The sequence below is a fragment of the Schistocerca nitens genome, chromosome 1, assembly GCF_023898315.1.
Source record: "Schistocerca nitens isolate TAMUIC-IGC-003100 chromosome 1, iqSchNite1.1, whole genome shotgun sequence".
In the NCBI taxonomy this organism is placed as follows: Eukaryota; Metazoa; Arthropoda; class Insecta; order Orthoptera; family Acrididae; genus Schistocerca; species Schistocerca nitens.
Genome location: NC_064614.1, coordinates 1037235344 through 1037286826, shown reverse-complemented (window position 1 = coordinate 1037286826; position 51483 = coordinate 1037235344). Strand labels below are relative to the sequence as shown.

The 51483-nt window shown below is 38.7% G+C and overlaps 1 protein-coding gene across 1 annotated transcript; it reads right to left on the bottom strand.

The window, feature by feature from the left end:
• Positions 1–6183: 6183 nt before the first annotated feature.
• On the bottom strand, positions 6184–30074 carry LOC126196881 (protein LLP homolog). The gene is made up of 3 exons (XM_049934596.1): positions 29920–30074; positions 10490–10654; positions 6184–6596 (listed from the first exon to the last, which is right to left on the bottom strand). The coding sequence occupies exons 2-3, from the start codon at positions 10644–10646 to the stop codon at positions 6358–6360; spliced, it is 396 nt and encodes a 131-aa protein (XP_049790553.1). The 5' UTR covers positions 10647–10654; positions 29920–30074; the 3' UTR covers positions 6184–6357.
• Positions 30075–51483: the final 21409 nt, after the last annotated feature.

Sequence of the window (51483 nt, the reverse complement as noted above, 5' to 3'; positions counted from 1 at the left end):
AACTTCTCCAACCCTGTGGTTACATAGTATTGATGGAGACACAAAACATCACTTCAGAATTTACCACATCATCTAGGTATATAAGGAACACATCCATATTGTTTTTCAAACCTATAATATTCTGATGAAACAAATTAATTTTATTTATTTATTTATTGGAAACTGTTACAGAAATGTGTGTGTGTGTGTGTGTGTGTCTGTTTTCCTAAGGGACCAAACTGCGGAGTTCATCGGTCCCTAGACTTACACACTACTCACACTACTTAAACTAACTTACGCTAAGAACAACACATATATATGTCTGCTTGTGTCTGTATATGTGTGGATGGATATGTGTGTGTGTGTCGCGAGTGTATACCCGTCCTTTTTTCCCCCCTAAGGTAAGTCTTTCCACTCCCGGGATTGGAATGACTCCTTACCCTCTCCCTTAAAACCCAAATCCTTTCGTCTTTCCCTCTCCTTCCCTCTTTCCTGACGAGGCAACCGTTGGTTGCGAAAGCTAGAATTTTGTGTTTATGTTTGTGTGTCTATCGACGTGCCAGCGCTTTCGTTTGATACATCATCTTTGTTTGAGGCAACATTTTGTTGCGAAAGCTTGAATTTTGTGTGTATGTTTGTGTTTGTTTCTGTGTCTATCGACCTGCCAGCACTTTCGTTTGGTAAGTCACATCATCTTTGTTTTTATATATAATAGAGGGAAACATTCCACGTATATATATTTCCAGTCTGTGTTTTATATCCTCTCTCACGTGGCCTTTGTCAGCTACTTTGCTGCCCAAAATAATCTACTAATTGTAGTGTCTTGTTTTTTAGTCCAGTTCTCACAGCATCATCCAATTTAATTCATCTACATTCCATTACCCTTGCTTTACTTTTCCTCCTGTTCATCTTATAAATTCTTCTCAAGGTGCTATCCACTCTATTCAACAGCTCTTCCAAGTCCTTGGGCATTAGACAGATTGACAATGTCACCGTCACACCTCAAACTCCATTTTCTTCTCCCTGAACTTTAATTCCTTTTCCACATTTTTCATCTGTTTCTTTCATAGAAATGAGGACAATAATTAAGCAAGCATATGCAGGCAAGGCACTTTCAAGAAGTTGTGTTTATGACTGGAACAAAAGGTTTCGTGAAGACACAGATCCAGTGCAAGTTGATCCCAGAGCTGGTTGCCCGTCTACAGCACATGCTGGTCCAAATGTGGAGCATATAAGGCAGTTATCGCAAGAAGACCATCACATAACTGTGCATGCAATCTCAGAAGAACTTTATTTGAATCATGATGTATCTCATAATATTTTACGCGAGGATTTACAGAAAAGGGAACTTAATGCAAAACTTTTCCCTCACACACTAACTGACAAACAGAAAGAGGACAGATGGAAGAATTTCTGCTGAACTACTGGACAGAGCTAGACATGATCCCATACTTCTGTCAAAGACTACTGCTGGGGATGAAAGCTGATGTTACCAGTATGACTCACACAAAGCACCAAAAGTGCTAAATGCTGGAGTCCTGGATCACCAGCCTCAGAAAATGTCGAAAGACAACCTTTGAGAACAAAGACAATATTGATTGCATTCTTTGGTATTAATGTTCCTCAACATCAAACAGTGAAACAAACTCTTTACATCGAAGTCTCGAAATGTTTGTGACAAGCAATTCAACGTCGCTAACCTGACTTGTAGCATTCTCAGGACTGGTTCTTCCTGCATGATAATGCAAGACATCATACTGCGTTATCTGTTACTGAGTATCTGGCCTGACATTCTGTTATTGCCCTCCTGCATCCACCATATTCACCCAACCCCTCACCTTGCGATTTTTTTCTTGTTTCTCCAAGCGAAAAGGTGACTGCAAGTAAAGCTTCATCAAGTTATCATAAACATCCAACGGGCTGTCACAAATGAGCTTACAAGCATAAAAAACAGATTGAAAATTTCCCAATTTTTCCAAGACCTCCAGAAACATTGGCAACTGCAATTTTCTATTTTTTAAAAAAAATTGTCCTGGAACTTTACTAATAAAGGCTGTATATAAACACAGATTAAACAGTACACTATTTTACTGCCTTTTGGGGTGCTATCAGGCTTATAGAGACACAAAAAGAAACTTCAGAAGGGTTAGAATGTAATATAAACCAAGGAATAACTGCAACAGTGTATGCTATTGTTAAACTTCCTGATGATGAGTCACACCTGTATAACGCACAAAACACATGGTGGTTGGGTTCGAGTCCAATTCAGACTGTGAGTTCTGACCTGCTAGGATGTTTCAAAGTAGATAGTGGAAATTCAAAACAGGATTCAGAGTTATGAACAGATAAAAAGCTTCTAAGTCCAGAGTGGTCACAGACCAATGAGTGATATAATTAATACAGTATGAAATAGGAAGCAAAAAATAAAAGACAGTTTAAGATCATCACATAAATGGTCACTGCATTTCCGTGTTCTTCTATAAGAAATGTGTAATAATTGTAACACTGATTCATTCAGAGATGTTGCAAGTACGGTAGACTGGAAATGCAAATAACCAGCCAAGCTCATGGCTGTATAGTCAATTTCACCAATTGCAGATTGTAGTCCCTGACTTCCAGCAAATTATATTCTCAAATATGCCTGACCTGTCTCAACTAGAAGTGTCACTTATGTTGTTGTTGTTGTTGTTGTTGTTGTCTTCAGTCCTGAGACTGGTTTGATGCAGCTCTCCATGCTACTCTATCCTGTGCAAGCTTCTTCATCTCCCAGTACCTACTGCAGCCTACATCCTTCTGAATCTGCTTAGTGTATCCATCTCTTGGTCTCCCTCTATGATTTTTACCCTCCACGCTGCCCTCCAATACTAAATTGGTGATCCCTCGATGTCTCAGAACATGTCCTACCAACCGATCTCTTCTTCTAGTCAAGTTGTGCCACAAGCTCCTCTTCTCCCCAATTCTATTCAATACCTCCTCATTAGTTATGTGATCTACCCATCTAATCTTCAGCATTCTTCTGTAGCACCACATTTCGAAAGCTTCTATTCTCTTCTTGTCTAAACTACTTATCGTCCATGTTTCACTTCCATACATGGCTACACTCCATACAAATACTTTCAGAAACGACTTCCTGACATTTAAATCTATACTCGATGTTAACAAATTTTTCTTCTTCAGAAACGCTTTCCTTGCCATTGCCAGTCTACATTTTATATCCTCTCTACTTCGACCATCGTCAGTTATTTTGCTCCCCAAATAGCAAAACTCTTTTACTACTTTAAGTGTCTCATTTCCTAATCTAATTCCCTCAGCATCACCTGACCCTATTCGACTACATCCCATTATCCTCGTTCTGCTTTTGTTGATGTTCATCTTATATCCTCCTTTTAAGACACTGTCCATTCCGTTCAACTGCTCTTCCAAATCCTTTGCTGTCTCTGAGAGAATTACTATGTCATCGGCGAACCTCAAAGTTTTTATTTCTTTTCCAAGGATTTGAATACCTACCCCGAACTTTTCTTTTGTTTCCTTTATTGCTTGCTCAATATACAGATTGAACAACATCGGGGATAGGCTACAACCCTGTCTCACTCCCTTCCCAACCACTGCTTCCCTTTCATGGCCCTCGACTCTTATAACTGCCATCTGGTTTCTGTACAAATTGTAAATAGCCTTTCGCTCCCTGTATCTTACCCCTGCCACCTTCAGAATTTGAAAGAGAGTATTCCAATCAACATTGTCAAAAGCTTTCTCTAAGTCTACTAATGCTAGAAACGTAGGTTTCCCTTTCCTTAATCTTTCTTCTAAGATACGTCGTAGGGTAAGTATTGGCTCACGTGTTCCAACATTTCTACGGAATCCAAACTGATCTTCCCTGAGGTCGGATTCTATCAATTTTTCCATTCGTCTGTAAAGAATTCGTGTTAGTATTTTGCAGCTGTGACTTATTAAACTGATAGTTCGGTAATTTTCACATCTGTCAACACCTGCTTTCTTTGGGATTGGAATTATTATATTCTTCTTGAGGTCTGAGGGTATTTCGCCTGTCTCATACATCTTGCTCACCAGATGGTACAGTTTTGTCAGGACTGGCTCTCCCAAGGCTGTCAGTAGTTCTAATGGAATGTTGTCTACTCCCGGGGCCTTGTTTCGACTCAGGTCTTTCAGCGCTCTGTCAAACTCTTCACGCAGTATCATATCTCCCACTTCATCTTCATCTACATCCTCTTCCATTTCCATAATATTGTCCTCAAGTACATCGCCCTTATATAGACCCTCTATATACTCCTTCCAACTTTCTGCCTTCCCTTCTTTGCTTAGAACTGTGTTTCCATCTGAGCTCTTGGTATTCATAAAATGGTTCTCTTTTCTCCAAAGGTCTCTTTAATTTTCCTGTAAGCAGTATCTATTTTTCCCCTAGTGAGATAAGCCTCTACATCCTTACATTTGTCCTCTAGCCATCCCTGCTTAGCCATTTTGCACTTCCTGTCGATCTCATTTTTGAGATGTTTGTATTCCTTTTTGCCTGCTTCATTTAATGCATTTTTATATTTTCTCCTTTCATCAATTAAATTCAATATTTCTTCTGTTACCCAAGGGTTTCTACTAGCCCTCGTCTTTTTACCTATTTGATCCTCTGCTGCCTTCACTATTTCATCCCTCAAAGCTACCCATTCTTCTTCCACTGTATTTCTTTCCCCCATTCCTGTCAATTGTTCCCTTATGCTCTCCCTGAAACTCTGTACAACCTCTGGTTCTTTCAGTTTATCCAGGTCCCATCTCCTTAATTTCCCACCTTTTTGCAGTTTCTTCAGTTTTAGTCTACAGTTCATAACCAATAGATTGTGGTCAGAGTCCACATCTGCCCCTGGAAATGTCTTACAATTTAAAACCTGGTTCCTAAATCTCTGTCTTACCATTATATAATCTATCTGATACCTTTTAGTATCTCCAGGATTCTTCCATGTATACAACCTTCTTTCATGATTCTTGAACCAAGTGTTAGCTATGATTAAGTTATGCTCTGCACAAAATTCTACAAGACGGCCTCCTCTTTCATTTCTTAGCCCCAGTCCATATTCACCTACTATGTTTCCTTCTCTCCCTTTTCCTACTGACGAATTCCAGTCACCCATGACTATTAAATTTTCGTCTCCTTTCACTACCTGAATAATTTATTTTATCTCATCATACTTTTCATCAATTTCTTCGTCATCTGCAGAGCTAGTTGGCATATAAACTTGTACTACTGTAGTAGGCGTTGGCTTTGAGTCTATCTTGGCCACAATAATGCGTTCACTGTGCTGTTTGTAGTAGCTTATCCGTACTCCTATTTTTTTATTCATTATTAAACCTACACCTGCATTACCCGTATTTGCTTTTGTATTTATAACCCTTTATTCACCTGACCAAAAGTCTTGTTCCTCCTGCCACCGAACTTCACTAATTCCCACTATATCTAACTTTAATCTATCCATTTCCCTTTTTAAATTTTCTAACCTACCTGCCCGATTAAGGGATCTGACATTCCATGCTCCGATCTGTAGAACGCCAGTTTTCTTTCTCCTGATAACGATGTCCTCTTGAGTAGTCCCCACCCAGAGATCCGAATGGGGGACTATTTTACCTCCGGAATATTTTACCCAAGAGGACGCCATCATCATTTAATCATACAGTAAAGCGGCATGGCCTCGGGAAAAATTACGGCTGTGGTTTCCCCTTGCTTTTAGCCGTTCGCAGTACCAGAACAGCAAGGCCATTTTGGTTAGTGTTACAAGGCCAGATCAGTCAATCATCCAGACTGTTGCCCCTGCAACTACTGAAAAGGCTGCTGCCCCTCTTCAGGAACCACACGTTTGTCTGGCCTCTCAACAGATACCCCTTCATTGTGGTTGCACCTACGGTATGGCTATCTGTATCGTTGAGGCACGCAAGCCTCCCCACCAACGGCAAGGTCCATGGTTCATGGGGGGGATGGTGTCACTTATAAGGGAACAGTAACAACAGGTAACATGTGCACTTCTTTGGTTGCTCCATATGCCAAACTGCTTCTCCAAGTAAATAATCGTTATAACATGCTGCAACATTCCATTTCTGTTCACAAGCCCAGAACATAGAGAAGGAAGTCCTGGATGGACTGAACTTCTCTTTTGAAAACAGGATATTAAGGAATGCTTAACAATACATGACAACTCTACAATTACAAATGTTTTAAATCATTAACTTAAATGTATTCCAACATATTTAAATAAAAAATATACAATGGTATTTTATAAAATACAATGTATCAACTTATGTCTTAGATCCACAGAGCTCATATGTTGTCAAGAAACACTTAACTGCCACATTTAGAACTGTATCACAACTAGATATTTAATGTTAATTTGTCTTCTTCCTTTTCTTAGCAGCTTTCTTCTTTTGTTTCTTTGTTATTTTGTTTTTGCTTGCTATTGCTTTTATCTTTCTACTACTCATCCACACAGGATAGTTACCATACTGGTCCCTGAGAGTTTTCTTATTGTACACTCGTTTCTTATCATGATCCATTTCCTCTTCTGGGGGTGTGCTGTATGTAGAAGTACTGGGATGTTCCGCTTGCAATGATTTAGGATCTGCCACTGTAAAAGGAGACATTAATAATGATCACTGCACACCCATTAAAGCGTTTTCTTCTTACGTTATACTTTAATACAGAGCATGAAACTGTGGATATGAAGGGTAAATGACTCATAATAAACAAAGTGAGAACAACAATAAACAGATTTTGCATTTCATGATGGCTTAATTATGGTATATATGACAGAATCAGAGCAACCTTAGTTGTCTGCATCTCCTGAAACAAGATGAGTAACAATGAAAAAACAGAAATGTGCAAGGGAGTGGAAAGAACAAATGTACCAAATATTGCCTAACTTAATTCATGAAACAATTCATAATTTCTCCCCCCCCCCCCCCCCCCCGCTCCCCTCCCCTTCAAGAAGGTACCATGCATTATTGGTGCCAGTTCAGTCCTCAGCCAAGATGTGTCCTGTGGCATCATCCTAACAGATCTACAAAGCATTCACATGCACAACACTTTATCAATAATGGACAAATGACTTGTAAAACTATGAATCAAATTCTTCTAGGTATGTGACCACCATGTCAAGGTATAAAATTCTCCGATGTTTCAGCCACTGTTGCAAATGACCTTTCTTAGGGTGATTTGCTTGCTACTGAATGAGAAAACTTAAGTTCTTATATACTAATGGAAGACGTTGTTTTCGTGATCTGATACGGCACTGAGGATGAGGAGGAGGGATCTTGCACATCCTTTATTCGTGTTTCTTTTGTTTCATGTTACTGGAGAAAATGACTTCACTGATTGGCGTTTGCTTTATTTACTGCTATTGGTGCTGGCAGCCAAGATGCTGGAAGAGACATTATGTACACTATGCACGCATTCAAAGATCAACTTATGATTATTTCAGAAATCAACTTAGAATTTGCTCAAAAATGTTCAAAAACCAACAGGGATGCATTCAAAATCATGAGTAATCGATATACCAAAGAGTGTTGGATACTAGGTGCTTTGTGAAACAAGGTCTATTTCCTCAATAATATGAATTTGGTGCCCCCCTCCCCTCCCCCCTCTTAAACTGTCGCCCGGGTCAGATACCCCTGTTTGCCCCCGCCCCCTAGTTCTGGGCCTGTTGCGCATACGTGAATCTGGCAGCTTAGGTGCACCAGTAAAATTTTTCCGGATAGCATCTGGCTGCTTGCTGCTATTGCTTATACTGCTAACTGCCACACTTCTGTAGCCAGAAGCGGGAGAAGGTACTACTGAAACGCGACTCAAGTGCACATGCGCATAAGCTAGCTCGCAACCGCTCAAACGAATCTAATGTAAACAGTTGTGATGTCACGCTCATCGGAGGCAATTTGTTGTCATGCATGGTCTTCCTAAAGCCTTTGACACATTTTGCTGCTGGTAAACACTTGTATGAGGAATGTGTTTTGTTGCTGTATTAGGTGCATTTCCTTTGCTACTTAAGTTTTATTTTCTCTCGTTCGTTTTTTATTGCTGCAGTATTATTCTGCAGTAGCGAGATACAGTAATATTCTTTGTTAGAGTATTGGTCCTTGCCAGGCAAAGTTACAAAAATTTAACTGAAAACTAAAACAATGAAAAATTCCCGGAATTCTAAAAAGTCCTAGGTTTTTCCCGGTTTTCTCCCGGATGAAAAAATTCCCGGGTTTTTCCTGGATCTCCCGGGTCGTATACACCCTATGTTTACTGACAAGAGGAAAAGAAAAATGAATGTCTTTTTGTTGAACCATCAGGAAACATATTTAATGTAAATACTTTATAAATCCAAGAATCAACTAGCACAGAAAATCCATAGAAGACATTCCGGTACTACAAAATAACCAACATCACCACAGTACAATAAGTCCAAATGTCAACTAGCTCAACATGTGATGAAGAGACTGAAGAAATGTACGACGATATAAAAGAAATTATTCAGATAGTTGAAGGAAACGGAAATTTAATTGTACTGGGGACTGGAATTTGATAGTAGGGGAAGGAAGAGAACGAAAAATTGTATGTGAATATGGACTGAGGGAAAGGAATGAAAGAGAAAGTTACCTGGTAAAATTTAGCACAGAGCATAATTTAATCATCGCTAAAACTTAGTTTAAGAATTATGAAAGAAGGTTGTATAGGTGGAAGAGACCTGGAGACACCAGAAGGTTTCAGACTGAGGATATAATGGTAAATTGTAAGACATTTTAAGAAGCAGATGTAGATTCTGACGTAATTTATGGTTATGGACAGTAGATTAAAACTAAAGAAACTACAGTAAGGTAGGATATTAAGGATGTAGAATGTGGATAAGTTGAATGAACCAGAGACTGTTGAGATTTTCAGAGGGAGCATTAGGTAACAATTGGCCAGAATAGGGAAAGGAATGCAGCAGAAGAGAAATGAGTAGCTTTGAGAGAAGAGAGAGTGAAGGCAGCAGAGGATCAAATACGGGAAAGATAGGTTCAGCCTACAGGAAAATTAATGAGGCTTTTGGAGAAAAGAGAAGCAACAGTATTAATATCAAGAGGTCAGATGGTAAGTCAGTCCTAACCATGGAAGGAGTATATAAGGGTCTATACAACGGAGATGACATTGAAGGCAATATTATAGAAATGGAAGAGGAGTTGTCAACATTTTAACCTCTACTTTTAACTGTACCTGCTAGTGCACTTAAAATTTTTCTCATCAAAACTTAAATGCACTAACACAGTGCAGAAGAAGATTCTCCAACAACAGTCAATTGGAACTGGACCCATAACCTGTTACACTTAATGTGTTTCAGGTTACCTTGTAGCTTGCAGATCAACCAGTTTTCACTTAGCCATAGTCTAACATACACAGCCAAAACACTCAGTGCTGTGGAACTTGTTACTGTCTATCAGCTGGAGCGATACTAGTGCCCCTAGTAGAGAGGAAGATTAATATTTGTTTTTAATTATTTTTGTACTTAATTTATGAAATTGTTGCTATATAATATATCCCATGCACTAGTAAATTATCAAGAGACAGGAAAGACCATAAAATAAATGTAAAAAAAGGGCTGAGTCTCATTCATTCAATGACATCAGCAACAATATTTTTGTGTATATTTGCAGCTTATTTCGCATGAAAGCAAGAAAATATGCACAATAAGCATATATTTATGTTGTTACTTGTTCTTAGAATGAAAGTTTCACACTCTGCAGTGGACTGTGCACTGATACAAAACTGCCTGGAGGATTAAAACTGTGTGCCAGAGCTAGACTCTACCCCGGGTTGTTTGGCTTTCGGTGGCTAGTGCTCTACCCACTGAGATACCAAAGCACAACTTACGATCCACCATCACAGCTTTACTTCTGCCAGTACCTCATTTCTTACCTTCCAAACTTGACAGAAGTTCTCCTGCACAAATTCTCCCCCCAGTTCCGGAACCTAGAGAAAGTCCTATCCGTTCGGAGTCAGCATATCTAGACTGACACAGAGGTAGAGATGGTTGTTACACAACAATTCCAATCCCTGGCAACAGATTTCTAAGACACAGGGATATAGAAGTTCGTCCCACAGTATGACAAATGGCTGAATTCCAGTGATGAATTGTTTGAAGGTACCTTAACACCTCCTGCATCTGTCCCAATAAACCTTTTAAGAAAATTATGTTTTGCTTGAGTCACACCCCAGGGAAACAGATGTACCTCGTACGGATCATTAACACTGCCATTGGGTAAAATAGTCTACAGCATCTAATGAACACACTTTAAATATCTGCATACACACCATACTGAAAGACGACTGACACAAATGTGAGAGTTCTTTAGGAAACGGAAAAACCTCCATAAATCCTAAGGAAATAAATAATTACAAAACTGTATTGTGTTTGCTATGTTTCACATAGTAGCGAAGCGATCAATAGTGTGTACATCTCACTATACTAGAATGCAACTTATTTTCTATACATATTCTTACCTGTTACAATCTCTGAAATGTTTTCCATGTTGGCGTCTGAGCTTCCATCATTAATGCCTAAAATATTCTTAAGTCTGGCCAGCTCCTTCTGACCATACCGTTCTCTCTTAACAGCTCTCATTTTCCTTTTCCATTTACTACGCAAACTTTTCGCCATCTTCAGTTCTGAAAATTAGCAAAGCATCAAATACAAGGAATTATAAAAGCTGAGCTATTGTTACTGATGTTGCTAATATAGGCCTAAAATTACTGTTTTCCAAATGTGGTTTATAAGCCAGCCTTGGTCGTACCACAGTAACTGGTACTGATATAGTCTGATAATCATCAAAAATTAAAGTTGCAAAATACTGCACCCATTATCTTTGCATGTACAAAGCTTTGTTGAAGATAATATTTACACAAAGCACCTGAAGAAAAGAAAGAAAAAAATAGAGAGAAAGAAAGAAAAACCAAACCCGACGTGCACTGGAAATGGGGAAGACCATATCTTCCAATTACCATCACTTTGGCCCAACAATGTGAGCCATTAAGACAAAGTCTCAGTAATGTTGTAGGCTACAGTATAAGAGAAGGCAGAGATGAAAACTATTAGCATGGTGGGGCTGGCAAAGGCTGACCCTCTTAAACCAAGTTGATAAACTGAGTCCACTACATGATGGCTAGAGAATGGATTCCAAGTGAGGTGCTCTTTGATTACACAATCATACTTCTAATTTCTGAGGAAAAGCATTATTGTTCTCCCAATTCCTATTGGTAATATCTTCAGTGCAAACTACTCTAGTGGTGTGTTAAAGACACTTGTACATTTTCACCTAGATGAACAGTGACCAGTGGCTCATTAAACAAATTGCAGAAGAAGAAGAAGAAGTACAACATGTCTGTAGGACATTACCTGGCCCATAAAAGGATTAACAGAAATCGTAAAGCTCCTTTTGTAAGTATTATGATGTAAACTCATGTCTGCTTATTTGAGTGTCCTCCTACAGAAGAAAAGAACGTGGATCTCCATCACTCACAATGTAGTGAGTTTCAGATTGATCATATTGCAATCAAAACAACAACACAAGAAATATAATGAGTGTCAAAATCCATAAAAACTTGTCTACTGACACAGACCAATACGGAATTTCTCAGAAATTAAAGTAAAATACCAGGTGAACAGTCACTAAAGAAAAACTAGAAAGAAACCAAGTGCTGACACCAAACATCTGAAAGAAAACAAAAACAACTACCAATTAAAGAGGAAGATGTGAATTTGGGGATAAATCAAAGACTAATTAATAAAGGTAGCTCAAAATCTAGACCAGGAAAGGAGATAAACTATAAATGGTGGAACAAAACTGTGATGATGATATCGCTGAGTGATACAGAGCCTAGAAGGCGGGGTATTCCAACAAAACTAAGAAAGAATGAATGACTTTATTCAACAAACAACAGTTGCAAATATCATCAGAGCAGAAAAAAGAAGCTGGATAAAAACCGACTGTAAAACCTGAAAGAACACTTCGAGAAAAGTAGTACTAGGGAATTTTATTAAAATTTATTGTGAAGAATATCTACAATACTAGTCTCCAATCTCTGTTTTACTGGAAAGGTCAGCCACTATAATTAAAAAGACTAACATTTTTTTGTCAGCTAGTACCCTTCTAAACTGCACAGAACCACAAAGAAACTAAAATTCCAGAAACTGCAAGGAGTTATCACAGAGGAAAAACTATCAACTCATGGAAATAAAAAAGTTAGGAAAGTTTGTACAATAACTGACATGTGGAAAATTAGAGATGACAAGGTAACAAGGAATCTGCATCATTTGATTAGAGATGTATTGGACAAAGAACTAACCCTAGAGAGAAACAGTACTGAACCAAACAACACCATTTAGGGATTCCACTGCCGCCTGTTTCTTGCACAGAACTTTCTAAGGTCTCACTGAACATAGAACCAAGTGAATAAATAGGCTAAAAAAATGAAGGTTTAAGAAAAGTATATCTTGCTTGTAACAAATCTTTTGTGGCAAGTACAATGAGAGGTAGAGCCACTACAGAATAAAACAATATAGTGGTGTTGGTTGATTTAAAAGAATAAAAAGGGTGTAACGTGTCAAAAGGAAAATGCTCCTCAAAATTTGGAAGAATCGGGAAAGACAAGATCTCTATAAACTACACATGAAAAGAGATTACTTCACATGAAAAGAAATTACTTCCAAAGCTAAATTCAAGGTTAGAATATGGCAATGCTCTGTCGCTAATCTAATTTAAACTCCTCACAGTAAAAAATAACAAGTATATGGAAGACCCTGATAAACAGAGAAAATATAGCATGTGTCTACGTTCAAAAAATTTTTAATATAGCCTTTATTAGTCTAGATCATGAGTTTATAAAATTATATTACCAATTTTGATCGTGCTTGCAATTGCCCTTGAGTATTATGATATTTTATGATCTATAAAAGCCTGCAGGCAGAACTGAACCAATAATATCATTTTATAAAAACACAATCTAGACAAATGAAGATTATATCTTGTTTAAAAATACAAGGTCTTAAGTTGGAGTGGTTTGCATCTGTCAATGCCTTGGTGTTAACTAGCAAAATAAATAAATAAGACACTTAAGAAATGGTTTAAAAATTACATATAATATGATTCGACATCTCTTATGACAAGACAGGAAAACACAGAATATTTTTTTAAAAAAAGGCATCTGGAAACAAAGTTTCAAAAAAGGACATTGGTACTGTACATGGGCTTAATAAAGAAGCAAATAAAGGAAGTGAGGGGAACATAGAAGAAACATATAAGTCAACACAGAAGAAATATGAGAAGTCAACACAGAACAGATATAACAATAGTGCACAGAAAGGCAGACACTGAACAACAAAAGAAAAATAGAGCTATTAGAGAAGAAAGAAAGAAAAATCTTAAGGAAAAATGTACCACCAAATTAATTATAAGTGACCACAAAATGAGATGAAGTCTTTTTAAGAAAGAGAGAAAGAAAGGGAATGGACAAAGGTGGGGTGAGAAATTGAAACAATTTTGTAGGGTTTTGGGAAGAACATGGTGACATGCCAAGAACATGTGGTTGGAAGAAAATCAGCTTCTGAATGAGGAAATACTTTGAGGACAAGAAAAGAGAAACTACCAAGTCACTTGCTACCCAGAATACAAACAGGTCAAATAAATGAAGAAGATTGTTGTAGCTATACCTCCACCAGCAAACTGTTTCAAAACCTAATACTATTGTGATAAAATCAATTAAATGACATGATATGAAAATTGTACAGGGTGGTCAGAAACAGTCTGAAAAGCTCGTAAGTGCGTTGCAGGGACAGTGTCGCCAAGAGTGTTCTTCATTTGGTTTCATAAAACTGAACAAGAGAGCAATACAAAACACAAACATGAGACAGTAGTAAGGATCGAACTTGAGCCAAAGGCTGAGTGGTCTCATGCACTATCCCCTATGCTATGAGAACAACTGACACTAACTATCTGGTGGATCACTTGAATTTGCATGCACAACAACTTGATTGGCTAACTTCAATACTAATTAATTCAGAAATGGCATAACATACAGATTTTTTCCTTAACTATTATTTCTTGGCAAAACCTATCCTGCAACACCCTTGGGAGCTTTTCAAGATGCTTCTAACCACCCTGTATAAATGACATTCATTCAGAAATAATAAGATAAACCATCACTGATCTTAAAAATCTGAGTCACGTCTGGTGACAGCCTAATGGTCAATGCAACTGCTCGTGATAAGTAGGAGATCAGGGTCTGAATCCATGTATGGCACAATTTTTTCTTTACCCTGGCATATTCATGATAAATGTGACTAGTTACACAAATTTTGCTGTATTATGACTGCAAAGCAATTAAATGGGAGAAATGGAGATTCACCACATACAGGCTTCTACCAATCATTACAGAGAGTACAATTTGTTCATTATATTTTTAAATTAAATTTCAATGTGAGCCTTCCAAAGATCATCAGCATAAAAAATTCTCAAATTTAAAACTGACTGAGTACATTGAAAAACTTCAAAGAACCATTTGCCGTTCGCACCATGGTGGTTTACTAGTACGAAGAATAAAACATATGTGATTAATAATCTTCAATAGGCATGCACCATGAATTCCAAATTTACTTAAGAAACCATTCTGAACACTGTGTCATGCCTTCAGTTACTTAAAATGGTAAATACAAAAGTTTAAAAATTTTCTCTGGTCCTATGGGCACCGTTAAACAGGTACAGTTGTGTCAATCCACACAAGTGGTCTAAGAAAAAAATAATTGGTTGCTTGACCATCTCAAAAAATTTTATATTTGCTGGGTGAATTCCCCAATGTTTAGTACTCACAAATTTTTTTTTGAAATGGCACCCATATTTGTTCCAGGTCACATGCTTTTTTTCGTATTTGCAAGCATCTACATTTTTTACAATTATTCAGTAGTGGACTGTCCTAAGGCTTTCAGATAAAATTAATTTAGTTCAACAAACTCTGGGCTACAAATTAACATCATTATCACTTAGCTGAATGTATTCTGTGATATATTTTGAATAGTTCAAAGTTATCAGCCACAAATTAAAAAAATTTGATTTTGGAACAGTAGTTTTCAAAAGAAAAATTAATTTTTCAGCTTTAATTTTTTTTTTCTATCACACTGTATAGTATAGTTACTTTTTATAGAGTATCAATGGTAAGCAGCTTAAACTTAAAAAAAAAACGCTATTTTAAAAAAATGATTTTTTTAATTTTTCCATTTTGTGGCCTGAAATATCTTTGTTGAGGCACCAGACAAAAATCTGAAAATTTCACAGTGAATAGACCTTTATGATATCAAACTTCAGTATAAATTTCAACTCTGAGATTCAATTGGAAGTTATGGAAAAAAAATTACAAACATGAGTCAACAATACATTTTTAACATACGCTATATCTAGGCTTATGGAATGAAATATATCACTTAACAGTATATAATTTAATCATTTGTATGATTACTTACTTTTTTATTGAAAATAAGTCTACTAATTACATTATATTGTTCTCTTGTTATTTGTTTTTAGTACATTGCTCACTGAACATTTGAGAAATTTGTTCACTCAGTTTGGGTGTTAGATTATAAGTTCGCCCAGTCACAGTTGTAAATTACATGGGAGGCAGCTTCCGTAGTGCTTTTTTAAGTGGCATCCAAACTTGATCCTTCTCAATTTTTTTGAAAGATGCCCTTGGTCCTGGAGGGTGATAAAATACAACATGTACATCTTGGTTTTGACAGTCAATATTATCAACTTTGCCAATCCACCACTGTTCATCGTAAACATAAGCCACTATGTCTTTATTTTGAAGAACCAGTTGTACAAGTTTTCCACAATGATGAAGTTCACTATCAGGCAAAGTTGATGGGATCTTACACTTCAGTAAGTTGTGTGAATGGGGTACAAAACAATGAAAAGATCGAGTGCCTTTAATCTTCTGACAAGTGCTGTACCTTTCCTTCAAGACACTGTCATAGACTTCTTGTATTTCCTCACATTGTACAAAAACATAGGTAATTCCATTGATATGTTTTTTACAGAATTCAAACATTTCTTGAGGTGTTATGATATGATTGTCATAGATCCGCTGCAGACTTGCTTTTGTGACAGCTCGCCTTGTTGTACGTCCAACACCATCACAAGCATTCTTCCCATGGCATGAAGCGAAAAAGTGCCATTCTACATCAAACCCAAAATCTTCTTTAATATTTTCTTTTTTTATATATTGACTTACTGCCCCATCAAAAAAGTAAATCAGGTGTTTTTTTTTTATTTTTTTTTTTAAGGGTGGTGCTGTTTAATGTAGTTTGTTAATTTTAGTTGAAAAATGTGCACTGCTGTAGTGTTGAGTTTAAGAGAGTCACTTATGATGCAAAAGCTGTGGCTCACTAGTTCATCTTTATCTTTATAATAGAATAATACAAATGGATGAACTGGGGCCTGTTTGTTTACCCAGTAGTGCCCTTGTACTTCATCTTGAACAACAAAGGAATAAGATTTACTTTTTGTCTTTCAAAAATTTACTTTGAGCTTTTGCAATAAAATGACACATTTTCAGATTTTCAAGGTTAGCCACCAACACTTCAAAAAACTCTTCTCGTGATTTTATGACTGTCACCATTTCAGTTCTGTCTTGTGTCACCCATTGTTTGTATTTTATATTGTCAGGCATCAAATCGTCTTCTTCGAATTCTTCAAACATGTAAAGTAAGGCTTGTTTGCCTGGACAATCTTCACATTTTCCCTTGATCATAGAATTGTAATGTCAATATTGCATACCATAACTTCCAAAAGATCTTTATAGTCAACTCTAAGTTTGGCCCCATCCATCATCAACTTCATGTTCTGTTGACACAAACACAAACATTATGGGTGCCAGGTGTCTCTGAAACAATACACCATCTTGGTCTCAACTCGCAAAACTTTGATCTTCCAATTTTAATTTCAGGATTTTCTTTTTTAAATTACACAATATTAACCTTTTTGTCTTTGAATCTTAGAACCATTTTGTGTCACAGAAACACAGTCTTTTTTGCGAGACATCAAATGGCTGTTATTGTCATCGTCATAATACTTAATAACTTTATTGATTGTGTTTTCACCTACCAAATTAGAGGCATTTTTCTTTTGTAATGCTGGTAAAATTCCCTGTTTTTTTTCTAATTGCCTTGTTAACTTAACAAGACGTTCTGACACATTAAATTCATCACTAACTTTTGCTCAACTCCAAGAATTCAGCGGTAAACTGCTAAGCTTAATTTTATCCTCTTTGTTTCAAGTACTGCATTTAGTTTTTAGTTTTTCTGTCATATCATCATATTCGGTTGGTGAAGTTTTAGAACTTCCATCTGTTTTAGTACAAATTGTATTTTGAAATGAAACTTCCAAAGTCTTTTTCACTGTAGCTGCTACTTTCTCAATTTTTGTATTCAATGCACTTTGTCTTTTATTTTGACTTAGTTTTCTAATTTTACTAGCAGGCGATATACCCAGGATTTAACAAGCTGTATCTACTTTTTTAATGGTTGCTGGTAAGTCACAAAATTCTGTATCTGAGGTTTCACTATCCTTTCTATTGTGAATTACAAATATCTTAGGGTAACATGTTGGACACGATGATTTTCCTGGTATGAGACTGACAAAAGGGCTTTTATTTTTAGAATAATGATCAAATGTTATTTCTCGCAGACCTTTTGTTATAGGTTTCTTATGTTTCTCAAACGGGTCCATGCAAGGCTGACCAAAAAGATGACGAATTTTTTTTAAGTATTTCATTTCATGGTACTTGCATGTTGATTCGACCTCAGGGCCGACTCGTAAGTAAAACAACACTTTTTCTTCTTCACAGTAATCTACGATTAAAGTGATATCTTTAGGATACTCTCCATACACACTTTTATTACATGCTTCATTATTAACAACACCAACAGAACACAGACACCATTTTTCAACTGCACACTTCAAGAACTTCTAGCTTTTAAGTGTGAGTAGACAACTGTTGGTATAAGAGGGAAAACAACAATCAGACTTGTATAGGCTTGAATATGCAATTGTTAGCCTGCTGAAACAATTACAACAGCATTGTTTTGACAAATAATCATTAGCTAGTGTAATGTGGTGTGTTACATTATGCAATTGGTATACTTTATTTGATTAGCCTTCCAGATATTGCAGATGTTAAAAAACGTATTTTTGACTCGTGTTTGTAATCTTTTTTCCATAACTTCCAATTGAATCTCAAAGTTGAAATTTATACTGCAGTTTGATATCATAAAGGTCTATTAACTGTGAAATTTTCAGATTTTTATCTGATCCCCCAACCAAGATATTGCAGGCCACAAAATGGAAAAATTAAAAAAAATCCATTTTTTAAAATAGTGTATTTTTTTAAGTGTAAGCTGCTCACCATTGGTACTCTATAAAAAGGTCAGCAGAAAAAATATTAAAGCTGAGAAATTAATCATTCTTTGGAAAACTACTGCTCAAAATTTGAGTTTTTTAATTTGTGGCTGAACTATTAAAAATAAAGAATACACTCAGCTAAGTGATAATGACGTTAATTTGTAGACCAGAGTTTGTTGAACTAAATGCATTTTATCTGAAAGGCTTAGGACAATCCACTACTGAATAATTGTAAAAAATGTAGATGCTTGCAGATACAAAAAAACGCATGCAGCCTGCAACAAATATGGCCACCATTTCAAAATAATAAACAATAACATTTTTAAAAAAATATTTTTTGTGACCACTAAACATTGGGGAATTCACCCAGTGAATATAAAATTTTTCTGAGATGGTCAAGCAACCAATGCTGGACCACTTGGTATGGATTGACCCAGCTAATACTACTTAAAAACCAAGTGGCACACATTCTATGAAGACTGATCCAATTTGTATTGTACACCTCTCTTTGGTAACATTAAGGTGTGACACAACATGGAATGCCTTAGCTTCCTGCACAATGAAATTGCTTGAATGAGTCTTAGTACATAATTAAAAATTGAATCTACATTTCACCTTCATGTGAGTATGGGGAATACTGGCATGCAACATAATGAAGTCTATGCCCAGAAACTTATACAGTGCAGGAGTCTGTTAGAGTGGTATGCATACAAAAATAAAACAATGGAGCACAATCCACATTAGTAACAGGATGCATACAAAGTTATCTGTGCACTTAGAACAAATTAAAAATACAAGAAAGTATAGCCTAATGTGTGTGTGTGTGTGTGTGTGTGTGTGTGTGGGCGCGCGCACGCACACACACACGCGCGCGCTACACACTACCCGTTTTTGGCTTTGCTCGCATATGCGTTCGACACACATACTGTATACATCCCCCCCCCACCCGCCCCCCCTCTGTGTCTGCCTCACCCTCCCACCTCTGTCTGTCCAGTTTCTCATTCTCACTCTCTGTCTCTCCATGTGCTCCTGCCATCTCTCTTTGTCCATCTCCTCTGCTCACTCTCTCCAACCCTATCTTCCTTCCCCACCCCCCACTCCTGTTCATATCCTCCTCCTCCTCTATCTGTCCACCTCCTCCTCTCCCCTCTTCCTTTTTCATCTGCCCGCCACCTCTCCACATCTTCCAGTTGCCTTCTGATCTCCCACTCCCCCCTCGCTCTGTCCATCTCATCTCACCCTTACTGACACTCTCTCTGTCCACCTCCTCCTCTCCTCTCTCCCTTTCTAACCCCTCCTCACCATCTGTCCCTCTCCTAACCCCCCCCCCCTCTCTCTCTCTCTCTCTCTCTCTCTCTGTCCATTTTCTCCTCCCCCTCTCTCTCTATCCATCTCCCCCTCCCTGTCTCTCTGTCCCTCCACTGCTCACCTGTGCTCATTCCCACGTGTAGCCCATGCGAAACATGTTGATAAGGCAGGCTAAAACTAGTCCCACACAACATGCCTGTCTTGAAGGGCTGCCTACACATCCGGGGCTTAAAAAAGTTTTGCCCATATCCACTGCTTTGGGAGATAGCAGGATTTAATCCCCACTGTAGTGATATCGTGAAGTGCACTATTTGTGTGCTATATTTGGTTGAAATCAATCAATGGCTTTGGGAGGAGATGCTGGAGAAACACACACACACACACACACACACACACACACACACACACTTGTATTCCAGAAACCATTTTACGTTGTGTGGTGGAGAGTACCTTTGCATACCACTAAAACTAGTCCTCACAAATGCTATGCATGTGAAAAATGATTCTTTGGATCTTCTCTATAATGTGTCCTAGATTGAAAAGCAATATGAAGATATCTGTTGAATGATGATTGTATACACTACCTCCCTCACAGGTAGACTACACTTCCCGAGAATTCTTCCAAAGACTTTTAGTCAAGTATCTTTGTCTCTCATGATTAATTTTATGTGACCATTCCCCTTCAAATCGCTACCCACACATACTCGCACATATTTAATGGAAGTTACTGCTTCCAGTGCTTGTTCAGCAGTTGTGTAATCATATAATAATGTGTCTTTCTGCCTATTTATTTTATATCTGTTTATGTTGAGAGTCATCTGCCAATCCTTGCGCCAAGTGTCAATCTTTTTTAAGTCTTCCTGCATTCTGCTACAATTTTCTAGCATAACTGCTTCGTATACAACAGCAGCATCCACAAACAGCTTCATGAAGCTTTAAACATTATTTGCTGGGTCATTTATACAACACAGTAAATACTAATGGTTCTATGACACTTTCTTGGGGTATGCCTAAACATACTTTTATGTCTAAGGATTTCTATCAGTCAAGAATGAAATACTGTGTTCTACTTGCTAGGAACTTTTCAACCCAATTAAAAATCTGGTCAGCTATTCTGTAGACTCCAAAACTATACTGAAGGCATTCTTGAAGAGAAGGAACAAGGCACCAACCTAGGCACCCCTATCTACTGCCTTCTGTGTTTCATGGACAAAAAGAGGGTGCTGGTTTTCGCAGGATCGATGTTTGTGGTATCTGCTCTCCAGAAAGGTCATAATACATAAACATAAAGGTGTTCTAAAATTGTACAACATACATCAGCAGTATACACTGTAGTTTTGTGCAACTGTTCAGTGACAGTTTTTGAAAAAGGGATTAGGCTGCACATTCTTACAATCAGTAGCAATGCCTCATTAATCCAGTGACAAAGTAGACTGCTGTTAGAAGAGGAGAAACTTCTCTCACAGACTATATATAAAACTGTATAGGTATCCTATCAGGTCCAGCCTCTTTTGTTTATTGAACAATTTTAGTTGATTCTGTATCCCACAGGCACATATTCAGATATATGTCATTTTCCTATTTATGCAACGACTGACAGAAGTAACTGCAGTACAATCTTTCTCAGTGAAACGGTTCAAGAAAAAGAATTGACTGTATTTTAGTCTTCTCTATGTTAGCCTTCATTTTGATGTAATTATGGCCGCTTGGAATCTTTAACTCTGGACACATGGCTTTGATCTATTTCATGATTTAAGGTATAACCAAAACATTTTAGGATTTTCTCCAGAAATCTGTAAATACAATTTTATTTTCAAATTCTTTGAATGCTTCACACATGACTCTCTTAAGCTAATTTTGGCTTCACTCTATTTTTGTGTGTATGAGGTTTTGGCTAAATATAAACAGTGAAGCTCTACTTGCTTTTGGAGCAACTTTCTAACACTGTTGTCGAACCACAGTGTGTCTTTCCCACCTCTCACAATGTCGCTCAGCACGTATCATTCTTAACAAGGAAAGCTATGGGATCTCAAGACAAGAATTTTCATGAAACTTTGAGAGGTAAACAGGTACGCAAAGAAAATAATATGTGCAGAACATGGCGTTTCACAATCACTCGCAACGCTCGGGTGAGGGCATACAAAGTATGTTAATGGTACGACAAAGGATGTGAAAAATGGACATCAACAAGGGCAATATCAATAACTTTATGTGCATACACATTCCATATTAGTGGATTCTTCTATAATAAAGGCACATCAACTGAAAGAGTGATAACATAGATCCAAATAATTAGTCTTTGTACTTATTACACGTGTCCATGGCACACAATGCATAGAAACTAAACATTAGTAGTACATACTCTTTCCTGCTTGCACTACATTGTCCTGAGCATTCCTTGCACAGTACGTCCAAATCTTAATGCAACAATTCCTATAAGAATCATGGGAAGAATGCCAAATCAGGCAATACATAAACCATCAGCCACAGACACTGCCTACATCAATGTAATAAATAAAAATATGCCATAAAAACCCTATACAACCTATGTTACTCCATGGCATGGTAATGTGGTGGGAGAAGGCAAAGCTGTAAGTAAAGTGGCTGTGTACAACAGGAGCAGATCACACCAACACTCAGCTCACAGTCAGGAGTGTTGCACATGTCAACTCCAAGAAAGTAGACATCTGACACATTGCAAAACAGCATAGGCATATCCTGTGCCAAGTATCCAGTGGGTTTCCATGCAAAGCGAAGCTTAGGTTGATATTGTGGTGCACAAAACTAATTGTTTTCAAAAGAATACAACCTGTAAATGAAAAGTCTGCATGCAGATTGATGGCACAATTCCCATCACAAAGTATATTCTCCTCCATGTGGTGTGCAAATGTTTTATATTTGTGAAAGGAGTATACATCTAGAGGCTGAAGTACTTTGTAGTTTTTGGTGGTATGATCATTGCCTGAACTGTATGTTCCTGCTGCCAAAGGCTTTGGTGGCAAACACTTGTCAGTTTGACCTGACCATGAATTGAGCAACAAAATGGCAAGACCCATTATCTCCAGTCACTGACAGTGTCCGGTTTGCTTTGAGTTTGTACTCAAATCAACTTTGGTTGGTATTGAACATCACATTAGCACCAATGTTATTGGCTGTAATATAGTCCATCACCTTTTGCACAAACTACAACCCTCTCACTCTTATGGTAGTGTGCACAGTAATATCCTACACATTTAATAAACCATGTGATCTTGCTTGATGTTATTTTATAGCGGCAATTGAAGTGATGAAGGAAACAGGCTCTGGCTTTAAAATTAGGGATGCCTAGAATGATAGCTGCTTGTTTCACTCATATCTTTAAATGCCAATAGTGAATTGAGAGTCCCATGTGACATGCCTCCTGGAATTTGGTATACACATACTTGTGAATTCTTACGATCTTGTTTTGCACAGTACCAGCACATTCAAGAGCGGTAACAATTTGTTTCACCTTCTCCGGTGCTGTATTGTGTTTGCATGCAGTTGCTGCTACAGATTTGTGTTTAGCCTTCACAGTGTCATAACAATCCTCTGCATAGTTCTTGGTGTGAATTGTTTGTGTATGCTTGTATGTCATACTCGGGGGGTGAAGGGGTGGTGGTGGGGAGTGATAGTTCGAAGGAACTGGAACTGGTTGCCATGTTTTGCACTGGCGACTGTGGGGCATCACAGTCAGACAATATCCATGTCTCTCGTCACTTGCACGATCATCACTTTCACACCGTAATGTCTGTCCTTCCCACATGATAGCACCACCTTCAACATGTTGCTCCTACAGGTTCGACAACTGCCATGCAACATACCTGTCACTGTACGTTGGAGCTGTGTCATATGGTGGCTACCTCTACATCATTAGTATTTGTACTGCTGCATGGGTATTATATACCATTCTGGTAATCTCACACCACCACTGTGAATGGGCGAATATGCCTGTGACCTGACTCACTATTCACTACTAACCCCTTCAATGAGTAAACATCACTACCGTGACACATGTGCCATCTGCCATCATCGATGCAAGTGCCGTTTCACATGACCTTGCAGAACATCAGATATATTGTCTGTTTGTCCACCTAGGGTTGCAACTATTTCCGGTGAGTGGTAGCATTTGTTGTTTTGTACTAACGTTTTCCCAGATGGATACATGTCATTCAGCAAACATGTTTAACAGTAGTCTTCATCCTTTGAAGCTCCAACTCTCATTTACAATGCTCATACCATGTTTATTGCAAATTCTACTACTGCACATATTATGAGCGGGCATCTCCCGTGCGTACCCCAGTATGGGGGTTGTAAGAAATTGCGCCAAACAACCTGTCACATGTGTTTGGTAAGGTGTGGCCCCATCTCTATTGCCATTATTATATTTCCAATCCTTCTTAGACAGGGTATTTTCAGAATACAAGGTCGGATACGGACTTTCGCCTACCACTGTATTGTGAGAGAACTACCACACATTACATGACCTCATCCGAAGTTGTGAGCAATTGCGAAATGCCAATTTTGCACATATTGTTTTCTTTGCATACCTGTTCACTTATCAAGGTCTCATGCAAATTCTCATTGTGAGATCCCGTAGCTCCCTTGTATGCTGTATCACTGTACAACTCTCCCCTCATGACTGAGCACATTGGTGTAGCAGTTGAGACAACAGACTTTAGCTCCCATGCAGTAATTCATTACCAAAAATGTATAATTATTTCTCTAAATCACTTTAAGCAAATAAATATGGATCATTCCTGCAATATCTCATTTCACTCACTGGCCCTTTTCAACAGAGCCACTGCCCAACCTCAATTGATCTTGTTATTACAAACACAAGTCCCTTCCAGCACAATCACTTCCAGAACTGGATGATACAGTACCAGTACGTTTATTTCACTGCTTTATGTGGTCACTAATACATGGCAGAAAAAATGCAACACCCTCAAAGATTGTATTGGTGCCAGCAGGGTGCAATACAAGAGGCTGTGGTGTTGGCAATGCGTTTGTCACAGATATAGGCAATCAGGTTGATTTTGGGAGGCCTGTCTGTGTACCGTTTGTTTCAACCTGTCTGGAGTTTAGAGGTGAACAGAGTTTGCAACTTTCATTCTATGGAACAGTCATGCCCTATCAATGAGTATGTACAGTTGAACAGTTTCAGCCATTTGAATGGGTTCGCATTGTGGGTCTGCATGAAACTTGATGGATGTATATGGTGGCTTGCAGCAGGTGGCCTACACATAGTATGTCTCTGGAGAGCAGATGTGAAACGCAGCTGTTGTGTTGATGGAATATTTGCTACACATACTGTCACACGGAAATATTAATGTCATCATTTTTTGGCACTACTGTATTAGATAGTGCATCCATTTCTTGCTACTGATCTTGGTGATCGAAATTGGTGTGCTATAATTGTGCAGCTTTATTTCAGAGATTAGATGACTGCTCAGAACGTATTTGCTAAATGATATTGTGTAATGAGAATGGTACTGTATAAACAACTAGTTCAGGTCCACTTGTTGAAACAGTTATTAATATGGTGGTATTAGTTTGAAACAATACTGGTGGCAGTGGGTAGATGGTTTATGCAAATGTCTAGTACCAAGCTGTTTCCGGTGTAAGAGCCAACATTGTATTATATTTCTGTGAACTGACAAAATAATGCTGGATTCTAATTGACCTGTTAATGATGAAGCAGTGGTCAGGACACAACCAGACATTTATAAAAAAGGGAAGCTATGTTCCCCTCAAATTATGTACTACTTAGAGAGCATTAATATCTATAGCTATAGACTCTTTTCTACAGTGTGAAATTGTTAATTAGTTACTGACTTGTACTGGTATCAGCTTCTACGTTTATGTTAAACTCTCAAGTCAGTATGAGAGAGGCATTTCTGATTATTTGCTAAAGGAAACACCATTGAAATTTACTGTGGGATAAAGTTTTGGCTGCTTTATTAAATTGTGAAGTTTATTAATTTAATTGTGAGGTAGCTGGTTCCTTTCTAAGGTTTGTTTCAGAACTAAAGTAATTATTGTTTCAAGATTTCAGTGTTTTCTACCATTCCAGTAATCTTCAAACACTTCAAACAGAAATTTTTGTGGAGGTCATCAGTGACCGAAGTTTTATGCAAATTTGGTCTTCAATAAATGTTTTAAAAGACACAAATTTAATCCAGACTCAATCAATCACTCCACCCTTTCTCACTGTGGTCCAGCTAATTGTAGCAAGATGCGCATCAAGACAGGTGCATTTTGCGAGCAATGGTGGCTGACAGACCATCATCCAGATGAAATCCAGACATGTGTTGCACCTACTGTGTCATCAGGGACTATCGGGAACCATTTGCTTGCAGCAGGATTAAGATAACGTGTGCCTCTGGCCAGGCTATTGCTGACACTGTGACACTGCCAAGCATGGCTACTCTGATATTGTGTAGGAGTTGACTGGAGAATGGAAAGGTGCTCTGCTGTCTTCAGTGAAGAGAGTTCATTCAGTTGGTACGCAAGCGATGGACATACAAATGTATGGTGTAGAGGGAGCACATCCCCGGGTTCATGATGTGTGAATTATAATTTTTGGTCACATTTTGTGTTTCTACAGGGTAAAATAACCAGTGCCCAACAGATTGCAGGCTGTTATCTCCAAGCTACTGCCATTTCTTCAACAGGAAGGTGATGTACATTTTTTCTGTACAACAATATATGTTCTCATAGGGCTGTCATGAGGCTACACAATCTTTGTGCTGTACAACAACTACCCAGGCCAGCAAGATCAGGTCTCTTGCCAACTGAAACACATACGTTCTCCAGGGCCCCCAACAACCACTGCCAAACTAGAACAAAGGTCACAAAATGCTTGGGGCAATCTATTGCAGGATGTCATTCAGCAACTTTATAATCATTTGCATGCAACAACATAAGACTGAGTTGCTGCCAAAGGAGGCATCCTTTACTGTATATTAATGTGACAGTTTGTGCACCCTTTACTTTGACACAAGTTAGTCACTTGGTCTGAATTTATCATCATACACTCCTACAATGGTAAACCAACAGTCACCTCACTTGCTGATAAAATGGCCTTGTCCATCAGGGTGTAGCAATTATTCCCCTGGCAGTGTAATAATAACAGTTCACGTCATTCATCCTGCTTACATAAAGTTGAAGCAATATTGAAGGAAATAATAAGGTTTGATTACGACTGAGTTTTGGTTCATTGCCACAATCGAAAGAAAGAAGTGGAACAGCTCAGTACAATCTAATTTACTGTTGCAATTTTAACCAAGAGGCAAATACTACATATAAGTTGTGGGAGGGCCTTTACTGTTATGCTGCACATGGTAATCGGTCAATGAATTTCTATATGCCTTTTTTTAAAAAAAAAAGATAGAGCTGATTGTTCCGAGGACTGTCCTTATTTTGGGATTCTATGGCATTTCATCTTCAGGTTGAAGAATGAGTGATATATTTGATGGCTATAGTTAACTAACATTCCTCTGGGGAAGCTTACGTTCACATATAGAATACCTCTATAGCATATTTCTGACATTGCTTAGATGGGGATATTTAGCTGTATTTAATTTCAGTATCGCTGTTTCAAACATCAGCAGGACGTAAAAAGAGAAATCTTTCCTTGCGTCTCCAAGGCTTTACCAATTTTGACTTTAAATGAGTTTAAACTCAAATTTATCTGTTTAACATCTCACATCAACAAGTCTCAAATATCAATAACAATGTACATTCTCAAAAAAAGGACCTTCCGCTACCGCACTCTGACACACCACTTACTTCCAAGCTATATGCAAAGAAACAGATTGCTGTTATTTTTAGAGTTATGAAAATGTTAATCATCTTGTGGTGTTGCATTTCTTCTTGTTATGTCCGTGCTTGCTACAAAAATGGGAAGAGGAATTCCGCCTTATGCAAGACACCTTTTTTTCTGTTTTGGAGGCAGAGTTTTCACCACCAATAGTTTCCAATAGTATCATGTAAGTTAAAAAAAAATAAAAAACCATTGAAGATTGCACAAAATGTGCTGAAACATGTCTGGGTGAAACAAAACAGAAAAAAGGTGTCTTGCATAAGGCAGAATTCCTCTTCCCATTGTGAAAATGTGCCTCAGAAATAACAATTGTTATTTGTCAAATACATGTAATTGATAAAGGTTTGGGAAATGACGCAGAATTCTTCCTTTGGGTGAACCATCTGTTTTTGTAAATTGCCATGCTACATTAGCAAACAACTAATGTGAAAATTCTGTATCTGATATTGAATTATTCTGAAGTCAGTTCATAATGAAATACACTCAACCAATGAAAATTAACAAGAAAAAGGAAGAAAATTTCAACGAATTTTCTAAAATTGGCATGAAATCAAAAGATCTGCATCCAACAGTGAGTCTTCCTTTGAAAACATAACCCAGCTTTTGTTTTCTCTACATGTAGAAAGATGCCATTCCATATGATAATTACATACTGCAGTTGCATTTCCTTTAAGCCTAACTGTTTCTCTTACATGCACACAACTGACAGTTTTTAATTTGTGTCTAATATCTTGAGCACTGTAAATTAAAAGCAGAAGACAATCGCATGGGCAAATGATACTCTGAAAGTTACATCACAATTTCTTGTGCCCAGAAGAAGCTATAAATATATCAAATACACATCTACAATTACACAACAGCCATAAGGCTTTAAATATGTGTTTGTTTATATTCTTAGTCTGTAGCATACTCCAATACATAAATAATTTCCATTCTCTTCCCTTCCATAGTCAATCTACAAGAATTTATCTTTTTAATACCTACATTGTTGTGCGTTTATTTTCTGACAAAAGCAGGTCATATGCAGCAGCTCTTGTTAGTTTATTATGTCATATTTTGATAAGACTTCAAAGCAGTGCAAAGATTGGCAACTTGCTTTAAATGTTCATAAATATAAAACTGTGCACTCCACAAAAAAGCACATAGAATTCTATGACTATAACATCAATTAGTCTTGTTGGAATTGGTCAACTCATACCAACACCTGGATGTAACACTTTGTAGGGAAATGAAACATTATGGTAACATAGGCTGTCGTGGGTAAAGCCGGTGGTAGACTTTGGTTTGCTTGCTGAATACTGGGGAAGTGCAAACAGTCTTCAAAGGAGATTGCTTACGAATCACTCATGTGACCCATCCTAGAATGCTGCTCAAGTGTGCGAGACCCATGTCCAAATAGCACTGTCTGGATATTGAACATACACAGAGAAGGCCATCACAAATGGTCACAGGTCTGTTTGATCCATGGGAGAGTGTTACAGAGACAATGAAGGAACCGAACTGAGAGACTCTTGAAGATAGACATAAAATTCCGAGAAAGGGCTGTTAAAGTTTCAGGAACGCCCTTAAATGATGATTCTACAAAAATACTACTATCCCGTTAGAATCAGTCACATAGGAATCGCGAGGATACGATTAAAATAACTACTGCATGGACAGAGGCACTCAAACAATCATTCTTCCCACGCTCCATAAGTGAACGGAACGGGTAGAAACCCTGAAAAGTAGGCTAGTACAGTGGGACGTACCGACTGCCATGCACCTCACGGTGGTTTGCAGAGTATAGATGTAGATGGTATGATTTTAGTTATGTGCTCCAACACAATAATGATTCACAAATGCTAAAATAAATTATTCCAGCAACTTTTGCACGATTTGCTTTGAGTCACTCAAAAGGATATGGCTACAAAGAAAGTATCAACACCTGTGCTTTAAAATGGTATCATTAGTCATACTGATCTCTGCAAATGATGGACTACGTAGGCCTATTTCAACATTTGTCAGTGTCATATAAAAACAACAAACAGTTTGTCAACCAACAACTCTGTATAATCAAGTACCACGATTCCTTTATTTCACTTGGCACACTTGTAAACTGAATACATAGACCCATTGAGAAACTGAAGCTCCAGCAGGCCTGTTACCACCTGCGAAGTACTTGACAGCTGCCAATCAAATACTTGTTTTAAAACTGATACAGATCCGTTTGTACAGGGATCTCAAGTATGGGATTTAATACTATTTACGTAAACAATTAATGATTATCACTACCTGTATGCTCATGTTCAGAAGTTTCATGATAACCTACGACACTAAATAAACGAGCTACTTACAAATGCTGTAGTCCTAAGGAAAATCTTTAGTTTTTTTTATACCACGTGAATGTATATAACATAACCTCAACTGCAGGCGAACTGGCGTAACATAAACAATACATATTTCCGATGGCAAAGCTTCTCTAGTACTATCTTTGGCAAATCGTTCCGAGCACATTTCTCCATTGCATCTCCCTTTGCATGAAGAGAACATACTAGGTTTATGTAATAATTTTAGAGGAGCACAAAGAAAGTCATTGCCTAAGTAATCGCTTAAAATGACTTTTTGAGATAAATGTAAATATTACAGTCTACATTATTCTAATATAAGACACTATTTTTCCAAGAAAACTATTATTGAGTGTTCATAACTGTAATGCAATGTGGAAGAGACATTGTTGTAATTATAAATATACCCTGGACGATAAAAATCAATGGTCCATGGATAGAAAGCGAGTTTTGGCAGAAGGGGTAAATGAGTCGTCATTTTCTCGTTGCTGGTATCTTTGGTGTACGCGTTGCCTTTGGGAAGACGTAAGATAAGCTGTATTGTGCAATCCGAGTTATTTACATTAGTTTAGAATGATGTTTCAATACAAAGAAGAACATCCTTTTGAGAAAAGGAAAGAAGAAGGCGAGAAAATTAGACGAAAGTATCCAGATAGAGTTCCCGTCATTGTGGAGAAAGCTCCGAAATCAAGGCTTGCTGATCTGGACAAGAAGAAATATCTTGTTCCATCAGATTTGACAGTGGGCCAGTTCTACTTTCTCATAAGGAAGAGGATCCATCTGAGGCCAGAGGACGCCTTGTTCTTCTTCGTCAACAACGTAATTCCACCAACTAGTGCAACTATGGGTTCCCTGTATCAAGAGCACCACGAAGAGGATTTCTTTCTGTATATTTCGTACAGCGACGAAAATGTGTATGGTTGTTGAATCATTTTGATTTGGTTGTCATTTCACTTAAATTGCAATGCAAATATTAGACAATCATTTTGTTTCAGAATGTGTATATATTCTTCAGAATAAGTTCTTGTATTAGCCATAAAGTCGGTGGTACATATATTACAAAGATAATTATAAATGTTTTTGCATATTGAAGACACTTTGCTTTCAAGGGAATGTTCTCAAACACTGTGCACACATCATTACTATATTTGAATTCTTGTTCGTATGGGAAACACATAGTGCTATTGGTATCAAATAAAAATGAAGCTTGCTCTGCTCAGTATTTCAGAAATTACGCTGCATAAACCATGTGTCAACTTTTATCATCAGCTGTTCATATTGTAGTTGAGTTTGTTCTATTACACAAGTTACAAATGTGTATTCTGCAACATTAGCAAATTGTTGTAGACTCCTGCATGTTTGGAGCGTTCCTTGTCGTAAATAAAAAGATGATTATCATCAACCAATTGCAGTAATTTTTGGAACACATTGTGGCATTTGAGCAATTCGTAGTATAAATTACACAAATATGAAGCATTTGTTTCACTGGCTAAGCTAGTTCTGTTCTTTGTCTTGATGTACTGAACCCTGTTTGATCTGTAATATTATGTATTATTTTGTTTTGTTTTTGTTTGATATGTAGGATTAAAGTGTTATAATACAAGCTGTAAATCTGAGTTTGCTCTGCTGTACCAGATCCCTTCTTTTCCATTTGTCTGATGGTCTGAATCAGGACTATGTAGATGAGACATTTTGCTCTGTTCTCCGAAATTAGTTAGTGTTTTCTATTGCAGAGGATGAAAACTCATATCAGCCACAAATCGCTAGATTTTGCGGTATGAAAGGTAGCACCATAAATGTGATTGCTAAGCTTTTACAATATAAAGAATGAATGCATGTAAGTCTGCACTTGCCTCACTAGAAAAAAATTAAATGGACTGGGGAATTGACTGTAATGTAGGCCTAAATATAATGTGAAGATTGTACTTGCCATTCCTTAGGTGATGTGTAATAATGTGGTAATGAATGCACATGCAGAATTCAGTGCGATTTAAGTCTGCTTCAGTATCATATTTTCTCTGCACAGCATTCACCTAAGCTAACAGTATTCAAGTGTTCAATGTCAGCATGTGTCTTCATTTCATACCTCAGAGGACATATTTATTTACACAAAAAAAAAAAAAGAGAAAGAGAGAGATGCAGTTGTTAGAAGTTACATTGATAATTAACTATTGATGTGTACTTAGCAAACAATTTATTTAATGCCATGTAAGAAGCATGAAAGTTATTTGAAAAAAAGTGCTTCTTCCTTGGTTATCCTTAGTTACCGTAAATGTTGCAATTTGTGTTTATTTCTTGCTTTACATATGATGTTAACTTTATCAGTAACTGGTTAAATTGTGACGTTGCTTCTTCTAAAATCTTTGTTGTGGCGACAGACTAATTTGTATTACTGGACAAGGTGTAGGTTTTGGTTGAAAGGTAATAATTCAGTTGTTGGTTGGTGCAGCTGTGTGTGAACCGTTTATCTCTGTCCTTCATTGAAAAGCACCTTTAATCATAGAAACTAAAATTGCAAGATAAACTGCAAAAACATACATTAGGTAAGGTAATGCAAAAGTCTGCAGCAAATAAAATATAAGGGTGGGGGATCAGCTATCTAACTTTTACCAAATATGTTAGTATTAGAACACAAAACTATTCTGCATCCAGGATGGGGGGCTAAAGCTACATGAAAAGTATTTTTATGGCTTTCACTATGACTATGAAATTTACAGTTCACCTGAAACTGAATTTTATTATTAGGAATAAATAAAATAAAGGAGTGAGTAAGTATAAGATGTCAAAGACCAATGAAGAGAGATTTGTGATGTATTTGGTTATCTATGTCACTTGCTGTTCTTACTCCTCACTTTCAGTGAATGATTTACCAACCAAACACAATCCATGGTTACTTTAAATTGATGAATTTCTTATATTCCAAATCCGAATGCATTATTAAAAAACTTTAGATTTATGTTATGGTCCTTACTACGTTTGAATGTCATGTGAGTAACAGATCCCTACCATATACTAGAGTAACAATTCGGGACAAGGAAACAAGTGAAAAATACTGTGCCTTTCAAATCCTGGCTCACTGACTGTATTGATGTACATTAATGGTCAACAAGGAGTAGTAAATAATCAAATACATCTAGTAACTGAAATTCTAGACAGACACTTATTAGCAATCAATTGGCTTTTCTGGGTAACATTTTACGAATTGAGTTACATGCAGAAATAAAAGGGCAGAAAATGGTAAGACAAAGCACTAAATTCCACAGCCTAAATAAATCACACACACAAGAAGATCATACAAGAATATCATTATATGACCTTTCCACAAACACTTGGACACAATGAAAAAGGAATAAGCATCTTTCATGTTGTAGAGTAACAGATATAGTTGAAATGACTGAGGCAGCAGGCCCTAATGAAATCAGTTTTATGCAGAATACTGTGAGATTCACCCCTTTCTTGGAGTGCATTTATCACAAACCTCTTGCACAGCACCATGTGGTTGGGCAAAAGTGTAGATTACTCCTACACGGAAAAGGAACAAAAGAATGTGCAAAATTCTAGATTAATGACCAGGTTCATTGAGCATGCTATATGAGTTTTATTGTCAGAAAAACTTCTTTTTGTAATGCAATGCAATACACATTTTAGGAACCAGCAGTTGTGTGAAACAAGATTCTCCTTTTACACACAGTATCCTGGAAACCATAGATATAGATGATCCTTTAACCATAGAATTCCAGAAACCATTCTACCCTGTACCACACTGCAGATATAACAAAAGATTGAGCATAGAGAACTGGTAATGTTATAAGTAACTGGTCGGAAGACAAGTTACAGAAATACTGTACGTACAGAATTGTCCTGGATGGTGAATGTTCATCAGCGATAAAGGTAATGCCACGAATGGTTCAGAATAGTTGGATTGCCAAATATGGTGAGCATCAGTCCCAACTGTTTGCTGTTGTACATGACAAAGTGTCACAGAGATATTCAGGATGACTTGGACAAAATTTCCACTTGGTGCGATGAATGGCTGTATATTTATTACAGTGAATAAACATAAGTTAATTTGCATAGGTATGATAACATTCATGTAATTTTTAATGCAGTATTAATGGTAAGTTGCTTGACTTATTTACACCGATTGAATATCTACGCATAACTGCAAAACAATAGGAAGTAGTGATACGGCTTACTCAGTTATATTAAATTCCCATTGTTTACCTCTTTTATTGTTAGTTAAATATTGACAACGTTGCATTAATAATTGTCTTAGAGCAGCATTTATACAAGCACCATAAGAACAGAGCCTTATTTATAATTAACATGAATCTTCATTACTCAACTCCAGATAATTTGAAGGCATGGTCAGAACAGTATGTTTTTTCTTTTCAAACAATGGAAACTCCAGGTTGGAATATTAACGATCTAACAAAGAGAACTATTGCTACTCACAGTGAGGATGACACACTGAGTTGCTGATGGACACAATGAAAATGCTGTTACACATTTAGCTTTCAGCCAAAGTCTTCTTCTGCAAGAAGATGCACCCACATATATATATATATATAAAAAAACAAAGATGATGTGACTTACCGAACGAAAGCGCTGGCAGGTCGATAGAGACACAAACAAACACACACACAAAATTCAAGCTTTCGCAACAAACTGTTGCCTCATCAGGAAAGAGGGAAGGAGAGGGAAAGACGAAAGGATGTGGGTTTTAGGGGAGAGGGTAAGGAGTCATTCCAATCCCGGGAGCGGAAAGACTTACCTTAGGGGGAAAAAAGGACGGGTATACACTCGCACACACACACATATCCATCCACACATATACAGACACAAGCAGACATATTTAAAGGTCATCCGCAAGTGCACGGACGCGGGCAGACATTTGTAAAGGCCTTTACAAATGTCTGCCTGTGTCTGTGTGTGTGTGGATGGATATGTCTGTGTGTGTGTGTGTGTGTGTGTGTGTGTGTGTGTGTGTGTGTGCAAGTGTATACCTGTCCTTTTTTCCCCCTAGGGTAAGTCTTTCCGCTCCCGGGATTGGAATGACTCCTTACCCTCTCCCTTAAAATCCACATCCTTTCGTCTTTCCCTCTCCTTCCCTGTCTTTGCAACCGTTTGTTGCGAAAGCTTGAATTTTGTGTGTATGTTTGTGTTTGTTTGTATGTCTATCGACCTGCCAGCGCTTTTGTTTGGTAAGTCTCTTCATCTTTGCTTTTAGATATATTTTTCACATTCCATGTGGGAAAAATATATCTAAAAACAAAGATGATGTGACTTACCAAACGAAAGAGCTGGCAGGTTGATAGACACACAAACATACACACAAAATTCTACCAACAGTTGCTTCATCAGGAAAGAGGGAAGGAGAGGGAAAGACGAAAGGATGTGGGTTTTAAGGGAGAGGGTAAGGAGTCATTCCAATCCCGGGAGCGTAAAGACTTACCTTAGGGGGAAAAAAGGACGGGTATACACTCGCACACACACACATATCCATCCACACATATACAGACACAAGCAGACATATTCAAAGAGAATATTATATGTGTGTGTGTGTGTATTTGACGGAGCCTTACAGGCTGAAACCTTTATTGGGAACAGTCTTTTTGTTGTGTCTATCTGCAACTCAGCATCTCCACTATATGATGTGTGGAAATTTTCCTTTTCATAATATTGTTACAGATGGGAGTGTGATGGTCAAATTACACAGGAGGCAGCACTGCATGCACTACATACACAGAGGAATTAAAAAAAAAAAATTAAATACCATCCTTTACTTAAATCATTAAGTATTATTAAAAAAAAAACCTGAATGAGAAAAATTAGTAGTGAGGTAGAAGACTAGCAAAAGTAGCACATACAGAATACACTTTAAAATTAAATAACTACAGTGAACTGATAATAACATAGTTAAGGACATGATAGGTAGCATTCTTTTGTAATCCGAAAAACTGACAGACTGGTTGAGGGAATATACTTATGACTTGTATGACAAAAGAGTTATTACTGTTGTTTCAGAACACAAAACTACTGGAGGAGTGGAAAACAAATTCATGGTCCTTGAATTAACAGATCATAATTCAACAAAGAGACAGGGACAGATAATATCTCTGTTTAGTAATTAAAAATTCTAGAAATACATGAAAGAACAACTGTACAGAGTGTATGTCCATGCTATTTCTGTAAAATGTGGTCTATACACACAACCAAAGGAGGTTTATTCCCAAGAAGAATTATATGCAGGATGCTACTCAGAAACAATGCAAACTACCTTAAGTCAGTAATCCCAAGCAAAGTCCATTTCACTCCATATCAAAGTTATGCCTATGACAGATAGAGTCACACTATAAACAGCTTAGCCAGAGTGATAGCACATTTGCCATGCACTCTACAGATCACATCACGACCAACTCAGACCAAACTGGGTTGGCTTATATGCTGGGTTTTGGTGTGCTCCTATCAGAGAACACCCCTGGGTAGTGGTGACACAGTAGTCAACAGTGATGATGTGCAAAGTTTTCAGTTTCTGTAGTGACATTGGGTAGTGTCACTACAGCACCCCCCTCCTGGCACCCACTCCTGCCCACCAAGCATGGTCTGCTGGGCAAGAACTCATGGGTAGTGTGTGGTCCAAGGGAGCCATCATTGGGAAAGGTGGTGGTTAAAAGTTCACTATGTTCGTGAGCATCACTGTGGAAGGCCAAGGCTCAATGGAAGACGCGCGAGTCATCATGGTACCAGAAGGTTCACGGGGGCAGAAAGTAAGTGGCTGTTGAGCAGCATGATGGAGGCAAAGTTGATTTTGATTACACCAGAAGTCTAAGGGCAGAGGCCACCGCATACATCTTGGATCTGCGGCAGTCAGAAATCATCCCATAGATCCACGTGGGTGGTGCGTGCGCAAACTGATAGGTCCACACTGGTTGCCTATCCAGAAGGGACAGGCCTCAGTGATGTGTGCTGATGGCGAATGCAGGATATTCAAGGAAATGCGGTAAGGGTGCCCCTGCAGCCACTCTGCCAGGTTGCAGCCCTTAATTAAAGTAGCTTGTAAGTTGCCAGAAAACTGTAGAGGACATTAGGTGAAGTGTTATGAAAAATTTCTTTGAAGATCTGGGTTTTGAAGGTAAAGATAAAGTATTCCACAATACTCTTGGAGGTCACATGAAAAAGAATGATGCGAAGATGTTGTAGCCTGTTAAGGGCACAAAATCATTTGAAGTCATAGGATGTAAACACTCCAAAGGACAATGTGCAGTAGGTGGAGCACTCCCACCAAAGAGAAGGGGGAATGTGGATGCAGTAGTGGTCCTCATCCAAGATCCATAACATAAGCCCTTGGGTAAGACGTAGTCGATGCCACTATGGCCAGCAGGGACAAAATTCACTCTCAGGAAGTGTGTCCAGTCACCTGTTTGTACAAAGTGAGGTGGCATAACATCAAGGTTTAGCAGATGGCAACTGAGAGGTTAAGTGACGTTAAGGGAAATGCTGAAACTGCCAAATCCAGTTCTGAATCAAGCTGGAAACACATCAGTTCATTTTGATGGAGGGCTGGGTCAGATCCCATGTGGAATGGGACACTGCATCTGCATTTTCATGTAACATTGTTGCTCAATAGTGGATAGAATAATGAAAATTAGACAAGTAGAATGGCTCGAGGCAATGGGCGATCTACTCTGGTAAGCGAAGCAACAGGTGATGATCTATGACAAGATGAAATTTCCCTTCATAAAGGAATACTTGCATCAAACCAGTCTTTGGACTGAAGACCACAACAACAAAGGAATACTTGACATTTCTGAACTGCATAAATGATAGTGAGGGTCCCTACTCTATTTGAGCATTGTATTGCTCAGAAGCAGATAGGTGTTAGAAGCATGTGTGATGGGGCACTCAGTACTGTCTGAGTATTTATAGGACAGGACTGTACCAGTACCACAGATGGCCCTATCAGTTGTTACTACCAGAGACAGACCAGGGATGTATGTTGTCAAACATGGTGCCTGCTTAAGGCAGTCTTTTGAAGCTTGGAAAACTTGTTGGCAGCAAGGGAACCATTCCAAATGTGCACCTTCGCATCATCGCTGGTTCAGTGGGTAGGAGAGTTCTGTTAGGTTTACAATGAATCAACCATTATAGTTGATCTTACCCAAAAGAACTTCAAAGTTTTTTTCTTTTGTTTTTGTTTTTTAATTTTTTAAAAATATTTTATTGATAGGTGCAACGTAATTCCTCACTGGTTCCAGTCCATTTGCTGAAAGTTTAAACCCTAAATATGCCAAGGAAGGTTGCACAAAAGAAGAACTGTGTAGTTTGCATTTAAGTCCTTTTGCTGCCCACCTCTAGAACAAACACTCAAGGTTGAACCCCTGACCAAAATATCGCCAACATATGTAACATTTGGAAATACTTTTTAGTACATGACCCATAAAATGCTGAAATGTGGCAGGGGCTGAAGTGATTCTCAAAGGTAACCAATTATAAAGGTAAACAGCAAGTGGGAAACGGCGCTCTAGTTAAGATTGTGATGCTGGGTGCAAGGGAATTTGAAAAAATGCCTCTGTGAGGTCAATTTTACAGGATAAAGTACCTACTTTTGTAAAAAGTTGATCTGGGGTCAGCAGAGGACAAGTTGCCATTTCTGTTTGTGTGTTTATTGTTACTTTAAAATCGCCACAAAGCCTCAAGGTGCCATTGGGTTTGTGTACTGTTATCAGGGGAGTGGCCCACTGACTATGGGGAATAGACATTAACACATCCTCATGAGTGAGTCTAATCAGCTCTGTTTTGGGGGAATCCCTTACAGCCAAGTGCAACAGTTAGCTTTGAAAACACATGGAGCAGCTGTTGATTTAAGAGTGATGTGTGCTCCAAAATCAATTGCCTTCCCTAATCCAGCTGAGAAGATCCGAGCATATCTTAAAGGCAGTGCAAAGATCTTCACATTGCATGGCATGCACTGTTTCATGAACTGAAAATCCAAAGGCATGTAAAGACTCTATCCCAAAAACTGTGTCCACTTCGGCGTCAACTACAACTAAAAAATTTACTAGATAAGTGACTTGATTGTAAGTTGGTAAAACTGGAAACTTTTCAAGCAAATATGATGACATTAAAAGTTGCAAAGATTTGTCTTGGCTTCCTGAGAAGGTGGTGACCTAAACTTAAGTAATTACATGGGTGTAACAATGATACAGAAGTGCTGGTGTCCTATGTCCCACGAATTACCTCACATGGTTTTTGCTAATGAATGTACTTAAGTACATTTTCTGGGCTGAATTCAGAGAAATCTGCACTTGGGTACAATGATCACTTGCTTGCTTCACTTTCACAGAGTGGGGCATATCAGTTAGGGGAACAGCTAAAACAGACCTCCTACAAGTGATCTTTTTGCCACATCAGTGGCATGTTTCACACCATTGGGAGCGTGCATTGCATGTTTGGCAAAAGAAACAATAGTTGTACTGCTACTGATGTGACCAGACACTGGTAGTATAGTTGTTTATGGAATCATCTGGACAGCTGGAGATGATATGACATTTTGCATGACCGGTGCTGGAGAAATGTTTCTGCAATGTCTTCTTCTGTCATAACAAACTTTGCGCTGAGTGAGCAGTTTTGTGGGTTTGGGCCATTCACATTACTTCTATCAGAGAATGATCCAATGTCCTCAATACATTGTTTCTCAATTCTGGGTTGAGAATAAGCAACACTATAACTTCAATTACTAATATCCACGTAGTTCTACCCACACAAACATTTGAAAATTGCAATTCTCTTGTTGTTGTTGTGGTCTTCAGTCCTGAGACTGGTTTCATGCAGCTCTCCACGCTACTCTATTCTGTGCAAGCTTCTTCATCTCCCAGTACCTACTGCAACCTACATCCTTCTGAATCTGCTTAGTGTATTCATCTCTTGGTCTCCCTGTACGATTTTTACCCTCCATGCTGCCCTCCAATACTAAATTGGTCATCCCTTGATGCCTCAGAACATGTCCTACCAACCGATCCCTTCTTTTTGTCACGTCGTGCCACAAACTCCTCTTCTCCCCAATTCTATTCAATACCTCCTCTTAGTTATGTGAGCTACCCATCTAATCTTCAGCATTCTTCTGTAGCACCTCATTTCGAAAGCTTCAATTCTCTTCTTGTCTAAACTATTTATCGTCCACATTTCACTTCCATACATGGCTACACTCCATACAAATACTTTCAGAAACGACTTCCTGACATTTAAATCTATACTCACTGTTAACAAATTTTTCTTCTTCAGAAATGCTCTCCTTGCCATTGCCATTCTACACTTTATATCCTCTCTACTTCGACCATCATCGGTTATTTTGCTCCCCAAATAGCAAAACTCCTTTACTACTTTAAGTGTCTCATTTCCTAATCTAATTCCCTCAGCATCACCTGACTTAATTCGACTACAGTCCATTATCCACGTTTTGCTTTTGATGATATTCATCTTATACCCCCCTTTCAAGACACTGTCTATTCTGCTCTTCCAAGTCCTTTGCTGTCTCTGACAGAATTACAATGTCATCGGCGAACCTCAACGTTTTTATTTCTTCTCCATGGATTTTAATACCCAATCTGAATTTTTCGTTTGTTTACTTCACTGCTTGCTCAATATACAGATTGAATAACATTGGGGAGAGGCTACAACCCTGTCTCACTCCCTCCCCAACCACTGCAACCCTTTCATGAACCTCGACTCTTATAAATGCCATCTGGTTTCTGTACAAATTGTAAATAGCCTTTTGCTCCCTGTATTTTACCCCTGCTACCTTCAGAATTTGAAAGAGGGTATTCCAGTCAACATTGTCAAAAGCTTTCTCTAAGTCTACAAATGCTAGAAATGTAGGTTTGCCTTTCCTTAATCTATCTTCTAAGATAATTCGTAGGGTCAGTATTGCCTCATGTGTTCCAATATTTCTATGGAATACAAACTGATCTTCCTCGAGGTCGGCTTCTACCAGTTTTTCAATTCATATGTAAACTATTTTGCAACCGTGACTTATTAAACTGATAGTTCAGTAATTTTCACATCTGTCAACACCTGCTTTCTTTGGGATTGGAGTTATTATATTCTTCTTGAAGTCTGAGGGTATTTTGCCTGTCTCATACATGTTGCTCACCAGATGGTAGAGTTTTTTCAGGACTAGCTCTCCCAAGGCTGTCAGTAGTTATAATGGAATGTTGTCTACTCCCGGGGCCTTGTTTCGACTCAGGTATTTCAGTGCTCTGTCAAACTCTTCAAGCAGTATCATATCTTCCATTGCATCTTCATCTACATCCTCTTCCACTTCCATAATATTGTCCTCAAGTATATCGCCCTTATATAGACCCTCTATATACTCCTTCCAACTTTCTGCCTTCCCTTCTTTGCTTAGAACTGGGTTTCCATCTGAGCTCTTGATATTCATACAAATGGTTCTCTTTTCTCCAAAGGTCTCTTTAATTTTCCTGTAGGCAGTATCTGTCTTACCCCTAGTGAGATAAGCCTCTACATCCTTACATTTGTCTTCTAGCCATCCCTGCTTAGCCATTTTGCACTTCCTGTCGATCTCAGTTTTGAGACATTTGTATTCCTTTATGCCTGCTTCATTTAATGCATTTTTATATTTTTTCCTTTCATCAATTAAATTCAATATTTCTTCTGTTACCCAAGGATTTCTACTAGCCCTTGTCTTTTTAACTACTTGATCCTCTGCTGCCTTCACTACTTCATCCCTCAAAGCTACCCATTCTTCTTCGACTGTATTTCTTTCCCTCATTCCTGTAAATTGTTCCCTTATGCTCTCCCTGAAACTCTGCACAACCTCTGGTTTAGTCAGTTTATCCAGGTCCCATCTCCTTAAATTCCCACCTTTTTGCAGTTTCTTCAATTTTAATCTACAGTTCATAACTAATAGATTATGGTCAGAATCCACATCTGCCCCTGGAAATGTCTTACAATTTAAAACCTGGTTCCTAAATCTCTGTCTTACCATTATATAATCTATCTGATACCTTCTAGTATCTCCAGGCTTCTTCCATGTATACAACCTTCTTTCATGATTCTTGAACCAAGTGTTAGCTATGATTAAGTTATGCTCTGTGCAAAATTCTATCAGGCGGCTTCCTCTTTCATTTCTTAGCCCCAATCCATAGTCACCTACTACGTTTCCTTCTCTCCCTTTTCCTACTATCGAATTCCAGTCACCCATGATTATTAAATTTTCATCTCCCTTTACTATCTGAATAATTTATTTTATCTCATCATACTTTTCATCAATTTCTTCGTCATCTGCAGAGCTAGTTGGCATATAAACTTGTACTACTGTAGTAGGTGTGGGCTTTGTGTCTATCTTGGCCACCATAATGCGTTCACTATGCTGTTTGTAGTGGCTTACCCGTACTCCTATTTTTTTATTCATTATTAAACCTACTCCTGCATTACCCCTATTTGATTTTGTATTTATAACCCTGTATTCACCTGACCAAAAGTCTTGTTCCTCCTGCCACCGAACTTTAGTAATTCCCACTATATCTGACTTTAACCTATCCATTTTCCTTTTTAAATTTTCTAACCTACCTGCCCGATTAAGGGATCTGACATTCCACACTCCGATCTGTAGAATGCCAGTTTTCTTTCTGCTGATAACGACGTTCTCTTGAGTAGTCCCCAACTGGAGATCTGAATGGGGGACTATTTTACCTCCGGAATATTTTACCCAAGAGGATGCCATCATTATTTAACCATACAGTAAAGCTGCATGCCCTCGGGAAAAATTACAGCTGTAGTTTCCCCTTGGTTCAGCTGTTCACAGTACCAGCACAGCAATGCCATTTTGGTTAGTGTTACAAGGCCAGATCAGTCAATCATCCAGACTGTTGCCCCTTCTACTACTGAAGAGGCTGCTGCCCCTCTTCAGGAACCACGCGTTTGTCTGGCCTCTCAACAGATACCCCTTCATTGTGGTTGCACCTACGGTACGGCTATCTGTATCACTGAGGCACGCAAGCCTCGCCACCAACGGCAAGGTCCATGGTTCATGGGGGGGATTTCTACTTAAGCCATATAAATCAACAGCCCGGACTGCATAAGGCTGAATGAGGCCCTTTTTTCACTGGCAACATTCTAACCTGATTGCAATGAGAGATTAACCAGTTGCATAAAAGAAATTTAATTTCTTAACCAGTTTACCACAAATAACGTGATATGCATAACATTCTGAAGAAGGCACTAAGTGCCCCAAACCAGTAAAGAAATTAGATTTCTTTTTTGCAACTGGTTGGTTATTATTTCATTATATTGTTGAAAAATGTTCTTGTAACAAAGAAAGTATTGTAGACTACTTATGTTCCACTGGATTCATTAATGACTCCTATTTCTGTATAAAGTCATAATGTTAAGGGTTTTCTGACAAGAACATGGTATTTGTCTTTCTGTGTTGAAAGACAGGTGAGGTATGAGCGGCGGCAACTTGAAATTAGCGGAGGTTGAGGCCTGACGGATAACGAGAAGAGAGGATGTACTGAAGGGCAAGTTCCCATCTCCAGAGTTCTGACAGGTTGGTGTTAGTGGGAAGCATCCAGATAACCCGGATGGCGTAACACTGTGCCAAGATGTGCTGGCCGTGCACCAAGGCATGTTTAGCCACAGGGTGATCCTCATTACCAACAAACACTGTCTGCCTGTGTCCATTCATGCGAATGGACAGTTTGTTGCTGGTCATTCCCACATAGAAAGCTTCACAGTGTAGGCAGGTCAGTTGGTAAATCACATGGGTGCTTTCACACGTGGCTCTGCCTTTGATCGTGTACACCTTCCGGGTTACAGGACTGGAGTAGGTGGTGGTGGGAGGGTGCATGGGACAGGTTTTACATCGGGGGCGGTTACAAGGGTAGGAGCCAGAGGGTAGAGAAGGTGGTTTGGGGATTTCATAGGGATGAACTAAGAGGTTACGAAGGTTAGGTGGACGGCGGAAAGACATTCTTGGTGGAGTGGGGAGGATTTCATGGAGGATAGATCTCATTTCAGGGCAGGATTTGAGGAAGTCGTATCCCTGCTGGAGAGCCACATTCAGAGTCTGATCCAGTCCCGGAAAGTATCCTGTTACAAGTGGGACACTTTTGTGGTTCTTCTGTGGGAGGTTCTGGGTTTGAGGGGATGAGGAAGTGGCTCTGGTTATTTGCTTCTATACCAGGTCGGGAGGGTAGTTGCGGGATGCGAAAGCTGTTGTCAGGTTGTTGGTGTAATGCTTCAGGGATACCAGACTGGAGCAGATTCGTTTGCCACGAAGACCTAGGCTGTAGGGAAGGGACCGTTTGATGTGGAATGGGTGGCAGCTGTCGTAATGGAGGTACTGTTGCTTGTTGGTGGGTTTGATGTGGACGGACGTGTGAAGCTGGCCATTGGACAGGTGGAGGTCAACATCAAGGAAAGTGGCATGGGATTTGGAGTAGGACCAGGTGAATCTGATGGAACCAAAGGAGTTGAGGTTGGAGAGGAAATTCTGGAGTTCTTCTTCACTGTGAGTCCAGATCATGAAGATGTCATCAATAAATCTGTACCAAACTTTGGGTTTGCAGGCCTGGGTAACCAAGAAGGCTTCCTCTAAGCGACCCATGAATAGGTTGGCGTACGAAGGGGCCATCCTGGTACCCATGGCTGTTCCCTTTAATTGTTGGTATGTCTGGTCTTCAAAAGTGAAGAAGTTGTGGGTCAGGATGAAGCTGGCTAAGGTAATGAGGAAAGAGGTTTTAGGTAGGGTGGCAGGTGATCGGCGTGAAAGGAAGTGCTCCATCGCAGCGAGGCCCTGGACGTGCGGGATATTTGTGTATAAGGAAGTGGCATCAATGGTTACAAGGATGGTTTCTGGGGGTAACGGATTGGGTAAGGATTCCAGGCGTTCGAGAAAGTGGTTGGTGTCTTTGATGAAGGATGGGAGACTGCATGTAATGGGTTGAAGGTGTTGATCTACGTAGTCAGAGATACGTTCTGTGGGGGCTTGGTAACCAGCTACAATGGGGTGGCCGGGATGATTGGGTTTGTGAATTTCAGGAGGTTGATGGAGTCAGGTGAAAGGTTTTGTAGGGGGCCTAAGGTTCTAAGGATTCCTTGAAGCTCCGCCTGGACATCAGGAATGGGATTACCTTGGCAAACTTTGTATGTGGTGTTGTCTGAAAGCTGACGCAGTCCCTCAGCCACATACTCCCGACGATCAAGTACCACGGTCGTGGAATCCTTGTCCGCCAGAAGAATGACGATGGACCGGTCAGCCTTCAGATCACGGATAGCCTGGGCTTCAGCAGTGTTGATGTTGGGAGTAGGATTAAGGTTTTTTAAGAAGGATTGAGAGGCAAGACTGGAAGTCAGAAATTCCTGGAAGGTTTGGAGAGGGTGATTTTGAGGAAGAGGAGGTGGGTCCCGCTGTGACGGAGGACGGAACTGTTCCAGGCAGGGTTCAATTTGGATAGTGTCTTGGGGAGTTGGATCATTAGGGGTAGGATTAGGATCATTTTTCTTCGTGGCTAAGTGATACTTCCAGCAGAGAGTACGAGTGTAGGACAGTAAATCTTTGACGAGGGCTGTTTGGTTGAATCTGGGAGTGGGGCTGAAGGTGAGGCCTTTGGATAGGACAGAGGTTTCGGATTGGGAGAGAGGTTTGGAGGAAATGTTAACTACTGAATTAGGGTGTTGTGGTACCAGATTGTGTTGATTGGAATTTTGAGGTTTTGGAGGGAGTGGAGCTGGAAGTGGGAGATTGAGTAGATGGGAGAGACTGGGTTTGTGTGCAATGAGAGGAGGTTGAGGTTTGCTGGAAAGGTTGTGAAGGGTGAGTGAGTTGCCTTTCCGGAGGTGGGAAACCAGGAGATTGGATAGTTTTTTGAGGTGAAGGGTGGCATGCTGTTCTAATTTGCGGTTGGCCTGTAGGAGGATGCTCTGAATAGCTGGTGTGGATGTGGGAGAGGAAAGATTGAGGACTTTTATTAAGGATAGGAGTTGACGGGTGTGTTCATTGGCTGAGTTGATGTGTAGGTGAAGGATTTGGTGAGTGAGGGCAATGGATTGTTCAGTTTGGAACTGGTATAGGGACTGATGGAAAGAAGGGTTGCAGCCAGAGATGGGAACTTTAAGTGTGAGGCCTTTAGGGGTAATGCCAAATGTCAGACAAGCCTGAGAAAATAAAATATGCGAGCGTAATCTGGCTAGGGTGAAGGCATGTTTGCGGAGGGAATGTAAATAAAACTTAATGGGGTCGTTGTGGGGGTGTTGTGAGGGTGACATGGTATTAGAAAGTGGAAAGTGTAACATGAGGTTGAAATGAAAATGAAAATAACTGGAGAAAGTAACTGGAGATCTGTTGTGAAAAAAGGCGAAAAAGTGTTGGTTAAAGCTGGGCTACGTTGATCCTGTGGTGAACTTGGGTTGGTAGACAACGATGTGCACAAAGGTTAGGTGGTTGTGTTGCCGCCAAAACACGTTAAGGGATGGAGATCTCTGCCCAAACTCTTTGCCTCTGCTTGTATCTGTATATGTGTGGATGGATATGTGTGTGTGTGCGAGTGTATACCCGTCCCTTTTTTCCCCCCTAAGGTAAGTCTTTCCGCTCCCGGGATTGGAATGACTCCTTACCCTCTCCCTTAAAACCCAAATCCTTTCGTCTTTCCCTCTCCTTCCCTCTTTCCTGATGAAGCAACTGTTGGTAGAATTTTGTGTGTATGTTTGTGTTTGTTTGTGTGTCTATCGACCTGCCAGCTCTTTCGTTTGGTAAGTCACATCATCTTTGTTTTTAGATATATATTTTTTTAATTTTATATATATATATATATATATATATATATATATATATATATATATATATATATATATATATATAAAAACAAAGATGATGTGACTTACTGAACGAAAGTGCTGGCAGGTCGATTGTGTGTCTATTGACCTGCCAGCGCTTTCGTTTGGTATCATCTTTGTTTTTAGATATATTTTTCCCACGTGGAATGTTTCCCTCTATATATATATATATATATATATATATATATATATATATATATATATATATATATATACTTTGAGAATTTCATCGCTGTAAGGAGGAGGTATTATTTTTGAGCTAAAATGAGGTAAATACTGAAAATACAGTTTACATATAATGTTGAAATTTTAGGATCATGGATTAAAAAGTTAATCATAACTATAATTACTGAATTGCACTATGCTACTTACATTGGGAATACAATATTAAACACTAGTGATATGTTGATTATCCGCACGTTGGTATCTTGTCCGTGCGCAGCGGAAATTTACTTATATAATCACTAGTATGTGCCCTGAAGTAAGCAGTGACTTTTTATAAAATTAGAGTTTACATTAGAGCGGCCAGTCTAACTCGCAAGGCTCTCCCTCGACTCCATTCCAGAACAGATAACAAAAGAAGTAATTAACAAAAGACTAGACATCCTTTCTGTGTTTCACCAGCGATCACATGCGACCGCGTACAAGATAACTTGCATTGGCTTTCATGCTTAATTAAACAGGGTTCTCTGATTAAAAAAAATAGATTTACATGCTATGGCTAAAAATGTGCCTTCTTTAAACCTCCTTTCCCTCCCCCTTACCCCCAACACCCAGCTGCTTCTCCCATCATGCACTGCACTGCTGCTCGCAGTGTGGCCTCAGCAGTCACGAATGTGTGTGTGAGTTGCATTTGTGTGTGTGTGTTTTGCCTATTTCTGAAGAGGGCTTTGTTAGCTGAAAACTCACTTTATCTGCAACTCAGCATCTTGCTACATGGTGAGTAGCAACTATCCTTTTCATAATTTTTTTCATAATATTGTTATCAACAATAAAGTAATATCTAATAAAAATAAGTCCATTGTGATGAAGTTTATGTTAAATTATAATATACTGGGTGGTTATTATTACAGTGCAGCTACTCATGGAGGTCAGTGTGGAACTGTAATTATCCTACGGCAGCAAAAAGGGGTAGATATGCAAATGTGTTAATGCAGAAACGATATATACTGGGAAAAAGTTAGGTCCAATTTTCGCCATCAGGTGCAAATCTGGTGCTTTGAATGCAAGAAAGGTGTACAGAAATGTTTCCATGTGAATCGGAATAGAAATGGGATGTGGGTAGAAAAAGTCAACCAACTGAGAAAGGCATAATGTTGATTTTAGTAACATTGATTTTATTATTAACCACTGCTTACATAGTTTGTTCAATATTATCACCAGAGACATCCACAAGATGCTGCATCCATAAAATGATGTGATCAACAGTTGCTAGCAGCTCTTCCAGTGGTATTTGAGCAACATATTCCTGAATACTGGACCTCAGATCCAGTAGAGGCCGAACATGTTCTTGACACACATGCTCTTTTAGATATCCCCAGAGTCAAAAATCACTTGGATTCTGATTAGGTGACTTTGCAGGCTGTGCTTGTGGAAAACCTCTGGAGACAACACTTTCATGGAAGGTTGCATTAAGCAGATCTCTCACTGGGTGAGCAACATGAGATGTTGCCCCATTTTGAATGAAAATAGTGGTTTCCATGCAGTTGTACTCTTCCAAATCAGAAGGTCACAGTACACCTGACAGGCCCTCCAGGTGTATTCCCTTCAAAGAAAAACAGAGAGAGAATAAAGGTGCTCGTGAATGCACAACACAAAGTCACATACAGTGAAGTGGAATGGATCTTTGAGCACAGCATGTGGTTTAACAGTACCCAAGATTCAGCAGTTCTATGGGCTGCATATTGCACTGTAAAATGTGCTTCGTCACTCCATAGAATGTTGCCTGGTCACATGCCATCGACTTTCATCTCTACTAGAAACTGAAGAGAAAATTCAGAACACTGCTGTGAATCATGAGATTTCAATTGCTGGACTGTCTGGATCTTGTATGTATACAACTGTAAAATAAATGACAAAATGTTACTTAGTGTTGACCATGGGACCGACAATTCTCTTGGCACTGCATGAGCACTAGCACCACCCAGGCATGTGCTGCATGGTAACTTTCACCCGTATAAGACACATTCCTTTTACAGGGGCCACACCAAGCTCAATTGTGTTTTCAAATTTCATTATCATAATTTTTAAACTAATTAATGAGATCAGGCCTCTCATCAGATTTTCCAGTCAGTGGCTGCTGCTGTTCACATAAAACAGTTTCATTAACAGTGTATGGTCTCCCTTCTCGATAGCCATACTACTCACTCACATTACAGCATGTCAAATGACAATGTGGATGTCATACAAATGGTGTACAGCACTAGATTGGCACGTGGTAACCAAAACTGGAGATAACTTTTTTCCCTGCAAAAAGCAGTTCCACATTACCATATCTACCAAGTTCCACTGCTTTACAATGATTATAGCCCACATTGAACCTCCGTAAGTAGCTGCACTTTAATTATATATACCAAGCACAGTAATCATTTTACATGGAAGAAAGGTATCTAAGAATTTGAAGCCATTTTGACTATTTTTCCACCATGACTGTCTCAAGAAATATGTAAAGGTTGTTTTTAATTACCACTACCAGTGAGTGGTAGCAGTAGTTTAAAAAACCTTTACAGAAAGGTATCTGCTACATTTGGAATCAAAAAAACATCATAGCTGCAACAAATACTAATGTTTCTGTCTTCAGACAAATAGACTATGGACTAAAATATTCATATAGGCAATAAGGGACTGAAAGCAAGGAAGGAAGATTAAAGTTTATTGCCTTATAAACAATAAGGTCATTAGAGATGTCACACAAGCATAGACAGGATAATGATAGTGAAAGAAACTAGCTGTATCATTTCCAAAGGAACAGTTGGGGCAATCACCTTAATCAATTCAGAGAAACCAGGGATAACTTGGATGATCAGTCTTGGATTTGGATTCAATTTCTGCATTAACTGCTGCAACACCTAGCACAGTAACATATGATTGAGATCTGGTAAGGGGTGCACCTGCAGTCTAATGGGAAGATTTCAGGTTCTAGAAGAGAGAGCAATTAAAATAATTACTAGTATTCTGCGTTTTTCTTAAAGAAAATGATGTTGTAAGGGAAAACATGGAGCACAGCACAGACATTCATAATTACAAAACAGAAAATAAAGATGATTACCATATACTACAGAGTAATGAAAGAGTAGCTTTTCACAAGAGCGACTGCTCATTTGTTCTGAATAAGATTTTCACTCTGCAGTGGAGTGTGCGCTGATATGAAACTTCCTGGCAGATTAAAACTGTGTGCCGGACCGAGACTCAAACTCAGGACCTTTGCCGTGACCGCGTAAGGTAAAGGTCCCGACTTCGAGTCTCGGTCCAGCACACAGTTTTAATCTGCCAGGAAGTTTCATGCTCATTTCTTGTTGGAACACATCACTATAAAAGGGCATCAATTGACATAATGGAACTAAATATTTATGAGCTTTGACATCTAGTGTGCTATTTTCTGTGTACACCAAATAAGCATGTTATTTGAGCATTATATGTCTAGCTGCCATATCCTGACTAAGCTCTAGCATTATATTTCAGTCCATATTAATTGCTTTAATTAGTTATACTGCAACTTAGCTCTGATTTATTGATGATGCAAATATAATCTGCACTCAGGCAAGGGCAGTTGGTCTCCTAGTACACTGCAAGGCTAGCTGAGGCCTTAACAGGCCAAAATTACCTTCATCTGTTTGTTCAGAAATGGATATCCTGCTTCTATTTCCTCAAAAAATACTCAATATTCTTTGCACCTCTGATTACCAGCCATAAAGGGACACCCTCTCTCTCACTTAATAACCCTCAGGACTGTCACAAATGCCTCATATTCTCCACCAGGGATTTCACCTGTTGTTGTGCCAAGAGGGAACCATAAGACCAAAGAAAAATAAGTCCAAGAACGAAGTGCTCAGATTAAGAAGGGTGTAAGACATAGATGCAGTCTTTTGCCTCTACTGTTCAATTTATACATCGAAGAAGCAATGATGGAACTGAAAAGAAAGGTTCAAGGGTGAGATTAAAATTGAAGGTGAAAGTATATCAATGATAAGTTTCAATGATGACTTTGCTAATCTCTGTGAAAGTGAACAACAATTACACAATCTGTTGAACATAATAAATAGTTTAATGAGTACATAATACGGATTGAGAGCAATTGAAAGCAAGACAAAAGTAATGAGAAGTAATAGAAATGAAACTTTTGAGAATCTTAACATCAGAATTGGTGATCATAAATTAGATGAAGTTAATGAATTCTGCTAGGCAGACACCAAAATAGCCCAGCCCATGATGGACAATGCAAAGAGGACATGAAAAGCAGATTAGCAAAGGTGAAAAGGGCATTCCTAGCCAAGCAAAGTCTACTAATATCAAACATGCGCCTTAATTTCAGGAAGGCAATTCTGAGAACGTACATTTGGAGAACAGTATTGTATGGTAGTGAAACATGGACTGTAGGAAAATTGGAACAGAGGAGAATCGAAGTATGTGAGGTGATGTGCTACATGAGAGTGTTGAAAATTATATGGTTTGATAAGATAAGGAATGAGGAGGTACTCCACAGAATTGGGAAGGCAA

Bases quoted from the DNA above. Each gene is read 5' to 3' on its own strand.
- LOC126196881 (XM_049934596.1), bottom strand. From the start codon at position 10,646: ATGGCGAAAAGTTTGCGTAGTAAATGGAAAAGGAAAATGAGAGCTGTT. The intron at 6,597-10,489 runs GTAAGAATATGT...CTCCTTTTACAG, and splicing joins CATTTCAGAGATTGTAACAG to TGGCAGATCCTAAATCATTG.